Raw genomic sequence first — 72,089 nt, 5'->3', positions numbered from 1 at the left:
TTTCAGTAGTTATTGAAGCCTATGAATGTTTCTAGGTTTCCTTTAAGTCCCTCTGAAAACTGGTCTGTCCTTGAGGTGTCAGATTAACACTCCACTCTGAAGACAAATTGTTCATGGTACACCGGACATATGAGAGCCATTAGATAGTGTGCTCCACATTCTTGAAAAATGAAAAATTCTAGGCAACATTACATTTTATAAATGCAAGATGTTTATTATTAAAGTACTAGCAATAAATGTTTAGAAACTGGAGAGGGTTCACGATGGTTCTGACTAGGAACATATGCCTATCGAGTTCATTGGAAGCTGAGCCATTGATTTTTGGCATTAAACAAAGGGCCTGGAAGCTATTATGCATTTAGGCTTCTATGAGTATTTAATTATATCAATAGGAGAACACAATTTCTGTTGTGTGCATAGTGATGAATGTCTCCATTTATTCACGTTACTATGTGTGATAGATGAGTTTAAACCAGATGGTGCAACTCTCTTACAAGTTGACCAAATTATTTAAATCATATTCTTTGGAAATTCAAAGGAAAGAGTCATGGATGTCACTGGAGTAAACTCATCCATGGAATCTGTCTACCAATTTCCTTAGGGAAAATATACCAAGTAAAATACACATACACACACACAATTGTATATAAACATTTCTACTCCTTGCTGTGAACTGATTACTCTTATTCCTACACACTTTCTCAGGTCTGTCATTGCTATACCTTTTACGGATACTTGCTTAAGTGTGTAATTACTAATGTGTTTTTTTTTACTTGACACTAAACACTAAAGCATTGGTACAATTCAAAACGTTTGAAATTTTCTGTGAAGATGTATTTTCAAAACATAGATATGAATATTAAGTGTGTACAGTCTTTCCCATTCTACAACATACAAATTAATAAATGTATTATGTTGTACACAATAAGTATAAACAATATTTATGGTAAATAAAATAAATGCAGTCTCACTGATCCAATATTCCTTTGATTTGTTCTGATTCTGAGTCTTTATTAAGGAAGTTTTAACTTTGTCAAGGAGGTCATGTTTGCCTTATTCCTTTCTGTACTGTTTTCAAAGTATCTGCTTTTACTTCAATGTCTGTGATCTACTTGAAGTTGATTCTGGTGCAGGGTGATATATAAGTATCTAACTTCACTTTTCTACATGTGTTTAGCAACTCTGCCAGCACCATTTGTTGAAGAGTCCTTGTTTTCCTCCATTCTGTTTTTTGTTTGGTTTGGTTTGCTTTCTGTTTTGGTTTGGTTTTGCTCCCTTATCAAAGTTTAAGTGGTCATAAATCTGTGTTTTCTTTCTAGGTCTTCACTTTATATTGTAAACATAAATCCAAGTGTAAAAAAGGAAATGAAACTGAAGAGGAAAGGCAGTAATGAAACCAGCTATTACTTCTGGGTTGCAAATCAAATGAGGCAACTATACAATCTAAATATATATTGTAAATGTGATGTGACCCAATTATTTCACATATCAGTATATTTGTTTCCTGCCTTGAATGACAGAGGTAAGATATAGATAAAAGACTAAAGTAAAAATGGAACAAATTAATCCTCTTTTTTCTTTGGTAGTCATTCTGCCTTTGGTATTCTAGGAGATTATAGACTTCTACTACTCATTCTGCCTCAAGGAAAAGGAAATTTTTTTTGGGGGGGGGTGTTATGAGACTTGATTTCAGCCTGGGTGCTATACCTGAGCTCTTCCAACTGAAGGCTACTGCCATACCCCTGGGCCTGGGTGTTGTCCCTGACCTCTTCAGTTCAAGGCTACCATCCTAACTCTTGAGCCAAGCCCCACTTCCCCTTTTCTAGAGGTTAATTGGAGGTACGAGTTTCAGGTCCATTTGTGCCCCATCTGGCTTTCAACCAGCCTCCTGAATAGCTAGGATATTTTTTTAAGTGCTCTTGGTGAAAAAATATCAAATATGGTTTTCAGCAGTCTTTTTTAATGTGATTAGTTATGCACATCCAAAGTATGAATTTGATAGCCACATTATTGTATTCTGAACTTCCTATAAAGAATTTTGTCATTTCATTACTTGTTTATGATTTAATGAAATCTTAGCATGTCTCTTGATTCTGATACATTATTTCAGGTAAGATAAAATTGTTCCAAATTTGTGGTTGCGTTAATTCAACTTCATTTAATTTCAAATATGTGAGGTTAACTACAAGAATACTATAATATAAAATAATATCACTTTTTAATAGGAGGAGATAGTATAAGAAAAAGAAAATTAACAGCTGCAGTGATTAATGCTATTACTCTCACCATTTAAGTATGGTTTATTTACTACCTGTGCATTATTTTAAAAAGGAGCTTTTAAACATAACGCAACTGAAGATTTCAAAACTTGGCCAAATTCCCCCCAAATATATTAATATTATTAACAATCAAGATTAATAAATTTGATTTTACTTCTACTGAAACTATAATTTAGTTAAACAATAAACTATTCTATTGGCCAAACAGCCCCTTTTTTGGAATTATGGTTTGTGGTTTGTATGTAGGTTTAAATTTAATCCCTCATTCTTGTTACATAGGAGTTCTAACATAGAGGCATATCTCAGTTCTTTTTATGCTTCAGTTATTTTTTAACAGGATCTTGCATTTTTGCTAGTCTGACATAGATGAGATGGCAAGAGTGAATGAATCACTATTCCTCTCATTAATTAAGAGAGAGTCCTCCTTGGTCTCAGCTCCTGAGCTACAGCTATTAATATGTACCAGTATAACTTTTATCATTATTTCTCAAACAAATGCAAAACAACCTTTGTTTATGTATAATATTTCTTATAGCATTCTAACTAGCAGAAGTTTAGTTATGCTCTTCTGTCAGTCATATTATCTTTGTCTCCTTTCACCTCTTCTATGTAGATCAGAACGTCATAGGGGCTCCAGCTGATGGATCCCATGCTAATTAACACCACACAACTGACTTTGCAGGCTGCTGTGCTGGAAAACTAGATGCAGGCTGCATCTAGTGTGGAAAACGGTGCTATTGCTGATTATCCTTTCAATCTCAGAGACAAAGGGGGAGGAGGATTTGGTTCGGGAAGTTTAGTGATGGTGGAGAATACTGCAGGCATCCTTGTCTATGTGAGAAAGGATGTATACTCAATCTGGATGCCGTAGGATGATACACTGTATGTTTTATTGAATCCTGGATCTTTTCCAGTAAGTGGAATAAGTGAACATCATTAGCCAGAAGACCAGCAAGGCAGGAGTGGTGATCGGAGTCAGTAGTGAGACCAGATTCAACATTCAATCAGGAGTGGCAGCACAATAAATCAACTTTGCCTGATACTGTTTATCAAAGAGATGACTATGAATCATTTGCATGAAGTGCTTAGTTGTTGTCTAATTTATCCTTCAAGGATTGTCTTATTCTTTAGAGTTATGGATTATTACTAAAAAGCAACATGACATGCTGACATTCAGTATCTGCCTTCAGACACAGCCCTATACTCAGGTATTTTTCAGTAATAGATGCTAAGAGGATATAAACAGAAGCAGTTGGGATCCAAGCTGAATCAATGGTGAGTGGTCACAGCAGGAGAATGTAATAGGTTTGGTCTGCATTGTGTATAAAATAAAACAGCTGTACCTAAAGTTCCTCAAATTAGAGGACATATACAAAGTACTGTATTTCAAATATAGGCATTGCTCCAAGAAACTGGGAAATATCTACCTCATATATTTCCTTAGTATCAGAAATCTAGTGAAAATTCAGAGACTCTGCATCAAAACGTTAAATTGGGTCTTTTATTAGGTAAATTTTTGCTACTATACCAATTATCACGAGCCCAATAGTTTAAATAGCATGAATGCATTCTCTCACAGTTTGCTAGGAAAAAAAAGTGTCTGAAATAAGCTCCACTGGCTCAAAAACACATAAAGTGTGGGTAGCACTCTTTTTTCTTTCCTGTGGAGATCTACAGAACTGTCTATGTCTTGTTTCTGCCTCTGGTGCTTGTCAGTACGCCTTGACTTATGTAGATGTCCTCTAACCTCAGTAGTTTTACATAGCCTTCCCTTTATCACTCTTTTGTAAGTATACATGTGATTGTATATAGTGTATAACCAAGTAATGTGGAATGAGATGTTTGGTTTAAATATGCAAGCAAACATCCCTTTGTGAAGTAAGAAAACATTGGCAATTTATATGTGTTAGAAATTGATATCTATAGAATAGCGTTCAGCCTATTGTAGGAACTATGATCTATCTATTGAATTGAGAAAAATGATAATGGTTCCCATGTTCAACCAAAATCTCATTCAATATCTTGTAACCAGAACATTGTGAAACACTTACATATATATATATATATATGTGTGTGTGTGTGTGTGTGTGTGTATATATATATATATGTAAAATACTGCTGTTGAACAAAACAATATGTACCAGGAATCTCAGTTCCTAAAGGCACAGAGAATCACAGTCTAATAGTCAATCCTGGGGGAAAAAAATCAGAGGGGGGAGGAAGAGAGAGAGAGAAAGAAGAGGGAGAGAGAGAGAAAGAGAGAGAGAGAGAGAGAGAGAGAGAGAGAGAGAGAGAGAGAGAGAGAGAGAGAGAGAGAGAGAGAGAGAGAGAAACTAAAGAAACAAAAGGATGAAAGCAATAGCCCTCAATTCTAAGGTTTGTCATCACTGAAAATCTGTTGGAATTGCTTCAAAGATTCTTCAACTCCTTTGTCAATTGGCACAAGAAAAATGAGTTTCAACTTTCAGTTTGGAGGTACTATTGGGTGGGATCTAAGATGTCTCAGGAGTGTGGCATTCAGTTCTGCTCTGATAATAAACCGCAATGTGTGTAACAACCAACAAAGAAAATCATCACAATGTGCCATGAATTTAAAAAACATTGAGAAACCTAAAATAGATGTTAGCAGAGCATTACTCTCTTCTTGATGAAAGACTGCTTCATTGCTGGAAAAAAAGCATGTGTTCTAGTGGATCCCTTTAATGATTCACCTTAAATTGCTCAGGTTGCTATTACAAAGAATAGAATAGACCAGTTAACTCATAAGCAACAGAAATTTATTTCTCACTGATCTGAAAACTAGGAAATTCAAGATGAGAGATGCAGCATATCTGATGTATGAGATGACCTATTTTGGGGTTCATAAATGGATCCTTCCCCAAATGTCTTGCACAATAAATACAGGACTGTAATCTCATTTTTGATGCCTCTGTGCTTTGACCTAGTCTCCTTATATAGGCCCCATCTTTTAATAGTATCACCTTGGAGATAAGAATCTAGCTGTAGATTTGGGGGGGATACAAAAATCAGATTATAGCATCTCCCAACAACTTATATTTTGAACTGCAATAATTATAGGATGCATATTACAGTTCATATACTGTTTTCAATATTTTATTGACATTAGTAGAGCCTATTTATTTAGTGGTGATGGGAATTAAATCCAGAGCCATACACACTACACAAGGACCTTATATCCCTGAGCTACATTCCCATTCCTAACAATATACTTTTATAGAGTAATGATAAATAGGTTCAGAAAAGTAGATGGGACAAAGTAAAAGAGGCAATAACCTTCCTTTGATAATGAAAAGCATACAGAAAACTTAGAACGTGCAAGACAAAATTACGAGCCAAATCAAGGGAAGGAAGTATGAAACAAGTTATTACATTTATTTTTCTTGTAGTTCATGTTAGGCGTATGTGTATGGATGACATGGATTCAAGTTGACCAGACTGTCAAAATTATCTCACTTCTTAAAAAATACACATCAAATTGAATCACCTTTCACATATAGAGGTTTCCAGATCCTCTGAATGTCTTCTGAGGTTCACAAGGAGGTTGAACTTGAGATCTGGTTATCTGTGGCTCCTTATGGTTCCTATTTATTGCTTCCCTCTAAACTTTCCACCTCCACTTCTTTTTATGTATGACTCCTCCTGTCTTTTCTCTGGAGCTACCCAGAATAGAACATAGCCCTAATCTAAGTGGGTGTTGAGCAGGAGTTGTCTACTGGATTGAGGAAGAACAGAAAGACACAAGTACACAAAGAAGAATACTGCCAGACCAAGCAGCAGAGTTTAAAATGGACACTAGATAGGGTCCACTAGTAAATCTGAAGTAATTTCTCCAGTTGAAAATGATCAGTATTTTACCTACTGGATCTTTCAGATTCATCTCCTTAAGTTTATAATATTGCAGTTATTAGTGCATTTCTTAAGAAAAGGCTGATTTTACTATTTAATTCATTTCAACCAGGTTCACTAGTCTAGGAAAAATATGAAAGGTGTTTTCATCTTAATACCCTTTCTATCCTCTTCACAGTTTAGTTTTTAAAATTATATTTGATAGATGCTCTTTAAGAACAATGGTGCCACATGAATTTTCAATTGAGAAAGTGAATGTATTTTTTACTCATTATCCTAAATCAGAAGGAAAATGTATTAGATCTGACTCAGTAACCAGATCCTCATTCACCTTCTGAACTTAGAGATCTTGTTTTAATGTCGGCAGAAAACTGGGCCAACTCAATGATCCCAGATTTCTTTTCTGGACTAGTTTCTTCTTTCTCAAGTGAGATGAGGCATAGGGAAAAAATTTAAAAGTATGGTAACTGTGATCAAGTGCCAAACTGACAATGAGCAGGTAAATTCAATTTAGCTCCATCAACACTTGAACTGATGTAGGTCCATAGCCAGACAGGCAGTTGCTTTTTAGAAACCCCTCCTGTGCAGATATCCTGGTGGTGTTGAGAGATCAAGAACATCCTCCAAGGATGAAATACTAAAGGAGTGGACATTTGCCCCCTGGCTATCTAGGTGGTGGAGGAACATTTTAAAAGAATTCTCTCTGCCTGTGTCTGTCTCCGTTTCTCTCTGTCTCTCTGTCTCTGTCTCTGTCTCTGTCTCTTCCTCACTCCCTCTTTCATCTTATCTTCTAGAGTTCACTGAATTCTACCATCTGATAATTCCCATCTTAGCCTATTCACCTCATTCACGAAAGCTGGAGAAGCCATACCCAAAGAATGCATTGGTTTTACCAATGTAGGTGTAAACTTGAATTCTCTGACATTCTGAAAAATACCATTTTACTGTTATTTTTAAGATGTACAAAAGGAAAACCATTTCATCAGTCAGGCAATTATTACATTTCTCAATAGGACAATGTCACCTCTTCCTTGGCTTTCCCATTTCCCCCAGCTGTCCTTGCTCGAAACTTGCATTATTCATTTGCTACATAGTGCACACTGAATATCATGATTACATGTATTTACACTGCCTCCATTTCTAGGCTCCCACTTTGCCTCTTAAAAAGAACAAGGAAAGGGGCTGGAGGTTTGGCCTAGTGTTAGAGTGCTTGCCTAGCATGCACAAAGACCGGGGTTCAATTCCTCGATACCACATACATAGAAAAAAGCCAAAAGTGGAGCTGAGGCTCAAGTGGTAGCACTGTAGCCTTGAAAATCAAAGGACAGTGCTCAGGCCCTGACCTCAAGCCCAGGACTGGCAACAAAAAAAAAAAAGGAAAAAGAAAGAAAAAAATATCAGAATTCCCTGACTTTTCAATTTCACATCTCAGTACAATTTAAAAAATAACTCAGAACCTGTTTATATATTTTTTTATAATTATAGTAACTCTAAATGAGAGTAAGGTCAGAGAAAATAAGAGGGGGACCTCCAAGCTTCATCATTTTAAAAAAGGAATTGTGGGAACATGATGGAATATGGAAAAGCATCTTAAACAATGAAGAAAGTAGTAAAGAATCCAATATGCATCCTACAAAATTAAGAAGAATGAGAGAATGAATGGGCAAGTGAGGGATAGTGGAGAATGTTGAAGGAGGTTACAATGATCAAGATACATTATGCTTATAAATTGTTTTGTCCAATGACAACTCCTTTCTGCAACTACCTAAACATAACAAGAAAAAGAAAACAGTCCTTGAATAAAATAAATTTATCCTTGTGCAGTTTTTTAAACAACTTTGTAGTTTCCATTTATGGGGAACTCATGAATAACTCTTCACAGGCTGTTCCTCGACCCTGGTCAAGTGATCTTGAGTCCAGTCTTTTCTAACCTTCCAAGTTGGTTCCCTGTATTTCTTCATCAAAGTCACCTGGTAGGAACTTGTATCTTCAAGAACATAGGTTCTACAGCTTACAAGTGTCCTTCTGGTTTTCATTTACTTATACATAATCTTAAACTACTACTAACTGTGAAGTGTTCAGCATAAAACCCAATTTGTGCTTTTATTCATTTACAACAGATGGGGTCAGAGTGAAAAGGGGGGACAGATTATAGCTTCCCGTTTTTGTAGCCTCTTTATTAAAATCACTTGCATCATTTTTATAAGAATCACACTTTAAATAAAAAGATGTAATTCATTTAAGGGGTACACACTTCATTTTAGCACGGTTTAGTTAAGTAGTAAACCTGGGCTCTCAAAGTCTCTATAAAAAAGTTACGGCCACACTGACTTTCATCATCATCATATTACCTAGACATAATAACTTTTCAAACACGCTGAAGCCTTAAGCAGAGTGAAGTTCTAAAAACACATGCTGAGTCTGCAAATGTCGACAATGAATGCAACCAGTACTAAAAGAATAAGAGCTCTTGTTTGTTAAGATAGGTGATAGGATAGGAAAGAGGATTTCTAGGTGGATACAAAACACCACCTTTAATCTTATATAATTACCTACTTGAGAGGCAGAATTGGGATCAAAGTTTGAGGACAGTCTGGGCAAAAAAAAAAATCTACTTTACAATTGTATAGGCATAACACTCCTTAGTAATTAACAGACATCCTCTTTTTACTATTTCATCATTATCTAATACTTGTGTTACTTTACTGCTCTTATTCAAGCAATTCTAGTCTCATATTCATATAAACATTTTTTGCAAGTTTTTACTTTTTAGATTATTACTACATAGTTCACTTTGTAATCATCCTGTCTGTTGGATCTTCTCTTGAAGTAGGATTACCAGAACATAGGGAGTGCATAGCTGTTGTTGCATATTACTTAGTTTTTTCCACCACATGATTGTAACCTGGTACATTAAACATGCTGTCACCAATGTATGACTGCTCTGTTGTCCTCACCCTCGGGGATGTTGCTAAATGTCTGGATTTTGGCCAATGTGAGGAATTGCTTGTCTGTGTAGTCTTAATTTGAAGTTTTATTATGAGCAAAGCAGAATATCTTTTCAGATATAAACACATTTAGATATGAATATCTTCTCAATCTCTTTTTTCCCCTTTCCAATCTCTTTGTCCTATTCTTCTTTTTTTTTTTTTTTTTTTTGCCAGTCCTGGGCTTGAGCTCAGGGCCTGAGCACTGTCCTTGGACTTTCTCAAGGCTAGAGCTCTACCACTTGAGCCTCAGCACCACTTCCGGCTTTTTTTTTTTTGTATGTGGTACCAAGGAATCGAACCCAGGTCTTTGTGCATGCTAGGCAAGCACTTTACCTGCTAGGCCAAACTCCCAGCCCCTTTTTTTTTTAGACTTTTTTTGCCAGTCCTGGGCTTGAACTCAGGGCCTGAACACTGTCCTTGGACTTTCTCAAGGCTAGAGCTCTACTACTTGAGCCTCATCACCAGTTCCGGCGTTTCTCTATGTATGTGGTACCGAGGAATCGAACCCGGGTCTTCATGCATGCTAGGCAAGCACTTTAACCACTAGGACAAACTCCCAGCTGTCTTATTCTTATGTTACTTTTACTTTCTTTGTCTTTGGAAAATACTAATGTATTACATCTACATGATACTTTGTGTCTGTCATACAAACAACAGGTTTTTCTAATTTTTCATTTTGATTTTATATTTTGAAATGTTGGAGCTTTTTTTGTACATTTGAGCATTTGCAAAGAGACTCATCTGTCAATGTTTTTTCCATTATTTCTTCTCTAAGTTAAGCTAATGAACACACTTTTTTTTCAGTGTCCTAGATGGAGAATTCTTAACTGAAACTCAGCTGCGTTTTCTTCCTATAATTGATTGGTATTTGTATTTTATTCTTAGCTTTCTAACTTATTTTGAATTTCATATGCTTCAGAATCAAAATCTTTTCCTCATTGATTTGAGATGATATGTTTCTTATAGCAAATGTGCATTATGTGGGCTATTTCTAAAATTCCTGTTTTATGGTATCATTTTTAATGGCATTGACTTTGAATCACTACAGTAGTCTCTAAAGGAGCATTCTGACATTTGTTTTATGTTTTCTTTTTCCTGATGTTTTAAACTCCTTTTCCCCTTCCTCCCTCCCTCTCTTCTTTCCTTCTTTCTTTCCATTCTTCTTTCCATTTCCTTCCTTCCTTCTTTCCTTCATTCCATCCTTCCTTCCTTCCTATTTTCCTTCATTCCTTCCTTCCTGCCTGCCTTATTTCTATATAGTCAATGACATAAAGGTCAAATCTAAAAGATCTTTGAGATGAAATACACTCACTGTCATCATTTGTCAAATAATATATTCATATTAGGTAATATTATGTTCCAAAGCACAGAACAAGGAAGTGATATAATATCAGGATAACCTATATGCTAATTTATTTTGAAGATTTTCAATCTTAAGTTGCTTACTGAAACACCTTAAAGAAAATAAGTACAACATAATGCAATTCTAAAATTTTAGAAAAAAGCCACTGAAATACATTAAAGTATACAGAATTTAAAATATTTAGCTTCTTTTCTAAAAATATTTTATTTCTTTTGCTTTAATCTACTTTTTTTATTTAAAGAATTTATTAACATTGATTTTTACATCATATTTGAAATGATGTGTTTAACAAATAAGTATTCAAAAAAGGAATCACTATATACAATCACTGGCACTTAGATTTTAGAACATAATTAAAATTAGGATGGGGGTTTGTATGTCATAGATACATACTAATCTATGTAATAAAACATTATGTCTATAGAGTCAAATTTTTATGTCTATATACTTGTGTTTACATTTCCATTGGATATGTAAATATTGAGTCATCGCTCTTGTACTGCTTGGATCTAATAGCCACATATTAAGGATAGCATGTGCCTTTTGTTTCTTTGGTCTTAACTTATCTCACTCAAAACGATTCTCTCTAAATTCATCCACTTCCTTGCGAATGTCATTATTTTATCTTGTCTGTTACCTATGTAGAATTCCATTGTGTGTGTGTATGTGTATATACATATATATATGTAACATTTTTTGTATCCATTCATCAGCAGTAGGGCATTTGGATTGCTTCCATCGCTTGGCTATTGTGAATAGTGCAGTGATGAACATAGCTGAGCAGGTATCCTTATTATATCCTGGTTTATGATGCTCAAGATAGATGCACAGGAGTGGTATGGCAGGATCATAGGGAAGGTCTATTTTCAGTTTTTTAAGAAGTGTCCACATTGCTTTCCAGAGTGGCTGAACTTGTTTACAATCCCACCAGCAGTGCAGTAAGGTTCCTTTTTCTCCACAACCCTGACTGCATCTGTCATTGTCTGAGTGGAATCTTGGCCGTTCTTGTTGAGGTAAGGTGGTATCTTAGGGTTGCTTTTAGTTGCATTTCCTTTATGATCATGGATGATGGGCATTTTTTCATATGCGTGTCTGCCATTTTAACCTCTTTTTTGATAAATCTCTTTTCAGTTTCCTTGCCCATTTAGTGATTGGTTTGTTGGGTTTGAGGGGGATTAGTTTCTTGAGTTCTCCGTAGGTACTGGATATTAAGCGTTTGTCAGATGTATTATTGGTAAATATCTTTTCCCAGTTGGTTGGCTGTCTTTCTACTTTAGTAGCTACCCTTTTATCTGTGCAGGTAGTCCCATTTGTCGAGTCTCTCTCCAATCTGTTGTGACCCTGGGACTATGTTCAGGAAGTTTTTTGCCTGAGACTATGAGTTCCAGTGTCTCTCCAATTCTATCATATAGCAGTTTTAAGGTGGCCATATTGCCAAAATTGATATACGAATTCAATACAATCCCCATCAAAATCCAAATCATTCTTTACTGAAATAGAAGGTATAATCCAAAGGTTCATGTGGAAGAAGAAAAGACCTATAATAGCCAAAATAATTCTAGGTAAAAAGAACAATGCTGGTGGTATTAAAATACCAGACTTCAAATTCTACTATAGAGCCATAATAACAAAAACAGCATGGTATTGGCACAAAAATAAACCAGAAGATCAATGGAACAGAATAGAAAATCCGGAAATAGAACCACATACCTATAGTCAACTTGTATTTGACAAAGGAACCAAAGATATACAGTGGAACAAATGCAGCCTATTCAATTATTGGTGCTGGCAAAATTGGGCAGACACATGTAGAAAACTAAAAATTGACCCTAGCCTTTCACCATGCATGAGCATTAACTCAAAATGGATTAAAGACCTCAATATCAGACTGGAAACCTTGAAATTGCTAATCTACATTTTTCTTTAAAAAGTTATATTATTTTAATTATAAACTATCGGGCTCAAATGTTTATAAAGACATCTCATCTGCAAATAATTTAATTTAATGTGAATAAATGAAACAATTTTCCATTGTATTCATTCCAGGAAAAAAAAATCACTTAAAGTACATGTATTCATTTTAAGTGTTTGTTCTGGGTTTTATTCTTATAAGATTTATTACCAATGCAAAATCAATATGACTACAACATACATTTTGATAATGAGATGCTTCATTTCCTTTTCTATCATCTTGTGGATATGTGGATCAATTCCTTTTTATTTTTATAAATGTAAATAGCAAGAAAGACATTTCATAATTTCAACAAATAAACACATGATAATAAAACAATATTACTATGAATCTGTCTCTGTTCTCTAAACTTCCTAGATATATGTGAAAGTTATACTATTTTCCTAAAAATTATTCTTTCAGAGTTAATAGAATTAATATTTTCATAAATTGCCAGATTTTAAACTGAGCTACAGTTTTAATATAATCAGCATCAAATTTCAGTGACATTCTCTGTGTAAATATTGAAATCAGTCTGAAAATTCATATGGAACAAAGAAAATTCTGCATAACTAAAGCAATCTTATCTAGATAGTACTTAAATCCAAAGAATAGACTCCCTAGATTTTTTTTTTAAAGATCAAGTTATGGGCTATTGAAATATCAAGTATATTGTCATGATTTTGTTTATCAAAAACTATGTTTAATTTATTTGAACTGAGCATCTATGTAATTATTTGAACTGAGTATCTATGTCTCTGTTATTTTTTAGCTTAGCGGTAACATTAATTAATGCCATTAAATTTAATCATATTTCAAATAGGCTTTTTTAAAAAGTGCCTATGAAGTAGAACTGCTGCATTTTATAAGATTTCATAAAGTTTTCAATATTTTTATATGGCTGATGAATTTTCTACCAATGTTATACTATATAAACCTCTATTACAACTGTCAGTCTCATTACATTCCAATTTTTATAAAGACCGAGAAGTGAAACTTCCCACTTTTACATTGTATTCTGTTCTTCATCCTTTGTAGATATATTAAGATTAGACATATATTTTACACATTACTATAAGCTTAAATATATGAGTTAAGAGTGATAAGATGCTAGAGATTCTGTGGATCTAGAATGAATGTAAACTACTGTTTTCCATTTGATTAAATTTGGATTCCTCTAACCTTAGCTAATAGGAAAATTATTCTTTGGTTCCTTCTGAGGAATAACAAAAAGAATTCTGGCATTCAGGTGAGAGGGAACTGACCAGCACAAAATCCTTACAGCAATACAATGCATTCAGACATGGAAATATCCAAAAGTGCAACACAAGTGGAAAAAAACCACTGGGATGCCAAAAGTGTAAATGTTTTAAGAAGACAAGAATTCTAATTACCTTGGATGGGAAGCTCAGCATAAAGCTAAATAGTTGATTTGACATTAAGAGTCATTATATTGGACTGTTTTATCAGGATTACACAATAACACTGCAATAAAAAGTAATGTTAAACAAATCATCTACCTCAGAATTTCCTAAATAGCATTTTACTACTGAAAGAATATTGTTTTTTTTTTCTTTTTTGATATGTCTTTTTTTCTTAAATTGAAGTGTTTTTCTTTGTTGGAATCCCTAATGAATTTAGCAGTCTTTATGCTTAGCAGGAAATCTGGACTGATCATTTGAAGCCTGTTTTCTTTATACATTGTGGAGTTGGGGTTTACTTTTGGACACCTAATAAATCATGGTCTGGCATCTAAGAAAAAGACTATTGCCACATTGCTAAATCCAAGCGAGGAAAAAAAAACCAGCAGTATAAATGGTTGGACTATTTTTCTATCTTTTTTCTTATAAACACTAATAAAAATGGTCTTTAATAATGGTATGCTAACTTTTATTATATATTTATGCCCTACTGTTACATGGAAGTAGCCATGGCTTTGTTTTTGAAAATGTTACATTTTGCTTTGACAAATAAGGAATATAGCTCATCAAGGAATGCAGCCATATGTGATGCTTTTCTTTTTCAGGCAATGCCCCCACTGGATGGATTACTGTTGACAGCTTTTGACCAGAGGGAGCCATTAGATTTTGCTGGCTGGCAAACAATTATGGCTTTGATATGAACTACAAGGTAAAGACTAAAAGGAATACCAATGCAGAAAAACATACTGGCTCTGTGTGGTCTCTAGATTCTTCCTGTATAAATGAAACAGATATATTAATAGATAAATCTTAAAAAAGAAAAAAATGAAAAAATGCTCAAACTATTGAAGGATTCTATCAAGTAAAACAGGGAGGAAAAATTTATCTTCAAAGAACATTAGTGGAAATTCATACCACTAAAAATAATCAAAGGGTTTATCTCAAGATGATGAAAATCTTTCAACTGATGCTATTAGTTGGAAAATACTGCAAGTTATTTGTGCCTTTGGAGATGCATTCAGAGATGCAATGAACTCAATATAACAGTTATGTTTTATACACAATGATCTAACAGTTTATTTGAACAGACAAGGCATATGGATCAAGGAATGCTGTCAGACAATAGGATAACAAGACTAATTTGTGCTGAGGGACATGGCAACAATTAAGATAAAACTGTAGTATGATGCTTGAAAACATTAGAGGACTAGGAAAATGGACAAATACCATGATTTCATGGAGACTGCAATTATAATAAAGGTTTACATAGCTAGAATACTATTTTATATAGAAATTCTAAAACCTTGACATTTCACTCATTAGTTCTCCCATGAATTTAGATTTTAATTAACTAGAAGTAATACATCAGTAAGCTAAATAAGTTTTAATTGTTATTATAAAAGTGTTGTCTAAAAGGTTTACATTTAGAACTTGCATATTGAATTTTTAATATAAAGTTTTAGATATCCTAGGCAGAATGAAATTTTGTACTCTTTTACTGTCGAAAGGTGAAATAGCTTATAAATTTCATGAAAATAGATTTAGTAGTTTGTAAAACACAACATTTAATTTTTGATTTTTCAATTTTATTTATATGAATCTTATCACTTTTCCTTATAGATATTGTTATCAATATCTGTCTGCTGTAAAAGTAGGATATGATTCACCAAGCATAATATATTACATTGATTTCAGTTTGGTAGCATAAATGTATATATTTACTATGTTATGCCATTGTCAATGATAAACTTGTAAGTGAAAATATACCTTGCATTGAAATAAATGCATATATAACAGCATTACCCCATATTGCTTATTAGAATATTTCTGCAACAACTTATTTTAATGTGTCTGGCTTCTCTATGTTTTTTAAAATAATCATTTTATTTATTGAAATAAAAGTACAAGAAAAGTACAGTTGTAATGATTATCCCTAAAGAAGACTTTTTTGAGTTGTATGACTCTAAAGTCATTACTGAATAATATTTACAGGTATGATGTAATTTCCTTTGTAACAATGTTGAAGCTAAAAATAATCATTTCCTAGTCCTTGTCTGCAAATTTGTACCAGTTGACACAAGTTTAAGACTATAAAAATCTAACTATTTGGCATTCAGTTACGAGTGATAAATTACACCCTAATAGGAACTTATGCTGTTAATTTTCAAAGTAATCTATTTTTCCTTTAATTTCTATTTTTCATCTCTTAAAACAGATTAACTATGGTTACATGAATTTAAACTCAGCTTCCCACAAAGACTCAGGTTATGGACACAATATAGACAAGACTCCTCATTGTAAAATAGTCTATAATCCAGTGCTCAATAGGATCTGCATTCCCATATGAAATCTCTTGAGCATAATCTTTACTAGCTTCTTTCCTATCAGTGTTCTGAACTCCCAGCTAAATCACCTGATTAGCCCTACATACATTATTCTAAACCTTATAAAATTCTTCCCAAGTTCTGTCCATGTGATTGGATAGTCATTACAATGACTCAGCTTCTTTGGTTTAGACTAAGTATATTATTTCTCCTTAAAATACTACATATTTCCATTTTTGAATCATTCAGTTCAGACAAATGGTCAGAAAATATCACCTATGAAACATAAACAAGATTCAACTGAGTTTTGAGGACAGCACAGGTTAGTTTTTGAATAATCATTACCTAATATTTGAGGTTTGAACCTTTTACATAAAAATGAACATTCTTAACATAGATTTAAGTACATTAAAAATGTATAACAAGTCTCTACAATGCTGAATCTTATAGTCCAATTCACATTGAAAGCCACTCACCAACCTGACGAGTAATTTTGTCTTTTTCCCCTATGTTTCTGAAATGCTGTTTTCCAATTGTGAACAATATATGTACCAGCTTTGTAGATTTGATATACCCGTGTATCTATCATATGTGCATTGTTTCAACTAGATTTAGCATCAGTCGGGATTTGCACAAGTATCTGCCATTACTGGATCTGAATCAGAAAACTATTTGTGAAGAAATTTGGGAAATGTACTTCCTCATCTTTCTCCTTCGTAGTAACAGAAGAGAAAGGGCAGTGATAGAACTGAATATTAATGTGTTGTTCCAAATGAGGCCACTTTTAAATTAGATCCAATTGTTGAAGGGAGCACACCCAAATAAACAAAATCATGGATGAGAATGGAAATGTCACGACAGAAATTACCAAGACTCAGGGCATCTTAAGGGAATACTTTTCAAACTTTTATGCCAACAAATGTGAGAATCTACAAGCAATGGATGAATTTCTAGCCAATATTAACACACCCAGTTGTTGAAAGACCCACAGAATATGGCTATATGGTTCCAAGATAAAAGTGTCAGGCTTATTATCCTCTGATGAAAACAAGAGATGTCATCAGAGAAATGAGGAGATGTGGGTGTACCTTCATTTCCAAGAGTGTGAAAACAAAGAGGGTCGAAGTACCTGAGATTGTTCTATCTGAAAAAAAGATGTGGTTTTAACATTTGAGGGAAACACTGGGCCACACTTAGAAGTAGCAAAAATGGAAAGTAACATTTTGCCATATAAAGCTAAACTTTTGATGTGTGGATGGGGGATTATGGGTCCCTACACTCTTGTATCCCAGAGGGGATTCATGGGGATAAGAAGAAGGATAAGCTGTGGGAGAAGGAAGACACATTTGAGCTAAATGTGGCAGCTACAGAGCTTGGATCTCATTTAATTTGCAGTAGTATAGGAAATAGGCATAAAAGCTATGAGTTGGAAAAAGGCAAAAGGATTAAGTGAGGTTGGAGCTGGAAACATGAGACAAATTTAAAAAGCATCTTTGTAATGTGAGTTTAAGAACCCTCAAATGAGTACAAAGGAAAGGGTAGACAGATAAATGTGAATATGATATGAATATAAGACAAGATGAGCACATCTATATTTGGTGTGTGTGTGTGTGTGTGTGTGTGTGTGTGTGTGTGTGTATGATCCATTTGTGAAGGTCTTATATTCTTTTATATAGCATAGCTAATACAGGATTTCAGCACAATCCTTACCTCTGGCACAATAGAGGTTTGTATGATTGAAAGAAAACTTCTGAGTTCCTAGCTTCTCCCTGGGGAGATACAGTGCTTACTCTCCCTCAAGAATTCTAACTTTTCCAGGTATTTCCTGAAAGAATGGCTTCTGTATCACCTGTCTAGGAACTCTGACAGGATCTAACATGTCAGGACCTTTAAAGGCTAAAGAAAACAGAGGTAATGGTATGACATAAAGTTAGGGCCCTCACCAAAGTTCATGGCCCTATGTCTGCACGGACCACTGTGTAAGAAATAAGAACTTATAGCTCTCCCCTAGGGAGAAAAAGAAAGCTAGCTACATGTTCAAGGTCCCAAATTATTGAAGGGCTGCTCAAAGATCTGGCTTCTGTCTTGCCTGCTTTGTAGCTCTGACAAACCCCAGCATATTCTACTAGTCTTATAACCATAGTAAGAAGAGTATTTGAAAAAGTACATACAGCCCCTCCAAATACCTCTTCATTCTCAGTCACCCCACCAAGTGCGGAGTGATTGTTCTGAAAAAACAAAAACTAAAACAAAACCCATTCCCAGCTACTCTCTGGGGAAAAGATTTGAGATCAAAGTTGCTAGTTCCAAATCCCCAAGTGTTACAGTGCTAGCCTCTCATTTGTCTGTGTTAGCACAGTGATGAGATGGAGGATAGCCTAGGACTGGATTGTCCAAAAAGGGTTGAGAGGCTAATAATAGATAATCTGTGTGGATTAATTGATGAAGAATTTCCTCTGTACAAAGTTACTTTGTGACAATTGAGAAATTGATTTCCTAATATTTAGTTACAAACACAGACTGAAGGAACTGAAGAACAAAAGGAAAAGCACAATTCAAACAAAACAAGATTGTACCCAACTCATGCTGGGAATGTGGGAGGAATGGCTAAGCACTTCTAAAGTCAGGGGAAAGGCCAATAAGGCTGGGCGTGGTGGTTCACGCCTATAATCCTAGCGACTCAGGAAGCTGAGATCTGAGGATCAAGGTTCAAAGAAAGCCTGAGCACTAAAGGACCAGAGACTCTTATCTCCAATTAACCTCCAGAATACGGGAAGTGGGGCTTGGATCCAGGGAAGGACGATAACCTTGAGCTGAAGAGCTCAGGGACAACACCCAGGCCAAGTTCAAGCCCCATGACCCATTAAAAAAAAAATAGAAAGAAAGAAACAGGCATTAAGGTCCAGGAACACCAAAGGATCAGAGCTTGTTGGGAGCCAGAGTGGAATCAAACTGTACCTTGACTTGCATCAGAGGATGGCTTTATTGTCTTATTGTTTTCTGGCCCTATTCTATGTAAATGACCTGAGAATTACCATATGAATGTAACACCTGGAGGTTCCCTGGGTCTGGAGGAGGGAAGAAGCGGGAGTGAAAAATAAAAGCGGCAGTCTTTACCTGGACTGCGGACATCCCGGACCCGGTGTGTTTGTCTCTCTTCTATTTCTTCCTAGTCCTTGCCCCCGATTTCAGGAACCCCAATCTGCGAACCCTGGTTTGCTGCCGATTGGCCCCGGCAAGAGCTAACATGAATTTAAAAAAAATATCTACATTAAGACAAAAGGTTAAAGAAAATTACAAACCAGCAAGAGTTAAAATAGTTGCCAAATATAAAAATGTCCTCCATACAAGTTGCTCATCAGAGACCCTTCAAGACAAAAGTTAAAACAAGGGTGATAAATTTCAAGTTTCAAGAAAAATAAAAAAGAAAAGAAAAAATAAATGAAGAATGAAAGGAGGGAGGGAGGGAAGGAAGTAAAAAAGGGAAAGGAAGAAAGGAAGGATGGGAGGGAGGGAGAAAGAAAAAAACTGACACCTACAAGTACAAAATTCAGTGGTCCATCCAAATTGAAGGAGAAATAAAGATTTTTCTCAAGAAAAAAATAAAATATGAGAGCTTTAGCCCTATAAAAAGTCCCCAAAAGAATTCAAGTTGAAATGGTGGCAATAAAAACCTGCAAAATGTATAAAAGTACATAAAATATTTGTTGTTGTTGTTATTGCTCGTGGGACTCTGGGCCTGAGTGCTGTCTGAGTTCTTCAGCTCAAGACTACCACCCTACCCCTGGAGCCACAGCACCACTTCCGGATTTCTAGCGGTTAATTGGAGATAAGAATTTCAGGGTCTTTAGTGCCCAGGCTGGCTTTGAACTTTGATCCTCAGATCTCAGTCTCCTGAGTAACTAGAATTATGGGCTGAGCCATCAGGCCCAGCAAGTGTAGATTCTTGTTCTGTGTGTGTGTGTGTGTGTGTGTGTGTGTGTGTGTGTGTGTGTGTGTGTGTGTTTTCAGTCCAAGGGCTTGAACTCAGGGCCTGAGCACTGTCGTTAAGCTTTTTCCTCAAGGCTAACTCTCTGCCACTTGAGCCACAGCACCACATCTTGTTTTTCTATGTATGGGGTGACTAGAAATCTAACATGGGTCTTTGTGCATGGTAGGCAAGTACTCTACCACTAGGCCAAATTCTTGGACCCATAAATCATTTTTAACTCTGCCATACAAGCAAAAGTACAAAAGCAATAAAAATAACTAGCTGATAAATATTCTAATAGAAAACAATACAAATACAAGTAAAATAAAGCAAAGTAATAGTTATATAAAACTTTGATGTTATTATCAACTTACTCTCATAAACACTGTCTTAGTTTTTCATGGCTAGGATAAATTAGTGAGAGAAACAAATTGAAGGAAAAAGATTTATTGTTGCTCACTGTTCCAAAAGTTTCAGTCTTTTCATTTATGGGCTGTAGAGAGGCAGAACACCAGGATAGCAGGGTGTTATGGAACAAAGTTGCTCAGAATCATGAAGGCCAGGAAGCAAATGAAGACACTTAGTCTATTTGGACAAGTTTTATCTTTTCAGGACATACTCTTCATGATGTGCTGCCTCTAAATAGGTTCTACAAACATTTTTAATAATATAAATCCACCAACGGTTTAATCCATTGCTTAGGTCAGAGATCTAATGATCCAATCATCTCTCAGTGATTAGAGCCATGAGCTAGAAACTAAGCCTGCAACACATAAGCTTTGTATGTACATGTCATGTCATATTTAAGCCATACTGGACTATAATAAGTTTCATATAAGCTCTATATTAATCTTGAAGAAAGTACCTAGGGTGTTGCACAACAGTAAAGAAAAATACAGCTTCAGGGATGTCATGAATGAAAAAGAATAAATGGAAGCGCAAAGCTACAAAGAAACTGAAAAAGAGAAATGCAAATCAAACAAAGCAACAAAATAAAGCTGGATATACATATTTCAATCTACCTATTTTATTCTGTTATTTATTGATTAATATTTAGGCACTTAAAGGATGAATTGTCTGCATATTTATACTATTGCAACTTCTTTATGAATTTCCATTCATATCATTGTATAACATCTTTTTTACACCTGACTATAGTCTTTGAGATATCAAAGTCCTTTACTTCACCTAAGTACAGACACACATGCTTTATAAATGACTGAATATAAAAAATGTTAAGATTCAATTATATGTGATCTACAAGAAAGACACATTAATTTTAGAGACACACATTGACCAAAAGTGAAGAGATAGAAAAGGTATGCAATGGAATCCAAAATTATGTCACAAGACATTATATTTAGTAAAATTGTTTACATTTATCACCAAAATGTTCAGAAACAGTTTACCTCTGAATTCTAATAAGATTAAAAGAATTACAGCAAAACTTTCACAAACTTGCCAAAAGAATCGAAATAAAGGGACATTCCAAACTCATTTTATGAAAAGATCTATGCACTGTTGTCCTTAGAAAATATTAGAAAACTGAATCCAAATGTAAGCTTTTAATGACTGTATATAATGAAAACATGAGTATCCATACAGAGCAAGATTAGTTAAACATATGAAAAATAATTTTTAAAAAGGATACCCTATATTAACTGTGAGGTTATTAAAAGCACATGGTCATTTCATAGGGAAAGAAAAGATTATATGATAAAATTCACCACATTTTCATTACAAATACCTCACAATGATCTAAGGGTAGAAGGAAATAAATGTAATCCATTAAATGATGACAGCTAACATCAATTTAATGGTGAAACCCTGAAAACCTTCCATCTAAATTCAAGAATGAGGATGACTACTTCAATCTCATATAATGTTAAGAAGCTGACTATTAAGATGTTGATTGTCCACTCTCTCAGCCACAAGAAGAAAGGTAGAGAACGGAGAATTACTTTATATACAGATGACACTGAAATCCTGACTCATCTTTTTTACTTTCCTATGGGGAAGAGGAGAAGGAGAAACAAGAATATTTTTAATGTACTTAATTCTTTATCTATATCAGATTAGAACAATAATTCAAAGATTTGTTAGGTAATGAGGTACTTCAAGTGTATATGATCTATCTAATAGTTGAGTTCCAATTTATATACATTAAACAATTGCATAAATGGACCACTTTCTACTTCACATTAAATTACCACACACTGTCTATTCATCTACTTATTTTCTGACAAGAATGATTGAATGCACTATGGTTCAGGAATGTGCTAAAGTCTGAGGTTACAAAAACATGTCAGATGGAGTACTTTACCTCAAGGATTTCTAATGAAGAATATAAGCTGTATAATTAATGATTGTGGTGTCATAAGTGCTCTGATTAGAATATGATATGAGATATATTGAATTACAGATAAAGAGTATTTAAATAAGGTGAAGGACTCAGTGAGCATGCCTTCTGGAAGAAATGAGCTACTTCAATTGTGCACAGTAAAAGAAGAGAATAATGTGAAAGATATAACAAAATTATTAAATGATTAGAGGAAATAATGACCATTGGGGGAAAAAACTGTTCTTTTTCATATTATGAAGTCACATATTTTATTTCATATATATCTAGTTAATTTTAATCCTTTTAAAAATATAGCATACTTATTTTTTGTAGTGGGATTGATAATTGACTTTGAATATTCATTATTCTTTTTTTTCTTATTAAGGAATCCTCGTTTTAATTAAGTAAAAGTCCTAGCCTGACTAGATAGGTAGCTCAGAGGCAGAACACTTGACAAGTTTGTGTAAAGACCCTAATTTAATACATAGCACTGAAAAAAAAACTATGAAAAGATGGAAAGAAGGAAAGAAAAAAGGAGGGACAAATGAAGGAAAGAAAAGAAGGAAGGAAGGAAGGAAGGAAGGAAGGAAGGAAGGAAGGAAGGAAGGAAGGAGAAAGACATGGTGAAATAACAATGACCTAAATAAAAGAGTGACATGGCAAAGCACTTTCAGGTAAGATTGACATGTGGTTAAATACTTAACAAAAGTATTGTCCTTAAACAACATCATGTATCCTTGTGCTTTTCATTCTCAAGTTGGAAAATCTTGGAAGGTTGGCTCAAGTTGGAGTAGAAACTACAAGGGGAAAATGGCAGACAAAAACACAGGAGTCCAGAATATTGAACTCATGGAACATAACCTCACCTCTCAGCTGTTCTGAACTTCTTTACTAGAAAAAAAAATGTGGAGATTAAGATTTCCTGTTGCTCAGAGAAATTGCATTCCATTTTAATGCATGTAATTTTATTTCTACAACCATCTCGTTAAAAACATTCACAAATTAAAATTAAGTTCATATTGATAGGACACTTCGGGTAGTATAACACTTCAGCAAAGTGTACGTATCTCACCTAAGACTCTCAGGATCTTGTGAAGTGATAGCCTCTATAATTAGCAGCTCCAATTTAGAAGTTCAATGTCATAGATCAGTGAGAAAGAGTCAAACAGCGAATCTAGCACTATGCATACGTGTCTGCTCTTGGCTAGGATGCTGTACCTCTAAGTAGGTCAAAATTTAGAAAAAAATAGTTTTAAAAATAATATTTTATTTTATAATTTAAAACAATGAATTCACTATGCCTGTTTAGGATATCATCCTCCATTTTTCACTAAGCACTTGTAAAGCAACATAATTTAAAAAATTAAGCAAAATGAAAAGCATGAATTTGATGTATATTATTGCAACATCATGAAATAAAATATGAAAAAGATAAATCATACTAGTTCATGTAAACCTAAATTCATGAAACTATAGAGTATTTTCAAAATTGCTTTATAAATATCCAGCATCCTTTTTAATATAACTTAGATTTCTGAACTTTCTCTTAACCATAAAAATAGATTTAGTGCTCTTAATTGTCAGTCTTACCATTGTTCTACACATCTACACAGTTAATCTGTAGCTTCCCTTTGATACAAAATGAAGCAGCAGGATTTAAATGGATAAAACATCAAAGAACACACGCAGGGTTTCAAAGTGTCAGATGTTTTAAAAGTAAGAACTTCCAGTATAATCACCTTAAAAATAATTGCAGTTATTATCATATCAGCCAATCAGGGATTCTGATTGTTATAGACTTATAAATAATTGAAATTGTACAAAAGTATACACTCCTTTTACAGATGACTGGGTCAATTATTTTTGTTAAGTTTTCAAAGTAGGTAGTGATATAAGAAAGCTAGGAGTAGGTTTGTTTTACAACCATCCAGATTATCTTCTGCTGCATTTTCCCTTTTTTACCATCTCATTTTTGGTCTTCCTCTCTCAAGACAGATGCTTATCTTTTTAATTATACCATAACATAGAAAGAGAGATATGATCCAAGTAAAGTAAAGTTTTATAAATTGCAAACAAATAACTATTTACAATGAAACAGTAAAAATGCTGTATCAAGGAGTGGCCTGATAAAGTGCTTGAGATAAGGAGGTAGTGGCTATAGAGATTCCCCACAGTCCTGGGTGACCTTGGAAATCCCCAGTGGATGACAAACAAAAAACAATCGCTGTGTAAAAGCCTACTCAAAAATAAAAAATAAAAAGGTCTGGTTTCATAGGATTTTGACATGTACTGATTCTTGAGGTAGATAGATTTCATAGGTTTTGAAGCCAATGAAATAATTTTGATGAGACTTTCCAGAAATAGTGGGTCATGCTATATATTCACAGTCATAATAAGAACAATTCATCACAATTATCAGTCCCTTTCTAAATTTTCAATAAAAAGTAAACCTAATAAACATTTCTCTTCTTCCTTGAATAGTCCATATTTAGAGTTCACTGTCGATGCAAGATGGGAAGACTTGGCCTGTTGCCACCTGCTAAGAACTGAACAACGTTACTATCTCTTGTACACTCATTGTCTGGTCTTTAAGGTAACAGCCCCAAATTCATCACAGAAACTCTTATCAAGCTCATAGGCTACTTATTAATTTGTTTGAGCATTACAGAACTGACCTAACTTTACAAAAAGATACTTAAACTGTGAGAAAATTCTTAGGCACAAATAAATACATGCATGAATTTGGGAAACCAAACTGACCAGAGCTTTATGTTTAGTATTCGGGTCCCATCACTTTTTTATAATGATAGTTATTGCTTAAGGGAGTAAACCAACTTGACAAATAACAAATGCTGACATGAATTATTTTAGGCTGGATTACAATCTTCTCCTTGGTAACCCATCACTGTAATAAGTAATGCTTAATAATATTCAGACTAGAAAACACAGAATGAGATTCAGAAATAAAATAAAATACCAGCAACAAAACAGAAAGGAAAGTCTATAGACAGAAAAATATAATCCAGAAAAAATAAGCCAAATATAAAGGTACACATTTTACACAAGGGAAAAATATACTCTCATATAAAGGCATGAATAATTCTAGACAAGTCCAATTTTTTATTACATCCTAACTTTCCAAGTAACAAATGGATTATTCTTCAGGATGGATGGGCATTCATCACTCTCTCCTTTGATGGAAGGTGTTGATACATTTTTCGTGGTAGCTTAGCTACATTGCTCTTTAACTCCTTCAGAAGTTTTAGATGATGCCTATTTGAACTTAATGATTTATGGCTACTTAATTTCTCATATTTTTTCAATCAGGCCTTTGTTTTGATTTCTCTGACAGGTCTTCACCTTCCTTCTCTGTAAAAAAAGTTAACTGCAGGGTAGATAATCCTTCATCCTTCTGGAGAAAAAGCCAGGCACAAAGCACCCATTTAGTTTCTTTGCATTCTTTGCAAACTCCACATTGCTCCATTTGTCACATGTTCTATTGTATCAAGTCAAAGTCCACTGGATTTTGCTTATGTGAAGAGGATTGCTTCAGTCTGTTCATGGAGGTGAGTACATACATTTTTGTTTCTTTACTTTTTTAACCCTATCCCTAAAAATCAATATTGCACTTTTCAGTTCTCTTGTATCTCGTGCTCCAATTCCAACATTTTCACTTCATCTTATTTTACTTTGCTCAAAGTCAATGACTCTATATATTTACATAATACTTCTACATCATTTTCTTGCATTTAAATTTTCATATATAGCTACATTTTTGCTCTAACAATCTCTACAAAAAATCCCAGATTTATTAGATGATTGTTACAGCTAATTTTTGATTTATCAGTTTTGCTCCCAAATTACAGAATTGGGGGTTTCAATACCAGCTTTCACTGTATAAATAAATATGGTAGTGTAAAAAATTATTTACCCAGTAAGAACACAAAGTTTATGATTTCTTTTTGGCCAGTCCTGAGTACTGAATTCAGGGCCTGAGCATTGTCCTGGGGCTTTCTTCAAGGCTAGAGCTCTACCAATTGAGACACAATACCACTTCTGGCCTTTTTGTATATATCTGGTACTAAGGAATCAAACCCAGGCCTTAGTGCATGCTAGGCAAGCATTCTACCACTAGGTCAAACTCCCAGCCTCTCAAATTTACAATTTTTAACAATGTACAGATTTCATTTAATGATTATGTTTCCTCTTAAAGTGAGCCACTCATGTAAAAGTAACCTGAATAACAACTTTACCTACCTGTCTGACCTAACTCTTTTACTTTTACTGTTGTGTTATACCTTCTGTATAGCTTTTGCTATAATACAAAGCTTATGTTTTGTATTTCAGTATGATAAATCAATCACAAAGAAACATAGGTTTCTTATTATCATATGTAAATCACTTTGTGGTAACCTACAAACACATATGTCTAGGATCCATAGTTTATCCTTTTTTTACATAAATAAAACAATATGTCTCTCTCAGTTTTCTAACCATTTCAATATAATGCCTAGTATCAGACAAATCAAGCTGAGCAGTGGTGAACTGGTACTTCCTTTAGACTGAATCATTCTGAGAAGTTTTATATCACCATTGACTTTTTTTTGCAAGAAACTGTGGAAGAATGACCAAATCCCTAGTATAACTAAAAAACAAACAAATATTTCAACCAAATCTGAAAGTGACTTTTGAAAAAAAATTGGAAATCTAGCCATGCTTTGTTGTGGAAATTTCTACGACCTTGGTCTTATAACACCTATGCTCAGCTCTTTCTCTTATCAGGATCACTTAGATTGCTGGACAACTCTTTTTTTCTCATTATTAACATTTCCAGGTATTCTGGGTCTACAGAATTATACTTGGCTCTGAATCTATTTGTTAAATATGCACATAAATTCAGATTCAGAGTAACTTATCTTGGCAGAGAACTAAGCCATTTTATAGAACTAAGACAGTTTAGTTGAGTGTTAAGTTTCAATTGTTATCTCCCACAATTCGTACATTGATATCTAAATCCCAGTATCTTAAAATATGACCTTATTTGTAAATATTGTGGGTCATCACCATTGTAAATGGTTAAGCTGAGGTGTCACTGGAGTGGAAGGGCTCACCATATATTATTGTTATATAGAGGCTATTTGGACTGAGACTTGAACACAGAAAATGCTGAGCAAATATTAGAGGCTTTCTGTCCCAAACACTGGAATGGCCAGAAACTAGGAAAGAAGCTTAAAACAGGTCTTTTCTATTACCCTAAAGAGAATGTTGCCCTGTTAAACCTTGATCTTGTAATTCTAGGTCCCAGATCTGCTAGACAATACATGTTGGCTAATTAAGCAATTCAGTTTGTCATGACATGAAATGCTCTTCCTAGAAAATTAACAGAATATTAATTCAGTGGAGTTCATCAAAATCAAATAACAAACCAGAAAAACAATATCATGAGGAAAAGAAAATAGAAAAATTTACTACTCAATATGAAGGATTATTCTTTCTAATTGGAGATGTGAATTTTCTAAAGCCATTAAGGAACTAAGAGCTTACTTTCCAGGACCCGAACAGTACTTCATTCATTCTCATGATGACAGTGCTTCATTATCCTGTTCTGATCCATTATCTCATTGACCTAAGGGCAGAGAAGGCTAGAGTACATGACACAAAGTATATGTTTATAAATTATCTTTGAAGTACAATAAAACTAAATATACCACACTATTTTAGAATTTTAAGCAAACTGTTCCATCCAGTAAGATTTTTTTCTCTCAACAAAGCTAATTGGTTCCTATCCAAGACACATGTAACTGTGTTCAAAAGTCTGGACTCCACACATATCTTTTCCAAACATCACAAATAAAAAGGAAATATACTGTCTTTTTAAAAATGTCCTTAGGGGATCAAATATACTGATGATAAATTGAACTGAAAAAGAAGAGTGAAAAGACAAAAAACAGTCCTTGGCCTCTGACCTAGATTTCTATTTGTAGATCTGGAGTTGTTATCTGTTTCTAAGAACCTAGTATTAAGAGAAAGTATAAAAATATTGCCATGTGTTAACCTCTGTGCTAGACTGAGATCGTCCTGCCTGGCCAGGATTGGTAATGTGCACAGTAAAACATGCATCTTAATGTGAAGCAGACTTGATGGGGGAGTTGACACTGCTTCCTGCCAGGTACCCCAGCCTCCAGATAGTGTGCTGTCTTTTGAAGATCTGCCTGTAAATTCTTTCAGTCTTTCAGTCTGAGACCAGGATGGCTCCTTCCCCTACCCTGTTTGACCTCTATACTATGTCATCTCCATTATGCAGTGGGAAACTCAGGCGCCCGTAGTTTAATATTGCCTCCAGTAGGCCACATCTCTTTCACTATGCTTCTAATCATGGACCAGTACCTTGACTCCTGTTCAAGGGAGATAACTCAGTTTTATTTGAATGACTCTGGGTCTTAGCCCACTAAGAAATACTCAAGATGAAAGAGTTCACCACTGAGGTGGAGACATAGATTCTGAACCTCTGTCTTCCAGTGGTCATAAATGAACTATTCATTCATTTCTCCAGAAGAATGTGTTTCCTCTAACTGTGGTATGGACATAAGTAAATCCTTGTTGGTAGGTTCCTGTATATTAATTAGGTGGGAAGAATAAAGAATTTACAAAACCATAGCTCTCAATCTCATGAATTCACAAATCATCTGATATGTTCATATGTACTATATAGTCATATAATAGAGCTGAAAAAGTATAATTTTGACCAGGAAAAAAATTCTCATTGATTCTTAGTGAATTATATTTTCCACAAGAGGTAGAAAACTATTTGCTATAACTCTAGTACATATGGAAGGTTGAAGAATTCCAGTTTAAATATGATGTAATACACTGATAAAAGGTTCATCAGACTTAAAATGTGCTTTAATGATTATTACCTTCTTCACCTCTAAAATGAAACCAAAACCCCAGGATTTCCAAGTTATCTTGGACAAAAATATAAAAAAATAGATTTGTCAACAATATATTTATATTCCTGTATGTCTAGACTTCAGTGTAGCAGTGATATCTTTAGTTTGTTCCAGTATCCTAACTCTGTCCAAACAAGTCTATTTCACTCATTAGAGAAGTCACCAGCTTCTGGATAACTGTAAGTAAGTAAAAGAGAAGGTAAACATAAGAAATGTGCAATTGTGGTGTATTCTGTAAATGGTTTTATGCCTTAACTCCTATATCCTTGCGGAAGCAAAGTATTTTCCAAGACTAAATATACTTTCTGTAAGGATTGTTATCCACATGGACTGACCTGCAGATACATAAGCCCCAAGCTTTAGTCTCCTAAAATGCAGACCCTGTGGCTATAAAGTTTTTATTTAATAAGGAAAAACATCAATTACATTATGTTGTTGGGTACCAAAAATGCCTTGATCTTTTTTAAGGGTATTTATTACAAAGGAAAGCAGAGTGAGAATCTACTGAGAGACTTGAAGCCTTAAGGCTTTACATGAAAACCCCAAGCATCTGAGGCTATTGGTATAAAACGGTGCATATTTGATCCTCTCTATCTTTCAGGATTTGATTCATAGTTTTCCCACTCCATTTGTAGACAGAGCTCAAACAATGTAGTCCCCAATTTTAAAATTGTTTACATTATCTTCAAAGTTCCGCATATGAGCTTCAGCGTTCTCTTCAGTAAAAGTCAGGTATAGTTGCACAAGTGTATATTCTTCACTACCCCAGAGACATTAATGATTTTGATTTGAAGCCAGCCATGAGGATAAAAAACCCCAAAAGCCAAAAACAAAATAAAACAACCAAAAACCCACAATATTTGAAATAGGAAAGATTAGGGGGGTAAAACAAGATGATTGGAAGGGGTGGGGGAGGGAAATGGGGACAAAATCATAAGAAGGGGTATCCGTGTGTGAGAAATAATGCACCTACTGTCTGATGACTGTGACTGTAACATTTTTTTGTAACGTTACAAAAAAAAAAAACTTACCAGGTGCCAGTGGCCAATACTTATAATCCTAGCTACTCAGAAGGCTGAGATAAAACCTCTGGACTATTATCAAAAACCACCAACAAAATGCCAAAAGAGGAACCTCTGGACTATTATCAAAACCCATCAGCAAAATGCCAGAAGAGGAAGCATAGCTCTAGTGAGCAAAAAAGCCAAGTGAAAGCACTAGGCATCAAGTTCAATTCCAATACCCATCCACCCCCCTGACACACACACAGAGGAAAACTTTTAAAATTCTCACACTGATAATCATAATTTATCTGGAATGTCTTAGGTTAGAGGATCCTAGTTTCTGAGTCTGGCCCTAGACAAAAATAAAGAATACACACACACACACACACACACACACACACACACACACATACACACACACACACACACAGGAGAAAATTACTAAAGTGAAAGAGAGCTGAGATATGGTTCAAGGATCAGAGTTATTGCACAGTACATTTAAGACCTTAAGTACAAATTACTATACACCCCACAGAATAAAACCAAACTCCCATAACGTTCCATAGCGTATTAAGAAATGAATCATTGTCGTTAGAAAATTAAATATTTCACAGAATTTTAGAAAATAATCTAGAATTGCTGAACCTACTATTATTTGATAGAATGGTAAAATATTTGCAAAAAAAAAAAACCCTACAACCTTACTCCTGTAATCCTAGCTTCTCAGGAGGCTGAGATCTGAGGACTGAAGTTCAGAGCCAGTCTGGGCACTGAAGTCTGCAAGATTCTTATCTCCAGTTGTTGACGCTGTGGCACCAAGGGGTACCGTGCTAGTCTTGAGCTAAAGAGCTCTGGGACAGGGCTCAGGCCCTGAATCCAAGCCCCATGACCAAAAAATAAAGAAAACAAAAAAAGAGAGAGAGAGAGAGAGATGAAAGAAAAAAAGAAAGAAAGAAAGAAAGAAAGAAAGAAAAAAAGAAAGAAAGAAAGAAAGAAAGAAAGGAAGGAAGGAAGGAAGGAAGGAAGGAAGGAAGGAAGGAAGGAAGAAAGAAAGGAAGAAAGAAAGAAAAACTCCCATGTTTTTCAAAATATATTAATTTCATCCCCAAATCTATTTGAACTTGTTAAGGTCTTAAATGTATTAAATTGCAGCATAACTCTCTGACACCTTCTCACATTATATCTTATCTGGGAAACAAGCCTCTCTGTCTCCCTTGGGTAATGGAAGTCTGAAAGGAGGCTTGTCTCCATCAAGATGGGCAATCTGCCCTTCCTCTTGTGGTTGATTGAAATATATCCTCCCAAACAGACTAAAATAGGAATCTGGGAGTGCCTTTAGTTTCTTCTCCCGCTCTCATCCTGTAGCCAACTGCCAGTCATGTAGTCTGTGCATTACTCAATCCCATCCATATCTTCCCTAACCTGCTACTATTTCTCATTGACCTCCTTGTTTAAGGTCTTGGAGCCTTAAAATTCTGCCAAAGTCTCTTTGGAATGATATTTCTACAAAATGTGGTTACATTTCTTTCTCCTTCATAAGGCTAGGACTTCTTTCTCACCAGAAAGACAGTGTGTGTGTGTGTGTGTGTGTGTGTGTGTGTGTGTGTGTGTGTGTGTAATCATGGATGAAAATTTACATGAAATTTGGAGAAGCTGCCAAGCAGCTTACCTTTTATCACAATTTACTCTGTAGTCACAGAAGGTTGCTATGTATATCTGAAAGGGAAAAACTTAAAAGTATTATTAGTGAAAAGTGTATCTATATTTAGAGGTCACCACAGAAAGTAAATTAGGGACTACTAATAGAGCAGGGCATATTTTTATAATATATACTGAAACATTCTCACTAAAGCAGTTTCAAAATGGAATTTAACTTGCAGTAAAAAATAAATTCCCCATCCTCAATTGCCATAAAATAATACATGTCCAAAAGTTAAAGAAAGAAATATACATTTCTGACAGGAAAAATGGGAAATCAAATGACTTTTTATGTGAAGGACATTTATTTATTAGTTCATTCATTCACTGACACTCTGTCTCTCTGTCTCTGTCTCTCCTATCTCTCTGTCTCTCTGTCTCTCTGTCTCTCTCTTTCTTTCTCTCTGATTTTGTGAGATAGGATCTTGCTGTGTAACTCACATTGGTTTCTTAGGCAGGTTTCACCAGGTCTGTTCTAAGAAGGACAATTTCTTTTTCTTTTTCTTTTTTTTTTTTTTGCCAGTCCTGGGCTTGAGCACAGGGTCTGAGCACTGTCCTTGGACTTTCTCAAGGCTAGAACTCTACCACTTGATACTCAGCACCACTTCCGGGTTTTTCTATATATGTGGTACCAAGGAATCGAACCTGGGTCTTTGTGCATGCTAGGCAAGCATTTTAACCACTAGGCCAAACTCCTGGCCCGACAATTTCTTTGAGGTTTTTAGATTCTCTGAATCTAATTGAATTACTTAAAATACATTTTAATTGAAGGATATTTTACATTTGAATTTCAAGACTATTTTGTTTGTTGAAGAAGTTTGTTGTTCTATTTAAATATCTTTACTCAGCGAACATATACTAAAAACTAGGTTTTTTGAATAAATTGAATATTGAAATTAAACTTTGATCTGAATGTACAAGCCAGTTTTACATTTACTTCTTTGCAAGCTAAGTTGAAATAATTTAAATATGTTTTTATGAGTTTATTCAAGCAGATATGTACAGAAAACAGATTTTGTTATAATTCTGACTAAATATCTCGAGTCTGTTTTTCCCCAGTTTTTCCAAATACTGACGAATTCAAATTAAAATGAATATATTCTTTGAAACTGATAGAATATTTCTAGAATGAGTTAAGTATTAATCTACTTATTTTAGTAAATATTTTATTAAGCTTATTATTTTAATAAATCAAAATGTAATTTCAAAAAAGTTTTATTTTGAAATAATGTAATATTATTTTGAAATAATATTTGCAGTAATCTTTTTTGCTCTGGGAGGTTTTTTTAAACAATTATTTTTTATTTTAATTGTAATGCATAGAGGGTTTATAGTTATTATTTGCCAGATAGCAGGTGCTTTACTTCTCACACATTGCTACCCCTTCTGATGCTTTTGTCCCCATTTCCCTCCCCACACCCCCCTCAATCATCTTGGTTCCTCCCCCTTCCCTTTCCTATTTCAAATAAACATATATATGTATATTTGTATATATATAAAATATGCAGGTAACAAAGTCAGATTTTAACCATTCTTTATGCTAATTTAAATTTGAACATTAAAAGAGGAATTGTGGCTGTCTGATGTTCTATGTAATGGTAAGAATACCCGTCAATGTGAGTAAATTGATATCATCAACTAGTTTTGTATAGGAAATCTGTTATATCAGATTTTTTGGCCAGTCCTGGGGCTTGAATTCAGAGCCTGAGCACTGTCCTTGGGCTTTCTCAAGGCTAGGGCTCTACCACTTGAGCCACAATACCATTTCTGGCTTTTTTTTATGTATGTGGTACCAAGGAATCAAACCTGAGTCTTTGTGAATGCTAGGCAAGCACTATACCACTAGGCCAAACTCCTGGCCCTGCTTTCTTTCTTTTTCTTTTTTAAGGGTCTTCTGGGGAAACCAAAATTTTGAATTTCCTCTATAGATGTTAATTAATTGTGCCCTCTGAATGCAATGGACTTATTAATATGTTCAGTTTCATTTAACAATAGCAATACTTGCCTTCACATTAAAAGCAATCTTTAACGTTACCCCAGAGGCTTATGAAGAGGATTAAAGAGGATCTATCCTTATGTCTACTAAACATATGGAATTTAAGAATAAAACTGCATCTAAGTTTTGATACAAGTAATACTCATTTTCAGTGTATATAGATAACTATTTTGCTATGTTGTCCTTTGGATTACATATGAAATTTGCTCACTAGTTAAACATTACCTTAATGCCACATTCTTGTCATTTATCAGAAACTTACTGCTTCTACTGTAGTAACAATTATAAAATGTAGAAAAAAGCTTAATAAATGGACTACTGTATGTTTAAACCAAATAAATATAAAATTAATCCAAACTGAATATTTATTTTAAGCCTTTGTAACATGTAAACTTTTGAATTTATGTTTTAAACAATGAAAATAAATTTATTATTATGTGGTAAGTTTCTTAATCATGTTTTATTACTATGGTTTTATAAAAATGGAATTTTGTGAAGGCTAAATGGATTAATTTAACTTCATTACCTGTTACTTTTTAAGTTATATTTTATTGGCAATTCATATACAAAATACGTTGATGAAAATACTTTGAAATTCATAAGATAATTCTAAATAATGGTACTCACACTTCAATTAAAATATTGTACATGGAAACTTTTTCTATTTTACCTCTAAAAACCCTAGTATAATTGATTTTGTTATGATTTTCCTCCATTAAAGGTAATGAAGGTAACAGTGTAATGATTTTATTTAAACTGCCCCTTAATTTTTCTCCTTTTCTTTGTTTCTCTAATCACTTTGGAAAAGAGAAGTCAGTACAGCACATCCCATGGAAACAGAATGAAGGATTTACAGAGGAGAATGTAACTCTGCAGGCAGAAAACATATTTATGCTGTAAATGCAGACGTGTAGAAAAATGTCTAATCTCTACCATGATTTGTGTGGAACAGATGGTAGCTGTTTACTTGCAAAAGCAAGATGTAGAGTCATTCTGCCTCAGCATTTGCACTCAGTATGGCGTGAACTTCTATTTTATAAGATGAAATCACTCAGGGCATGGCACAGCCTGAAAATGATTGTTCTCTCTGATAGAAGTTTCTTTGGAGCAGATCATAACCTGATCTCCACACCCAGTGGCTGGGAGGGGATTTCCCCTGCATTATCCTGACCTAACTCCTAAAAGCCCTTTTAAGGTGGAGGTTTTCTGGCCTTGAATATGACAAGTAGAAGGTAGACACCAGCAATGGGCATGGGACAAAGGGATGACAAAGTCTCCTAGAGAACCCATTACAATTAAACTTTCCAACACATAGGTGATCAAGATCTATCAAGATCAAAACAGCCCACAAAGGTCAATGGGATGTCACATGATGTTGTTTGAGTACACATAATGATTAATGAGAGGCACTATTCAAGACTTGGGTGCTTAACCTGCAAATGGGGCTAGAACAATAGATCTTTAACTTGACAGAACACAGACATAAGCTCATAAACCATATCTTTGGGTCAGGTAGATACTTGTAGTTTGAAGTTCTGTAAATGTTCTTTAGCTTTTGACACTATAATAAAAGATATATATATATATATATGCACATATATACACATATGTGTGTATGTATTTAAGTAGATAGATAGATAGATAGATAGATAGATAGATAGATAGATAGATAGATAGATAGACGTGTAGATGTATAAAGTTTAATCATGACCTTAGCGATAGAGCCTGGTAACAATTTTCTTTGATTTCTGTCACTGGATTTGGTGGAGCATTGAGAAATCGGTAAACTTTTCAATATTTGTATAGTTTTCTCTCTTCAGGAAAACTTCCAACATTCAATAATGCACTTGTAAGTTTATGTGTTCGTGTTTTCTTTAGAGGATAAAAAATTATTTGGGCATTAGGCCCACAAAACTTGCATTGCCTTCTTTGTTCACAATTGCACATTTGAATGAAATACTTAAAAAAGTTGAATAATTTTGCATATCTAAACATGAAGGAAAAATTGTAATCAATTCATTGTTCTGCATTTTATTTTCCCTTTTTTCTTATTTTTTCTTCTACTTTGAATTATTTAATGCATCTTGCTGTAAAGTTTAGAGTTTACTCCTACAAATGAAGAGTAAAGATCAAACATATGGAATCAATAAGTTGACACTATATTCATTGACAAATACTCTCAGATTCATTTTCAAGGTAAAGGTTCTTATAACTGTAATTATTTTCCCTTAAAATGTCTTCAATTTTGTTATTAGTGTGACTTACTTGTTCCATACTTACAACACTGCCAACCAAGTTTGCTTTGGAAGGAAAATTAACATGTGATTAACAGAAAATACTAAATGGTAATGAATTAAGCAATGCTTTTAATCTATCTCATTTAGGTGTAAGCATTTTACGACTGATCTCAGGGTCTATTTTATCAGACACCAGCTCATTCTTTCTTATTATTCAACTGATACCATATACAGATACGGTATTATTTTATAATACTAAGTAAATGCTTAAAAAGTATTATATTACTACTTCTAAGACAATTTTTGGATTTTTCCACAAGGTAATTCTGCTTCCATTCCATTGGCTGGAATCTTACTAAATGACAAAGGAATTCTTTATTATGAATTTCCAAGAACATATCTAACATTAGAAGATATTTCAGATGTTCTTTTTAAAGGAGAAATACTGGTGATAAGTAACTCATTCATAAGGTTAAAAGTGAATACATAAGGAAGCAATGAAAATTTGAGGGTAAAAAAAATAAGATTTCAAACTGAGGTTCTCTGAAACAAACATAAGAGTCTGAAGTGTTTGACCTCAGCCAAATAGAGCACTGTGATTGTGGAGAGAATATTGTAGATCCAGAAGTAATATTATGTTGAGGTTCCATTAGTTTCTTTGCTAGCCAATTACTATCAAACTGCATCTGATCTAATTAGATAAAACTAGATAGAACTGTTGGGATGCATCACCAATTTTGGCTGACCTGTAGGTAAATGCATATTTGCATCAATCATAAATCTAATAAGGCTATAAGATAAATTCTGAAATCTCTAGAAAAGATCCCAACTACTGATCTGTGGACTCCACCAATATAATACATGAATTAATACTTTTCTTTTGTTCTGATTATAAAATAAGCCCATGTAACTCCTTCCACTGTGAAACGCTTTACAGGATAATCTGAATCTATGTTTCTGGACTAAACTAGTTGCTTGTTTCTTTAAAGTAATTCTTTTTTTATTGACAAGATATATAAGGTCAAATTGATGAGCCTAATTAATAAAACTGTGATAACGTAGAGAAAAAATTTTATCACTTTTCACTATAAAAATACAACCTAAGAAAGAAGTGAAATTAAAAAAATATATAATGCACTTGGACTTTCTAAGTATCTATAGTTATTAGTGACTTTCATTCTTTCTCTAAGATATTCCTTTCTTGCTACTCAGATTTATGGTACATAATTTGTTATATATTACTTCATACATTTTAAAAATTGAATCTTCACCTATGCATCTGTAACATTTTCTAGCATTTTGCAGATCTTTCTAGCACTTTAAGTATATTAAATTAAATTACATTTTAGGTGTGTGTGTGTGTGTGTGTGTGTGTGTGTGTGTATCATTTTCCAAGTGTTTTGATCAAAACATGATTGTATAAATTAATATGAATTTGTCACCTGTTTCATCACTTACATTAAGTTCAGGCTAAGAATCCACTGAACTCCTTTGCAGAGTTCAAATCAATTCAGTTGAAGCCTGAAAGTCAAGAGCTCAAAGCAGCCTGAGTGATGCAGTGAATTCCAGGATCCCGTCTCCAAACAAACCAACCAACAAACCAAAGAAAATTCATGGCTTCCATTTCCTCTCTTACAATTTTCTTATCTGATCAGATTTTTCACATCAATCACTATCCTGAGGTAAATGTTCTAATTTCATAGACATAGCAATATAAGATATGCAAATATGAACTATGCTGTTCTTTGGGGGATAATTAATTTTCACTGTATGGTATATTTTTAAGGTGCATATTGTACATAGTTTTATCATCCTGTAACTGATTTTTGTATCTAATTTTCATACATGTAAATATTTATCATTTTATATAATTCATTACATTTTGGGGTTTTTTTGTTTGTTTGTTTTTTCACTACTGGGGTTTGAAGTCTTAAACTCTCTCCGCAGTTTGAGTCTCTCCCCTGGCCTGCTGAATTTAATTTTTGCGCATAGTTTGTTATGCTTTGGTTTTTCTTACATGGCACATGTTTTATATTTTTTTATTCAAATACTGCATTACACCTAATCTGTCAGTTTTTATTCTCAGTTCTTACTATATTTTCATCCTTCAACAGCAGTATTATTTAAGTCCTATCATTAGAGTTACTGTTAATATTTTTAACAATAGAAATCAGCATAGGGATTCAAAACAGCATGAAAAAATTTCATACAACCAATCATCATTAGAAGACTTTTTTATACACAGTAAATATATTTTGGAAATCTGTGATTTAGGTTACTGCCCACAGCCAGAAATACTTTTTTTAAGAAGGCTGATTCCATATTCACCATATAAAATTTCTACTTGCCACCTTCAAATTTTACCTTTTCATCATTATTAAGAATAGTTTAAAAGTATTAGTAACAGTATAATTTCAATTAGGAAACAGATCTATTTTAAAATTACATGTATAACATAATATTATACCTTGAATATATACTAAAAGATATCAAGAATTATTTTTAAATATGGAAGACAAATGTCAGAATTTCTTTTGCATAGATATATATTCATATAAATTATGACAGGTGTCTGCTATTTACTAGTTCATCACCTTTTACATATTTGATCAAGACTTTTCCAACTACCCTGCTCAATTCTAGTTCTATATGGACTTTGTATTTTGTTGAGAATAGAAAGACTGTGAATGTTATTTCCTTACCTATATGAGAGTCATTTGCTTTGTTTTTACTTATTATTCTTAGACAGTGTACTTTAAAAGATTAAAGAAATAGTTCTTTTTCTCCTCTTAAGAATAGTCTAGGATGGAACCTAAGAGGACACATTATTCGTAATGAAATTGCAGTCTTTCATTAGAATGTTAGAGATCATGTCACTCTCACTACTAATGAAGGAATATATTCTCACATGGTCTATAAACATACCTAAGAAATAAAATAAGAAATACAAATTTTAACAAACATAGCATAAAAGCATATATCTAAAGGAAGTTACACAGTAAAAGAAGAATACTTAGTGAAACTACCAATGATGTTTCATGAGTAAGATGGATATTAAAATAGGAAGGAAGTAGGAGTCTATCTGTACACAGCTGCCTCTCCTTATTCGTAGTGGACTTTTCCCCAGGAATCCAGTAATACCAAAAGCCACAGTTGCTAAAGTTCTTTCTATAAAAAGCTGTCATCTGGGTATATAACCTACACACATCCTCCCCTATATCTCTAATTACTTCTAATATCTAATTTGATAAAAATACTTTATAAATAGTTATAGAGAGGATCTTCTGAACTATCACCATGTTGAATAATAAGAATAAGGCAAATATCTTTTAATCTGAAGGAGTAAGCACATGAACAAAATAAAATTTGATGGATATGAGCTTCAATGGGAAGATAATAACTGCTTAAATGATTAATGAAGCACATAGGAGGTTTTTGTTTGTGTTTGTTTTTGGAAATAATGGGTTTGAATTTAGACTACTGAGTTGGTTAGCAAGTATGCATGCTATGACCACAGCCATATCTCAAGCCTGTTTTGATTTTGTTACTTTCTGGAATAGTCTTCCAGTTTTATCTGGCCTCAAATCAAATCATCACCAGTTGTACTTCCCATTTAATTGGAATTACAGATGTGAACCACTTGGCTTAGTGATTGCAATTTTACTAACTTTTCCTGGACTTATTTTGAACCTTGATCTTCTTGATCTTTGCCTCTGAAGCAGAGCATCTGGAACTACAGGTATAATGGAGACACTATCTGTAATGTATTTCCTTTAAAATTTTTATTGTAATTAATAGAAGGGTTACAGTTATATTCACCATATAGAAGGTGCATTATTTCACACACATTGATACCCCTTCTCATGTTTTGTCTCCATTTCTCTCCCCCACCCCTTCTTCTCATCTTGTTTACCCCCTTCCCTTTCCTATCTCAAATGAACAAACATATATACAATATACCAGATAACAAGGTAAGATATTGTGACAATATGAGAATAACCAAGGGACAACAAAAGAGATGAGAAATAACATAGTACATTAAGACCAACAATCACACATTATATAGCTCACGTTTCTATATTCTGGAGGTCCTTTCATTTAGCCTCATCCTATAGGGCCTTATGTATCTAGGTTTTGAACTATTGTAATCCTCTGCTAGGAGAGTCCAAGGTTTGCACTAACTATTACAAATGAGGGAAACCATTGAGCCTATTGCAACGTGTTTCTTAATCCACCCAGAAAGTGCTCCATGAAGCCATCCTTGGTAAAGTATCATCAATCAAAGGAAAATTGCCTCAATTTTCAGAAAAATTTGAGTTTGTTGAAATTATGGATGCACAACAGATGATAACTGATGAAATATTTCAGTGGGAAATTGTTCAATTAACTATCAGTGCTTGGGGGAAATGAGTAAGCCTATGAGTACAAGAATTTGGTCATGGGAACAATTGATTTAGATGGTGTTGGAAAAAAAAATGAGAGAAACATAGAGAAGAGGAAATAGGAAATGAATTGCTATGCCTCCTAAGGCCTATTCCATTTATATTAAAGTTAATTACCTGGTGGAAGGAGATCAGTAAGGCACCAAGGGGAGAAGAGTTAATTTATAAACCTTATCTCCTCTGATTTGCTATTTAGGTTATTAGCCAAGCACATAGTAGGGTTCCTAACCCCCAATGAACACCATTTTGTGCACTAATAGGTTTTAAAGCAGCTACTTCCTCACTTTTACTCTCTCTTGATATTTACCCAATAATGTTAATTATGTTTGCACATGAGACTAAGAAATAATGAGACAAAATTATACTCTTATGTAAGAAGGAACATAGAGTAGTAATTGTGTATGGAAATCTGGGAATCAAGGAAGAAGGTACAATTTTGGAAGTCATCAACAGGTTCATTATATGAGCAATTACAAAATGTGCATTAAACAATAGATATCTAATATAAAAATAAATAAAAATAAAATAACATGAAGAAATGGGACCATAAAGTAGATGAAATATAAGGAAATTTTTATTTATTCACTATTACCATCTGTAACATAATTTATCATATTCCTAGACAATAAGGCAGCAATTTAAGAATTGTGTTTAGGTCGTTCACTTTATGACATATTTTAAAGACTGTTCCAAGAAAAATACCTATATTTCAAATATTAGTATTTTTGAAAAACACTTGAATATATAGTTTAATTGTAAATACTTAAAATAATTATGCATCTATTTACATAAATTTCTACTTTCAATTACTTGGTTTTATTTGTAATGAAAGTTTTAGTTGAAAGTGACTAAGGTCAATAAATACCAGAATATATTGGCTCAGAAACAGAAAATTCCAGGGTTCATTAAATCACAGCTGGATCCAAGGACTCAAGGAATATAATCAAATATGATATAATCTGTCTCTTTTTTGTGTGCGTTTTCTTTGCTCAATTTTGCTTTCTGATGGTTTCATGCTCTAGAAGTTTGTTTTTTTTTTCATCATCATATATAGATGGATTATTCTTGCATCTAACAATGCCAGAGGAAAGTGCATAGCATCCCTTTCCCAAGATTTATATCAATCCTTGAAAAGTAAATTGAATGGACTTTTTCTTTCACATGTGCCATGAAATTGAGAAAGTGAAGCCAGCTTTCCATAGGTTCCATCAGGTGGGAGATGGAATTGCCTTCTTATATGCTAACAAGATAGAATAACAGATAACTATACTTACTACTGAGGCATTTTCTTAGGTAAGAGAACCAAGAGTCAACATTTAAAATATGTCAGGACTTATGACACTGTTTCCTTTCATATAAGAAATCTTAATATTTATTAGTGAAGTTCATAGTTTAAATAAAAATAGTCAACTACTTTTATAATATTTTTTCAGCAGGCATAGAAGACATTCATGAAGACTTCAAACAAAGACTTTGAACTCCTTCATATTAATTTTTTAACTGTTTAAACTATGCTGTCAGAAGGACTAAGAATCTACCAGGAATAATTATATGTCTTTTTCTCATCCTAGATACCTTTTAGTGTTTCTACAAATGAGTAATTATTCTTAAATTGTCTACATAGCTGGACAGAAAGATCTGGAAATATCAGGCAATGCACCAAGCAGGGAAAGCCAAAAATAACACACCTGAAAAAGTATAGAATTACAATAATAATTATAATAATATAAATTTAATATATCAACAAACATAATTTCAATTGGCTAATTGTAAAGCATTTTTATATAAGCATATGAACACAATGCTGTATGTTACATGAAAACCTCTCCTCTATAGTTTAAGAAAATATTAACATAGAAATAGATTTTCCCTTCTGTTTTTTCTGTCAAAGAATATCTGGTGAGAACCCATATCATGTTAACCACATCTTTACTTTGGAAGACATACAAAAGCACCCACTACATGAACAGTACATGATACAGAGTAAAAATTACATAGAATAAAAGATATAGAAGAAGACTAGAAGTATGTCCTAATACTTGGGATACTTTCTGGGAAAAGCGGACTGAAATGAAATGTTGAGGGAAAAAAGTTCTACTGTTGTACCCGAATTTGTAGAACCCCAAAAAGACCACCAGAGGCCACAGTCAAAGCTAAAGAGCAGGGGTCGTTTTATTTAAGAGTCTAGACTCGGGCCTCCGCGTACCAGCAGCCGGCAATGCTGAAAAGGCCCTGAGCAAGAACTTTACACTGCTTATATAGGAAAAGTACAATTACCTGATTGGCTATTTAACTCAAACCACTGGTCAAATCAGAGCTCAGGTGTCTAACCACTGAGCACCAAGCTGTTACCACCTGGGGTTCAAGTACATGGACCCTAAACAAGGGGGGAGGGGGTCATTCCCAAAACATGGAACAATCTTGGCACAACACTACTTTGCGCATGCCTGTTATGAGGCCAGGTAGAAGCATAGAGTAGATGAATGAATCTTCTTTTTTTCTTTTTATTTTCTTAATGAATTTATACATTTATATTTTATGTTTTGCCGGTCCTGAGGCTTGAACTCGGGCCCTGGGCACTTTCCCTGAGTTACTTTTTCCTCAAGGCTGGCCCTGTGCACTTGAGCCACAGCCCCACTTCTGGCTTTTTCTGTGATTCATTGGAAATAAGAGGCTGATAGACTTCCTGAGTAAGGCCCCAGAGGCATGAGGGCAGAGCCAGGTTCCTCACTGAGGTTCATGGAGGCAGCAGGGAAAGGGCCCTGCTTCTCTACTTAGAGTTGGAAGTTACATGGACACAGTTCTTCTCACTGGAGAACCAAGGAAAGAAATGTACTTGCCTAGGTAGATGACAGCCACTGAGGAAAACTCCAACTCCTGAAGGTCACAATACAGGCCCCTCCATGGATCCACCTCACTATTGTGAAGCTCATCACACCCAGGGCCCCGAAAACGTATCTTCTTTCTACCTATGGACGGATTCAATTCTACCACTTGAGCCTCAGCACCACTTCCGGCTTTTTTCTATGTATGTGGTACCTAGGAATCGAATCCGGGTCTTCATGCATTCTAGGCAAGCACTCTACCCCTAGGCCAAACTCCCCACCCAGTAAGAGAGCTTTCTGATGTAGATGTAGAGTCACCAAGCCTGGACTCTACTCCCTCCCTGCTCCCAAGAATTATCTGGCAGGAATTCCTTGACTAAAATAAACTATGTCTGAGATCCAACACCCCTTTATGCTAAAAGCTCTGGAGAAACTAGGAATCCATGGAACATTCCTCAGTAGTATAAAGAGTGTGTATGACAAATCCACAGCTAGTATTATACTTAATGGCAAAAAGCTAAAGCCATTCCCTCTAAAATCAGGAATGAGTCAAGGATGCCCACTCTCTCCACTCCTCTTTAACATAGTATTAGAATTCCTAGTCAGAGCAATTAGGCAAGAAGCAAGCATAAAAGGGACCCAAATAGGGAAAGAGGAAGTGAAACTTTCCCTCTTTTCAGATGACATGATTCTGTATTTAAAGAACCCTATAGACCTACTCCCAAGCTCCTTGAGCTGATTCAAATTTTTGGAAAGGTAGCAGGGTATAAAATTAACCCTCAAAAATCAACTGCCTTCCTCTATGCCAACAATGAGAGGAATGAGGCAACAATCAGGAAAGCAACTCCTTTTGCAATAGCCTCAAAGAAAATAAAGTACCTAGGAATTACCTTAACTAAGAATGTAAAGGACCTTTTTGATGAAAACTCTAAAACCATGAAAAAGCAAATTAAAGGAGAATTGAGGAAATGAAAAAACCTCCCATGCTCCTGGATTGGAAGAATCAACATCGTGAAAATGACAATCTTGCCAGGGGCTGTCTACAAATTCAACCCAATACCCATCAATATCCCAATTCATTCTTTAAAGAAATACAAGAGGAAATCCAAAATTTCATATGGAATAATAAAAGGTCTCATATAGCAAAAACACTTCATAGCAGAAAGAACAGCACAAGAGGAATTTCAATACCAAACTTTAGACTCTATTACAGAGTTATGATAATCAAAACAGCTTGGTACTGGCACAAGGACACGCCTGAGGACCAATGGAATAGAACTGAGGACCCAGATATTAAACCACAGACCTATGGACACCTAATTTGACAAGGGAGCCAAAAAAAAAAAATAGAATGGAAGAAAGACAGCCTCTTCAACAAGTGGTGCTGGCAGAACCAGTTAAGCACCTGCAGAAAAATAAGTTGGATCCGTTTTTGTCACCCTGCACTAGAATTAACTCCAAATGGATCAAAGACCTCGAGGTAAAAGCCGACACACTGAAAACTTTACAAGAAGGAATAGGAGACACACTAGACTTCCTTGGCACAGGTCGAAACTTTCTCAATAAGGACCAAGAAACACAACAAATCAGAGAAAGGCTGGATAAGTGGGACTGCATTAAACTGCAGAGCTTCTGTATGGCAAAGGACATAGATAGTAAACTAATTAGGAAGCCTACAGAGTGGGAGAAGATCTTCACCAACCATACAACAGGCAAAGGCCTCATATGTAAAATATATCAACAGCTCAAAAAATTGAATCACTCCAAAACTAATCTCCAAAGTAACAACCATCCCATTAAAAGAGAGTCTTCTCTGAAGAAGAAACAAAAATGGCCTATAGAACATGAAGAAATGCTCAACATCTCTGGTCATAAAAGAAATGCAAATCAAAACAACTCTAAGATTCCACCTCACTCCAGTGAGGTCATGGCTCACTTCTGTAATCCTAGCTTCTCAGGTGACTGAGAACTGAGAATCACAACTGGCAGATAAGTTTGTAAGACTCTTACATCTGATTAACCCCAAAAGTCCAGACCATATAGCTGTAATTCAAGTAGTAGAGCACTAACCTTGAGCAAAACAACTCAGAGATAGTACACAGACCCTAGTTCAAGGCCCAGGTTCAGAACAAAACAACTCATCAATTCATTACAAAGAAGACATTCCTTTCATTTGCCCATTTTATTGACTTTTCCAGGCACTACTCCAAAGGTCTATATTAGTACATTTCTTTTCTGTGAATTTGGGTGCATGTATGCCAGCCACTACTTCGTGAGCCTTGCATCCAAGCCTTTTCTTAAAAACAGAAGCTTGCTTTTTGCCTGTGTCAAACTGAGTCACAATACTCTTGGTTATATTCCCTGCTATAGCTGAGATGATAAGCATACACTCACCACAATCAGCCTTACTTATTGAAATAAGATTCTCACGACTCCCTTTTTTGCCCAAAGTTTGTCTGGAACCTTGATTTTCATAGTTCTCCTATATATAAGCTATTCATATAAATTGTTAACTGTTTAGTTTTCTAACAAATACTTGAGAGAATATCAGTATCAAATTTTACTTCTTTTCTAAACATTTGTGAGTTAATTTTTGCTGTAGACTCCAATAGTCTTTTATGATATAAACTATACCTTAAAGGAGGTAGCAATTTCAGTAAAATTATTCTTTCTGGGACATATGTAAGAGTTTATTAGCTAGAGCAGAAAGCATGGAGAAAGAAGAGATACGATCTATGAAGCCATGAGACGAAGATTTCTGAAATATAATTTCTATTTCATATACCATAACCCAAACCTTATATAAACACAGATGCCTTTGTAATTCTGTGCAGTAAATATGCAAATATATGTAATGTATTCTAACCAAAGAAATCAGAGTGTAATTTTGTGACCAGAATGATAACTGACTAAGAAGTAAAAGCATAAATTTTCTCATGTGTGGTTACCTTACATTAATTGATTTTCATTCTTTAACTACAGATGGCCTGAGTTGACAGCTTAGTCTGTCAGAACACATGGGACATTTACAATTGCTTTATAAATTTCACCCTAAATTTTGATGGCATTATGCAACACAATGGCACTTGAGTGGCTGAAAGGCCACTTGGCATTTGTGGCTCCAATTAGAGAAGGCTCTCCATGTTGGCCACATGAGGACTTGTGTCTGCATTCAGTACAGCAACAAGCTGGACTGTGGCATATGGGACAAAGTTAAGTAGGCTTCTTTGCTCTTTATGAATCGACTACATACTTAGATATTTCATGGGCTCAGAACACAGAAGCAATCTCTGCCTATCTGGTAACTAGAAATTACTTATAGTCATAGAAATTACATAGAAATAACATAGTCACAGTTGAACTGGGACTGTGAGAACCTTATAAAACATGTGTTTGAGCTACACATCTCTCTGTTCATGAAGAGAAACTGACTTAGCCTTTATTCAAGTTTTCCTAACAGGGTCAAAATAGCATTTTAATCACAACCACCCGTAGTAGAAGAACTATATGACAAATGGTTACCTTGATGCCACTTGCATCAATTTTCAGAGAAACTATTTACTTTTACAGTAAAGTTCTGTAATAGTAGGGCATAAACTGTCTTTAATTTTATAGAAAAAAGGCGAAATAATAAAAAAAGAAAACAAGCTAAAGTATAAGTCTACATATTCCTGTCCATAACCAAGTTCCCCATTTATTGTAATATTAGAAAAGAAAGTGTGAACTTTCTGACATTTCTAATGATCTGAGAATATTATATAGTTTATTAAGATAGCTATTATATACATATATACATATATATATATATATATTTCCAGATAACAATATAATGGAAAATCCATGAAGGTATAACCTAATATTTAGTAAGCTTCATGGTCAAATATGTATGACCTAATGTTTAGTAAGGTATTCAAAAGCTGGCTGTCACCAAGGCATATGCACTTGTAACAGTGTTCATAGTCTGAGATGCAGTGGCAAGGCTGTGATGGAAAGCTGGTATAGGAGAGTAAAACAGGCGATGAGGAAAGGGAAATTCTTTCTCAGTGAAGACATAAGACTACGTTCTGGGGCAAATAGTAATGTTTAGAATGGAGCAGAGTATAGGACTCCCACAAGTCTTCCCTGTAGGCCTTGGGGATGTAGGGATGCACTGTACATTGTGGAAGAGTGTGGAGTTCAGTAGCTAAGAACACAGTGAACACAGACATATAATAGAGTTACTAATGTCAAATGAAGTAAAGTGAGCAATATCATTGTTCAGCTTGTCTGAGTCTTAGGAAAGACATCCATGAGACATGGTCTCAGGGTAATTGAACAAATGACCTCTGGCAGCAAGTATTATTGAGAAAATGTGATATCTTCCTCATTATGACATCTCAATCAGGATGGGTCATAATTTCTGTTGTTGTTGTTGTTTTGTGGAAGATATAAACAATTTAAATCAAGAAACTTTTAAGTGCCAAAGTGTTAGCTGTACCAGTACCATAAAGTGACTGACATGTTTAAGCTCCAACTGATGATAAGTCAACCTGAAGAGCCTCAAGAGTCCAGAGTTTTTCCCACAGAGGTGAAAAGATAGATTCTTCCATAAAATAAATGTTGAATGGTTATTTTAAGAAAATTTTGGTGTATATAATTATCTGGCTCCATATTAGTTCTATTTGGGAGAAACACATTTTATCATTTGTTGGAATCGAACTGGAGCTACTAGGAGAGCAGTTGATCACCTGAATCAATTCTAAACCTAGGTAGAAACCTAGGTTTTTGATGGTTTGATTTAGTTGAAAGCAATTTCTAGGATCTTCAACCACTTGCCAATTTGAATGCTTGTAACGGAGTCTATAGGTAGAGTTGCACTCCAAGTTAGCTAATTACCATTGACTCCTTGTACCACACAAGGTCCAGAACACTTTATAGCAAAATATAGCAACATGACAACTGAGGAAATGCTTGAAACATCGCAGAAACCAGATAGAATTATCTTGCTCTCTCTCCCCTTAAACAGGCCATAAAACCACATTGGCCTACTCTGAAAACAGTTTATAATACCTTTAATTCCAGAAGAAATAGTTTTTAATCTCTGAAATATAGACCACAGAAAAAGATCTGAAAACCCAGGGCCTTGCTGAGTTCCAGTTAATTTATTAACATTTCTTCATATTCCTGTATTAATTAATCGTATTTCTACTCAACTCTTCCCATCTTCACCAGACTTACCATGGAACATTTGGGGTTTCCTTGTTTCTCTGAGTTTTCCTTTGCAAAATATCCCGTGCCATATGAAACTCATTAACTCTGTATAGATCTTTTCTTGTTCATCTGTCTCTTGATGCAGAGGTCTAAAGCATAGACTTAGCAATGCATAGAAAACATATTACATTTTTCCATTTCAGATCAATGGTTTGGAAAGGGTAAGATGGTGAAGTCTTCAGATATACTCACCAAACTCAGTATTTGTCACATTTTAATTGTAAGGATGGCCAACTGTGAGCTTCTGGATCAAGTGATAGGTAATGACAACAATAGTCTTTAGAAATATGTTCCAATATTTCCTCTGGTATTTGTTATTACTGGGAAGGTGTTGTCTGATTTATCTGGTTTAATCATTATTCAATGCAGTGTTGATTCTATTATTGTTTCTGAATAGGATAAGCCTTGACTAAAGAGATTTTTCTATCTTTTTGGTTGTTTAAGATTGCTTCTTAAGCACTACTTTTATTTTAGTAAAGGGATGAGTAGGTGATCCAGGTTAACTACCCATCTCATACAATGAGAATATTGAGCATGGTGGTTTCAATGGTAAAAGTTCAGGTTCAGTTGTGTTCTGTGCCAGATGTTCAGGTAACTGGTCACTGGGATTGTCTGTGGCTAATGGATCCCAAGAGAACCTGCACTGTCCATATGGATTTCAGCTTTTATGGGCTGGGGTTAGGACTGAAATGCTATAAAGGAAGGAAGAGACATTATTAAAGTGACTCTAATAAAAGTCTTTATGTACATGGAGGTGAACCATAGCCTCTTTATACAGGAAATGACATAGCAAGGTTTTATAAAGTTTGCATGGGTATGAGTTGGTCAAGAGATGTAAATTAGGGTAAGTTCTCTGCAGTATAGACACCTAATTAAAATCTATTTGTCAGTGCATAATGACAATAGAAATACTTTGGGGAGAACCATAAACTTCTGATCAAACCATCTGCTTGAGGCCTATAGCCAAGAAAAAGACCCAAAGAAAGCATTACATATTCTGAGCCTGGGATGATGTGTCTTGTTCCCTATGATGTCAAATTTAGATCTGTGAAGGAAATGAGCACCCCAATGATGCTTTGTATTTTAGTTTTAGCATACGTGAATATATGTGTGGCTGTCATTTATATTTTATATTTCTGTGAGGCAAATATTCTTGCTGAATTCTTTGTGCTGAATGAGTTACTCTTAGGCAATGGAAAAGTCATGTGTAAAATATTTAGATGGACCACATTGTTGCCTTTGGCATTTAGTGCTGAAATGACTAGCTGGTTTGGATGCTATCTTTTATCACCTGGCTAAGAACAGAGAGTGGCAATATCCCACGGATCACTACTTACCATGGCTTTAATGCCGTTGGTTTAGCCAGTGAACACTTATTGTTGTTCACAGATAGCAGAGTCCACAGGTGTTCAAGGGGGTGGAGATCTGAGACTCTGGTGAGGAACAGAGGACTAATGAGATCACTCCCTCTCATAAGTGGATTGTGACAGTTACCCATGGAATCCATCTTTTGTTGCTGTTGTCATTTTGTTTATGTTTTTGTTTTTTGTCCTGAACTCTGGGCCTGTGTGGAAGCGGGCATGTATTGTATCAAAGGGAACTTCTGAGTGATAGCCAAATTACAAGGCATTGATTCCAGGACATAAGATATAATGAGAAATATATGCATGATCACAGACTCAAGAGCTATAAGAGGATTGATTTCTAGCATGAGGCCAGAGGTTGGAAGAGACATTTCTTGCACAGAAAGAGCATGGACAACTAAGGCCATCATAGGTAATCTAGAGAGGTATGTCCCTGATATGTCATCTAAAGGATGGGAGTCTTTAGGACCATCAACAGCATTATAGTAGGTATAGTTTTAAATTTTAGACAAGATTATAGAGTTTTAAGCAAAGGATCCATTTAAAGTGACTTAATTTGTCTGAAGCAGCATCACTGAGCTTAGGCAGATTTTGTAAATGAAGAATAGATTGTCTTGAACTCAAAATAGACTAGAACATATTGGGCTGGTATTTCTTCTGTGAATGTGTTAAACAAATGTGCTCAGAAGACAGTGTGTCATATCTGCGCTCCTGGAGGAAGGCTTATGCTTGTCTGTAAATACGGGGTGCCATGACAAAGCTGTTGAGTTATTATGGTATCTCATGGATAAATTAGGAAACTTCAGAAATAAAGGCAAAGTTCAGAAAGCTTTTGAAAGATCTACTAGATAGAATATATTAGTCAAAATATTAATGACAAAATGGTTAATGCTGAAGATCAAATGCCATTGAAGTTTCAGTAATATTCAATGTGATAGTACCTCAAAAATGGTATGACAGTATTAAGAGTGTAGTAATAAATTATGAGATATCCTTCTTTTGGTAATTATTTGCTTTCACACCTAAGATTAGGCAAAACTACCAAATGAAAAAAAAGTCTCACTTTTTTTTCCTTATTTCACTTTTTTCTTCTTTTATTTTTCCTTCCTTCCTTCCTTCCTTCCTTCCTTCCTTCCTTCCTGCCTGCCTGCCTGCCTGCCTGCCTGTCTGCCTTCTTTCCTGCCTTCCTTTTCTTTTTTTTTTTTTTTTTGGTTTTTTATTCTCCTTGTTTTTTCCTCTAGTTCCTTTCCCCCCTCTTTCCATCTTTTTCAACAGTCCCCTATGATAGCCTTGAACTTGCAATCTTCCTGTTCAGCTGTCGAAATGCGAGGATCACAATAAGCCGCTGGGCTGGGCTACATTTGATTCTTGATGATCATTTTAATTTAGAGTGGAATATGTGAATATGCAAATATATCTTTTTGCTGGGAAGTCATTAAACACATTTTTCTCTTGTTAATTGGTAAATGACAAATATTTAATTTATTTTTTTAGTCATTGTGTTACAGTGTTAATGTGTGCTACAGGATAATAGCACATTGGATAATAAGAAATTTATGAAAGGCTAAAGCTATAATACATCTTAACTATTCTCTCTCCATTTAAAAGCAAGAAGTTGTCCTCTGTGAGCTAGTATTGTATATTTAATAATATTCACCTGCAGTATTGTTAGTGTTATTGAAAACACATTCTGAAAACTGACAGAGATATTGTGAAGAAAGTGTAAAAACTTAGATTGCAGCATCAAAACCTTAATAAATAGAACGTGACCTAGTGGAACACAACTGTCATCTAAGTACTCAAGTGATTGAGATAAGAGGATCCTGACTGGGCTGGGAGTTTGGCCTAGTGGTAGAATGCTTGCCTAGCATGCAAGAAGACTGTGGTTCAATTCTTCAGTACCACATACATAGAAAAAAAAAGCCAGAAGTGGTGCTGAGGCTCAACTGGGAGAGCTCTAGCCTTGAGAAAGTCCAAGGACAGTGCTCAGGCCCTGAGCTCAAGCCCAGGATTGGCAAAAAAGAAAAAAAGAGGATCCTGACTGCAAGGCCAGCATTGGTTATAGTGTGTGTGTGTGTGTGTGTGAGTGTGTGTGTATGTGTGTGTGTGTGTGAAAACTGCATAAAAAAGCGGTCAAATAGATTGTAAAATCAAGATGGCATGAAATTCATTTCCTGTAGTGAAGTTTTAGTTCTCCTAGAACTGGTTAATCAAGTTTCTTCCATTTTACTGATGTGGCCATATTTTTTCTTCCTAATCAATATACTTGAGTTACTAAGACAAGTATGACTTGGCACCAGTGTTGATGATGATAAACAATGCTGAGATTTTTTTAAAGTTTTCTCAGTAGAGGCCTTTCATCTTTGGTTAATTCCTAGTTCCTTGGTTTTTGCTTTGACTATTAAAATAGATTTATTGTTACTAAATTCAGTCTCCCTCGTCTAATTTTTGGCATATATGTCTTTTCACTATTTCATTGACCATGGAAGCAACTATAAAATGAAATTCCTTGACTTAAAACAAATGGTTAATTATGAAAGTTTTGTGAGAAGATTTCCTCCATTTAGGACTATGTTATTTGCATAGATTGTTTTAAAATAAAAGCTAATTATAAATTATTTGAAAAATAAAATGCTGAGGGGCCAGGAGTTTGGCCTAGTAGTAGAGTACTTGTCTAGCATGCACGAAGACTTGGATTCAATTCCTAGGTACCACATACATAGAAAAAAGCCACAAGTGGTGCTGTGGCTCAAGCGGTAGAGCTCTAGCCTTGAGAAAGTCCAAGGGCAGTGCTCAGGCCCTGAGTTTACCCAGGAATGGCAGAAAAAAAAAAGAAAAGAAAAGAAAGAGAAAATGCTAAGATACTTTGGAAGGGAGTCAAGATTAGTTGTGTATGGGTAGGAGGAGGAAGTAAGTTTAAGCAAAATTAAACTTTAAAGACACCTGAGTAACTACATTAAAAAAAATTCTTTTGTCAGGTATAGGGACTCATGATTATGCAGAGGTCATGAGATAATTCATTGAGGCCAGTCTAGAATGCTTGTCATGATGTATGTGTTTGTCCTCCAAGCTATATGTAAAGGAGGGTAAAGGTCCAGTCTAACTAGGACAAAAAAAAATGAGACTTTATTTTTATTTTTTAAAAAATCACAAAAGGAAAATGGGGCACCAGTGTTTGTAAACATTGCTCTTCAGGAAGCTGGTATTTCAAGATCTTGATTCAAGACAACCAAAGAAAAAAATAGTCTTAGACACTCAGTCTTCAATTAGCCAGCAAAATGTCAGATGAGAGTTGTACCTCAAGTACTAGAGAACCAGCCTTGAACAGACAAATTGAGTGATATTGTGGCTTGGAGATCAAGTTCTGTAACTACATATTCCCCCTGAAGAATTAACAAAAAGGAAGGGGGGCTTTAAACTATCACTAGAAGCTGAGCAAGACAGAGGGAAAAAAAAACCTGCATTTAGGATCTTGAGTTATCTCATTAAAAAATGTAAATTGTTCTGGGAATATGTTAGAGCACCTGCTTAGCACTTTTTAGGTTCTGAGTTTAAGCCCTTGTATTGACAAAAATAAAATAATAAACATGATTCCCAAAGTAAGTTAGATGCATAAAAATAAAATCTATAATTCTCATTTGAGTTTCTTTAAGGATTCTCTAATTTAAGTGTTATTGATTTTGCATGTAATTCTATTGGCATATTCTACCTTTTGCTTTATTGCTCTGTCATTCCCTAATCTAGTTAACTAATGACCTCATCTTTGTCTTTTCAGTTTTTTTCCACAAGTAGTTTCCATTTTTATTAAATCATCAGAAACTAATTATGCAAGAAAAATGCATTCAAATCAGTAATATAACTCCTAGATTATTGCTTTAGCATAATTTGCTAGTGCCATTCATCACAAAACAAGTCCATATTTGATTCCAAATGAATATTTATTGAATATCATCTCTAGGCTAAGCATTGATAAATCTTATGAATAAAAGTTTAACTAGATTTTCAAAGTCCAAGAGAGCAAAATTAGATGGAATTTTTTAAAATAGATCCATCCCTTTCTATTTGTTTTGAGAACTTACTCATTTCAGGCATAGATAATGGGACTAGGTGTTAACTCTTGGTATTCAGAGACTGGGGGAAAAAAATAATGTATTGCGTGTGTGTGTGTGTGTGTGTGTGTGTGTGTGTGTGTGTGTGTGTGTGTGTGCCAGTCCTTGTGTTTGAACTCAGGGCCTAGTCACTGTTCCTGAGCTTTCCCAAGGTTAGTATTCTATCACTTAAGCCACAGTACCATGTTTTGGCTTTTTCCATGTATGTGGTTCTGAGAAATCAAACCCAAGGCTTCATGCATGGTAGGCAAGCACAAGACCGGTAGGCCACACTCCCAGCCCCCAAAATAATGCATTACTTTCTTACTCTCTTAATCAATCCAGGCTTCCAGGGGAAAATATTTCAAGCCGGATTACTTATAAATAGCCGAAGCTTATTTTTCACTCTTATTTCTGTTTTACAGTATTTCAGGGAAGGCTACAATGCAAACTTCTTACTGTGTCCTCATAGAGCAGAAAGATCAAAGATTTTCACATTCTCTACTTTTATAAAAATACAAATTCTATTAATGTTAACCCCTTTGTTGTGACCGAATTACTTCCCCAAATCCTCACCAACCAATAGCATTATGTTGTAAGGATTTTCAAGTATAATTTTGGAGAACACATACATTGATGTAATAAAAAATGCACTATTTTACCACTCATTTTCCCCAGCAATGAAGGCTCCTGATATACCCTACCACCTTCATCATAGCAGTCAAGGGTTGCTTTATATCAATATGGTAATTTTCTTCAAGGAATTCCAGTTAGAATTTTATCTCCCTTCCCACATATTCATTACAAAAAAAGTTTCTAAAACCCTTGGAGGAAAGCTTAAGCATTTCCACATCTTAGAAATGGGGAGTTTGATATCATACCCGACTTTCAATTATATTAAACATCATTTCAGCTAATATTTTTGAATGACAAAAACATGAAGAGGAACCTGCAAGTATAGCCTCTGATTTTGATCAGATTTGAAGTCCACAAGGCACCTAAGGAATTCAAATCAAGGAGTAAGATACATCAGTGACTGATATATCAGTGATGACACATACAGAACAGTCATACACAGGCAATAATCTGACAATAAAGGGGAGACATCGCTGACTCAATGGGAAATGGCATGGTCAAGAGCTGGCATTATAGAAAGCAGATCAAATTTAAATCGGGATCAGTATTTGTAAAGTATTAGCTAAGAGACAAGCACAGAGATGTGAAAGAACTTCAAACTATTTAAAGAAAATTATTGCAGGTTTGGTTTTGATTTTATATGAAGTATATGTAATCACTTGGAAAGTAGGTTGGCAAGGATATTTGATGGATTAACTAATGAAGATCCTGAAATGACTGAGTCACTGAAATTCTGGGTAATCAAGTTTAGAACATATATTTCAGTTTCTATAGCTAGTATTTGTAATCATGGGCAATAAGTATTGTATGTAAAGGGAGAAGTTTAAAACAATATAGAAGAGAGGGTAAATTGTAAAGTCATAAGGAAGGAAAAGTGGATAAAACTTAGTAAATACTGCCAATAAATATGTGAAAATAGATATACTGGGGAAATGAAACAGAGTAAGCCTACCTCAGACTGCTAGGATCCAGCATCACATTAGAAAGACAGAGCTTATGGATGCAGAGGTCAAAGGAGGTTAAGACTAATGAAGAGGAAATGCTACAACTGAGCAAGGTGAAGAATCGAAACTGTCAAACAAACTTAGCAATTAATTGATGAAATTACCAAGTAGCTGTTTAAGCTTGCCATGTATGGGGCTGGATGGAAATTTGTGAGTGATGATAAAGTTGTAAAATTGTAACAATGAACAATTGCAATTGTTCATTGTATAGTTACTATCCAATAAAATGAAAAAGAACAAATAAAGTATTGGGATTTTAAAAGTTTTAAGAGTTGTTCATATAAGAGTAATGTTTTACTTAAAATTGAAAAATAAGAATGAAATAAATAGCAAGAAAATCATGCCTTGAATAGGAGAAAAAAAAAACCTTAAGGTTTCAGACAGAAAACATGCTGGCCCACTTTCAGACGTGGAAAGGAATCCTAATGTTGTAGAGATACTGCTGGAAAAGTAAAGGCAGCCAATTCACATTTAAGATTGGGGAGAGAAAATTACATTTCAATACAAAATAAAAAAGGAACATTTATACTAATGGTACATCTGCTAAAATGCAAAGATTCTGGAATAAACTATGGACATATTGACTATAAAATATTGATTACTAGTACATTGGTACATTCATTTCTTACTAGATCTTGTTTTTAGTTCTCTCTTTTGTAAAATGGTTCTTCCAGTCATGTGATGATTCTTGATAGCTGTAGAAATCTTCCAGAAATCTTCCCCATTGGTTCAATCATCTTGGAAGGAGGAGAAGATTACAAGCAGAAAAACAATTCCTTAGGGACAGGGACCTTACATAGAGTAAAAGCTTGAATGGGAATGACTATGTTTTCACTGGCAAGTTTACAGAGTTATAGTAATTAAAATGTAGGAGGTTGGTAACAAAGATTACAACAATTCAAAAAAAAAACTAAATGAAAAACGATACCTCTTTTTCCACATATGTACAAATGTGTGACCTTTCCATAAAAGCAATAAAAACACAGATAACTTTATGAAACCATCACCAATGAGGTGCTCAAGTTAATGTACATTTAATCATGTCCAGCTGCCTGCCATGGCCCCAATGCTATTGCCCACCTGTTGGTAGCATTTTTATAGTTTTTAATTAAAATGCTATCTTTTTCATCCCCATTCCTGAAATAAACGTGCCATCACATAACATCTCATTTTAGCAAGAGTTTATAACATTCATAAATGGACATGCTTTGATCTAGCAAGTCCTCTACCTCTAGTAAAACCTCACATCCATTTTATTAAGCACCCTTGTGACATAGCTTTTTATTAGTGCTGTGAAATAAAAATCTGGGTATCATTCAGGTTCACTGGGCATTGCATTATGTTTAAATTCAGGACTTAACAAGTTTGTGAAAATTATAAGACGATTAATACTATCAAGGGATCACTTAGGCTTCTATGGTTGCAAAGATCATAAATTTCCAGTGTTTAGTAGTTCCAAAAGAAATGTATTCCTTACCTGACCTATGAAACTGCAATCCCTTTGTATATTACCTGTATTTAAAGAAATAATTCATAAATAGATCAGTTTGTTATTTCTTTTTCCCCACTCTAAAATATGTGTCCCCAAATTCTTAATTCTAAATCCACTTAGAATACTGGTTGTACATATTTTCATTGAAGAAGCGTTTCTTTCACTGATTTAACCTGTCTCTGTTTAGAAACAAAGTTTAGTCATGAATTAAGTTTTAGGAAAACATTTAATGCTTAATTCAATGGGAGGACTTCATGGAAATTAGTTGACTTTAAAACAATGCCAATTTATCAATAATGATTAGCATTTACAACACATAATTAAAAACTACAGAACACATTCTGGGAAATATAGAAGATGCTTAAGTTTAAATGTGCCAGATGAAAAATATAGAATAAGATAAAAGACTAAAAAATATGCTAAGGGGAATGGATGATTACCTTCTTTTTATTCTTAAATAAAATCAATAAAACACTGTAAAGAACAATTCTGTATATTCTAAATAGCATAAGGGGTATTGGCATGTGTTGTTAGAGATAGCTTGAAAGGATTATCTTAGAAGGAGTAATACTGCAGAAATTCAGTATTAAATTTGAATTCAGTTAAAAATACACCTAAGATCATAGAGAACAAGAAAAGATTTGTAAATTGTGTGCTAATAACTGCAACTTTCTTGTTATATTTGCATTATTAATGGACGATGTCACTAAAAGTATCAACTTGTGATACCTAAATATTCAAGGCATGTACAGAAGATTTCAAAGATAATGCTCACCTTTATGTTCCTTAGTCTATAATAAAAATACGTATGCATGAGAAATAATTTCAGTGGTATTACTCAGATTTATTAAGATGGCAGTCTTGCCTACCATCTATATTATCCATATAGTCTTTCACTTGGAATGATTTAGTTTTATTTCTTATTGTATTGAAATATAGTAATTTTCTCATCTCTGAGAGTACTGTAAAATTTTTGCACAAAATGAGGTATTTCAAACTCCCTTTATTTTTTTTAGTAGTTAAAAATAAACTACTAAATATGTCTTCCCTGAAAATGAATGTTTGGATCCTCAAATTAAGATAGTGATGGAAGTAAAAAAATGTAAATAGATTCCCTGTAAACCTACCTTTAAAATTATTAATGATATGTAGATGAGAATATTTCAAATGATTAGAGACTCATGGCTGAAGTTAAATGCCATAATTTACATAATTAAATTAGCTCATGAACAGTACTCTTTAAAACTTTTTCCAAATACAAGCAACACATGACATTCATTACAAGCCTAGATGCTGTGAGCCCTCCTTTCAGATTGACGGAGACCTGGAGACCTGGAGACCTTCGTTACAGTCCGTCAACTCACCATCAGACTGTTGCTTGCTCAGTAATGCTCCCTGAGATCCCTGTGGACTTACTATGTTCACTTTGAAAATACTGCTTTAAGAACAAGAATTATTTCAGAAAGCTTGAGTTATCTCAGTCCTGGAAAGAAGCAATTGGGAACCTGACAAATTGCTTTCTATAGTAAATCGTTTGGGAGATCACAGAATAAAATGTCTATTTGGCTTCATTTACATATAAAAACATCCAACACAGCATTTCACAAACTAACCCAAATTTGATATAATACTGACTGATGTATGTCTAAATTCTTCCATTTGTAGGGTTCCAGATGTGGTTTTTATGTTGCTTGATTTACTTTTTGATTAGTTGTTAGAACTTAAGACATCTGTTGCCATTGTGTAGCCGAGCATATTTTAATGGTATTACTAAATGTCACACATCTATCCATGCCTAATCATGTGTTTAATGCTAAAGTGATTCCCTAGATAGGCTTTCCTACACAGATGTCACACACGAGACTGCTGATCTTGAAATTCTTCAAAAATAGTATAATGGAAACAACTTCTAAGTATTTGAGTTCAAGTAGAAAAGAAGGGGCTAAAACTGTACCAAACATTTCATGATCTTATTTAATTTTTTACTATAGTAACTGTAATGATACATGTTCTCTCCGGTGGCATTGATGCTTAAGAGGTTTGATCTTGTTATTATTAATTATATGAGATATGTTTCCCTGAAGCTTAAGGTGGAACTAATGTAAATCAGACTCTGATTACAAAGGTAAACACTTAGCTATCCCCCCAAACTATATATATATATATATATATACACACATATATATACTATATACACACACATATATATTGTATACATATATATGTATACACACACACACACACACACAATTTAGACAGCTTACTATCAAGCCAGGCACAGGTCCTTTACTGATAGACAAGGCTATTAAAAGACAAAGTGGAGACATGACGAACAATCTGCAAGCTGGTAAACTTCAGGAAATAATAAAAGATTACAGTTCAAAGACTTTTCAATCATGCATTGCCAGGTGTTTTACTTCTACATATATAGAACTTAATATCTCACACAGTTGTTAATATTTTATTAGTCTATAAGTTCTTTAACTTTGAGTACATCTTCACCTGGACCTGGAGCAGAAAGTGATCCTTTACTGGTTATGGTAATGAGTTGAATTCTTTTGATAAATTCGTTTCAAATTATACACAGAATGATTGCCATTATTTTGAACAAACTACATAATTAAACTCCAGTCAAGGAAAAATAGAAATATAGTAGAAGAAAATAGGGATTCCTTAATTTAATGCGTCTTTTGAAACCAAGATGATGTTCAAGTTCTGGATTCAAAATAACCTAGTTTTGAGATTTTCAGAAATTTCAGAGTTTGCTTTTGCTTCTGTGTCTCCATGACATGTATACCTAATAGGAAGCAGATGGTCCTAGCCTAATAGAGGTGGATCCTGTAGAAATACCATTAAATGATCCTAAAACACACAATCCAAATAGAAGTATCAGCTCTTAATAGCAGTTTTTAAGTAATTAAGATGTGTACTTCTCTAGTCAGTGTGTCCAAATTTTGTGTAGGAATAAGAGGAAATGCAAGGTATAATTAAGGACATGTAACTGATGAGTCACCAACAACTTGAAGAGGCTTTCATGGCACATGGTTGCTGTTTGCTTTCCCTTGGCATGTAGACTAGACTGGCTTATGCATGTATTGTTTTGATCTTCAGAGGACAAAAATTCATATTTTTCATCATTGTTGTTATTTTGTGTTGCTTATTCCTATTATTCCTAACTAAATGTTGTCCTTCCCTCAGTAATTCAGAGAAGCTACTATTTTCTTTCTTTCTTTCTTTTTTTTTTTTTTTGTGGGTCATGGAGTTTGAACTCAGCCTGGGCTACTGCCCTACCTTTGTGCCAAGCCCCACTTCCCATTTTCTAGAGGTTAATTGAAGAGTCTCAGTTCCTTTTGTGCCCTGGCTGGCTTTGAACCTTGATCTTCAGATCTCAGCCTCCTTCGGGGCTAGGATAACAGGGCTGAACCACCATGTCCAGCTGAAGAAGCTACTATTTTCAAAGGAGAAAGATAGAATAAATACTGAGTAGATAATAAGCTGACCCAGGCATGGTGATTAAACAGTGATGTGCCAGATATGATTAGCATAAATATCAGTTCTAGAAAATGGGAAGTCAAAGATAACTATAATCATGTTTTGTGTTTACACCTATAAATAGTCCTAATTTTTGCTTCCATTTTCCACCATAGCTAGAAAACTTCCCATGTTACCCCTTTTATACATTTCTTTGCCCTTATAATCTGTACAACTTTTAAAAAGTTTAAAAAATTGACCTTTTATTGCTTATTATAAAAATGGGGAGGGCTGGGAGTTTAGCCTACTGGTAGAGTGCTTGCCTAGCATGCACAAAGGCCCAGGTTCGATTCCTCAGTACCACATACATAGAAAAAGCTGGAACTGAGGCTCAAGCGGTAGAACTCTGGCCTTGAGAAAGACCAAGGACAGAGCTCAGGCACTGAGGTCAAGCCCAGGATGGGCCAAAAAATAAAAATGAAAATGGGGAGTAAAGAATATTACAATCTATAGGATTCTTTAAATACAGGATCATGTCATCTGCAAAGAGGGAAAGTTTTACTTCCTCTTTCCCTATTTGGATCCCCTTTATGCTTGCTTCTTGCCTTATTGCACTGGCTAGGAATTCTAATACTATGTTAAAGAGGAGTGGAGAGAGTGGGCATCCTTGTCTCGTTCATGATTTTAGAGGGAATGGCTTTAGCTTCTCGCCGTTAAGTATAATACTAGCTGTGGTTTGTCTTACACAGCCTTTATACTACTGGGGAATGTTCCATGGATTCCTAGTTTCTCCAGAGCTTTTAACATAAACGGGGTGTTGGATCTTGTCAAATGCCTTTTCTGCATCTATTGAGACATTCATGTGATTTTTGTCCCTGCTCCTGTTGATGTGTTGAATTATATTAATTGATTTGTTTATGTTCAACCAGCTTTGCCTCCCTGTTATGAAACCTGTTTGATCATAGTGTATAATTTTTTTGATGAGTTGTTGTAGATGGTCGGCCAGTATTTTGTTGAGAGGTTTTGCATCGATATTTATAAAAGAAATAGGTCTATGGGTCTCTTTCTTTGATGAATCTCTATCTGGTTTGGGGATGAGGGTTATACTGGCTTCATAGAGTGAGTTTGGTAAAGAACCTTCATTTTCAATTTCGTTGAAGAGCTTGAGGAGTATTTGTGTGAGCTCTGCTTTGAAGACCTTATAGAATTCAGCTGTGAATCCATCTGGCCCTGGGCTTTTCTTAGGTGGAATTCTCTTATTGTCACTTCTATTTCAGTGCTTGAAATAGGCCTGTTTAGTTGGTTCAGTGTGGGTATGTTAATATTGGCTAGGAATTCGACCATTTCTTCTAGATTCTAAAATTTGTTGGCATAAAGGTTTGAGAAGTATTCCCTCATGATATTCTGGATATTGGTAATTTCTGTCATGATATTACCATTTTCTTCTGTGATTTTGTTTATTTCGGTATGCTCCCTTCTTTTTTTGGTAAGATTTGCTAAGGGTTTGTCAATTTTGTTAATTCTTTCAAAGAACCAATTCCTTGTTTTGTTGATTCTTTCTATAGTTTTTTTTGGATTCCAAATCATTTAATTCTCCTTTGATTTTAATAATTTTCTTCCTTCTAGTGGGATTAAGGTTGGTTTATTGCTCTTTTTTCCAGGAGCTTAAGGTGACACATTAAATTGTTTGTTTGTGATTTTTCCAATTTGTTATTGTAGGCACTCAGAGCTATAAATTTTCTTCTGAGTACTGCCTTTGCCATGTCCCAAAGGAGCTGGTAGTTTGTGTGCTCCTTTTTGTTAAATTTCATAAACTGTTGGATTTCTGTTTTGATCTTTTCGATGACTCATTGGTGATTCAACAGTGTGTTGTTCAATCTCCAGGAGTTACAAGGTTTTCATTGGTGGAGTTGTGTGTTCAGTTCCAATTTGATGCCTTTGTGGGCTGAGAGAGTGCAGGGAATAATTTCGGTGTTTCTGAATCTGTCCAGGTTTGTTTTATGGCCTAAAATGTGGTCTATTTTGGAAAATGTTCGATGTGCTACTGAAAAGAAGGTATATTGTGTTGTTGCTGGGTGGAATAATCTGCAGATGTCTGTAGATCTACTCCCAAGATCCTTGAGCTGATTCAAAACTTTGGAAGGGTAGCAGGGTATAAAATTAACCCTCAAAAATCAACTGCCTTCTTCTACGCCAACAGTAAGAGGAATGAGGCAACAATCAGGAAAGCAACTCCTTTTGAAATAGCCTCAAAGAAAATAAAGTACCTAGGAATTACCTTAACTAAGAATGTAAAGGACCTCTTTCATGAAAACTTTAAAACCATGAAAAAGGAAATTAAAGCAGAACTGAGGAAATGGAAAAACCTCCCATGCTCCTGGATTGCAAGAATCAAAATCGTGAAAATGACAATCTTGCCAAGGGCTATCTACAAATTCAATGCAATACCCATCAATATCCCAATGTCATTCTTTAAAGAACTAGAAGAGGCAATCCAAAATTTCATATGGAAAAATAAAAGACTCCGTATAGCAAAAATACTTCTTAGCAGAAAGAACAGTGCAGGAGGAATTTCAATACCAAACTTTAGACTCTATTACAGAGCTATAATTATCAAAACAGCTTGGTACTGCCACAAGAACAGGCCTGAAGACCAATGGAATAGAACTGAGGACCCAGATATTAAACCACAGACCTATGGCCACCTAATCTTTGAGAAGGGAGCCAAAAAAATAGAATGGAAGAAAGACAGCCTCTTCAACAAGTTGTGCTGGCAGAACTGGTTAAGCACCTGCAGAAAACTAAAGTTGGATCCTTCTTTGTCACCCTGCACTAGAATTGACTCCAAATGGATCACAGACCTCAAGGTAAAAGCCGACACTCTGAAAACTTTACAAGAAGGAATAGGAGATACACTAGACCTCCTTGGCACAGGTTGAAACTTTCTTAATAAGGACCAAGAATCACAACAAATCAGAAAAAGGCTGGATAAGTGTGACTGCATTAAACTTCAGAGCTTTTGTATGGCAAAGGACATAGCTAGTAAACTACTTAGGAAGCCTACAGAGTGGGAGAAGATCTTCACCAACCATACTACAGACAAGGGCCTTATATCTAAAATATATCAACAGCTCAAAAAATTGAATCACTCCAAAACTAATCTCCAAAGTAACAACCATCCCATTAAAAAATGGGCCAAAGACTTAAAGAGTGTCTTCTCTGAAGAAGAAACAAAAATGGCCTATAGACACACGAAGAAATGCTCAACGTCTCTGGTCATAAAAGAAACGCAAATCAAAACAACTCTAAGATTCCACCTCACTCCAGTTACAATGGCCAAGATCAAGAAAACTAATAACAACAGATGCTGGAGGGGATGTGGCCTGGAGGGATCACTACTGCACTGTCGGTGGGAGTGCAAACTCGTTCAACCACTATGGAAAGCAGTATGGCAGTTCCTCAAAACACTAAACATAGAGCTCCCCTATGACCCAGCAATTCCACTACTTGGCATTTACCCAATCATCCAGAAACAAAGACATACTAAATCCACCACCACAGAAATGCTTATTGCAGCACTATTTACCATAGCAAAGATATGGAACCAACCCAGATGTCCCTCAGTTGATGAGTGGATCAACAAGTTGTGGTATTTGTACACCATGGAATTCTATGCTGCTGTCAGAAAGAATGGCATTGTCCCATTTGTAAGGAAATGGAAAGACTTAGAAAAGATCATATTAAGTGAAATAAGCCAGACTCAAAGGAACATAGGCTCAATGGTTTCACTCATTTGTCATAATCAGTAGAAACCTTGGGCTCTCCCAGCAGAGATTTGCAATGGAGCAAAACCTTGATGCAAAAGGCCATATAGTAGGACGCTAAATGAAAGGATCTCTAGGATATAGAAGCATAAGCCATATAATGAGTGATTGTTGTCCTCAATGTACTATGTTATCTCTCATCTCTTTTGCTGTCCCTTGGTTATCTCATATTGTTACAGTATCTCACTTTGTTACCTGATATATCGGATATATTTGTATTTGGTTATTTGAAATTGGATAGAAAACGGGGGAAAACAAGATGAGGGTTGGGGATGGGGGGGAGGAAAATGGGAACCAAGACATGTGAAAGGGTATCAATATATGGGAATTAATGCACCATCTATCTGGAAAATATCATGATATCCTTTCTATTAATTACAATAAAAAATATGAAAAAATATTACAATCATGAAGTAAGTGTATTGACAAAGTAGTAACATAAGACTTTCAATAATAGAGTCTAGTCAGTGATCACTGAAATATTTTGAAGTAGAAAGAAGGTCTTTGAAGTAAGAGACACATACACAAGCCCCCACAGTCATCTAAAAAATTCAATTTATCCCAACTCATTTTTAAGTTTTTTTTTCCCAAATTTAATTCTCTCATATTGTCAAACTTATTTGTGGCAATGAATCAAGCTTTGTTAAGGCATTAGAACTAAAGCAGCAGTGGCTCATGGCTGTAATATTAGCTAGTCAGAAGACAGATCTGAGGATTTTGTTTCAGAACCAGCCCAGGAATAAAAGTCCTTGTGAGGCTCTTATCTCCAATTAACCACTCAATATTGGAAGTGATGCTATAGCTTAAGTGGTAGAAAGCTGGTTAGAAGTGCTCTAGTTGCTTGAGTCCAGTTAAGGCTTAGCAGTGGTATTTAGAATGTCCAGTTATCCTCTACACTGTCTTCTAATTTGTAGATGGAGGTGAGATAATAGTCCTTATCTGCTTGGATGCTCTTGTGAAGATTTACGGTCAAATCCATAATGTATAACTCTTTTGAACTTACCATAGCCATAACAAATACTGTTGTTTCTACTTCTGCAACCTTAATTACATGTAGTTCAACCGGTTTTCATAACAATTAATCATACACCTCTATTGTATTTTCAACCAGCTTCCCAACTTACAAATCCCCTTTCCCAAAGCAATTAAATTAACCTTCTTTTATATTTTTTTCAATACTAGGGATTGAATTCAAACTATGAAAGGCCATCTGACATTGACAATCTTTGCATATGCCTAAATATGTGTCTAACTTCGTAACTTTTCATTTTTGCCATTCTACACCCATCAAAGCATAATAGTTTCTCAGAATTTCTTTGCTTACATGCTTCCACTATTTTCACAAGCATCTTCACATGTTTCAATGTTATCTGGTAGTCAAATGAAATTTTGCTTTTGATTGTTTTCAGTTTGTTTTTGTCAGTACTAGGGCTTAAACTGAGGGGCTGGGTTCTATCCCTGAACCTCTTTGTGCTCAAGACTTGAGATCTACTAATTGAGCCACAGTTCCACTTCCTGTTTTTTGAAGGATTACTTGGAGATAAGACCTACACAGGTACTTTTCTGTTCAGGCTGGCTTTAAACTCAGCTCCTCAGATCTCAGGATTACAGGCTTGGAGCACTTGCTCCTGGCTAGGAAATTTTGTTTTAATCCTGAAAACATTATATTCTCTTCAGGCCCTGAAATTCCTCACTGTTTTACTTATACCTCTTAAATGAGTCATTGCTTTTTATATTCTCCAGTAAATTATATCTTCCTTTTATAACTTCTCTTTTGAGAATGCTAGATTCTTCTAAACTGGTATTACATTCTTTTTTCTTCCTATTTTCATAGTATCCCTAACTTACATTTAGTGAGTATTGAATAAGACCTAATTATTCCATTAAAATACAAATTATGTGTCCCGATACTGCATGTTTTGAACTCACAGGGCTGTTAAAGACTGAAAATTGGTGAAGGTGTGGTTGTATTACTTCAGAGTATGACACTTCATGGGTGCCACCAATAAGCTTTAAGAAATGGCTGGACTCGTGGAATTTTACAGCTAATTAGGTATTTTAGGAATCACTTTCTCCAACTTTCAGTTGTAAGTGACGAGGCTTCTAAGGTTCAGAAATATTAAGGAACTTGAAAACACAATGTTTTGATTGGCAAGGAAGAGCGGGCACTATGCACTCAAGTTCTGGCATCAAGCCTTAGAAACTTTTCACTTGTCAACTTTATTTTTCTGTGTGGTCCAACTCACAGTTGGGTTTTCACACAATTGCTCCTCTTTCTACATAGAGATGTAATCTTACAGAATGTGGTCTCTGTTACTGACTTATTCACATAGCAATTCACCCATTGTGTAGTACTTGTCAGTTATCTGCTCTTTTAAAAAAACTATATTAAAATTTTTAAATTTAATTTTAAGTTAATATTTTTTAATTTTTAATTTTTTTAAATTTCTTTAGCCAGTCTTGGACTTGAGCTCAGGACCTGAGCCCTGTCTTTGTACTTTCTCAAGGCTAGAGATCCACCACTTGAGCCTCAGCACCATTTCCAGCTTTTTTCTATGTATATGGTACCAAGGATTCAAACCTGCATCTTTGTGCCTGGTAGGCAAGCACTCTACCACTAGGCCAAACTCCTGGCCCAAATTTAATTTTTTAAATGTGATTTAAATCCAAAATGTCAGTGTGTGTGTGTGTGTGTGTGTGTGTGTGTGTGTGTGTGTGTATAATGTATCTCAACAAATATTATCCCAGTTTCATAACCTGTTTTTTAATGTTGATGCATATTTAGTATAAACAATATTTCAGTTTCTTTCTTTGTTCATAAATATGTATGTGGCTTTCAAATTTTGACTATTAGGAATAATGCTTTTTTGTGTGTGTATGTTTCTTTTTTATTGTTAGGGTGATGAGGGGTTATAGTTACAGTCATCAGGTATTAGGTACGTTATTTCTTGAACATTGATATGCCTTCCCATGTTTTCTCCCACATACCCTCCACCACCCCATCTCAAACATCTTGTTTTTTCCCTTCCCTTTCCTATTTCAAATAAACAAATATATACACAATACACAAGGTACTAAAGTCAGATACAGTAACAACATGAGATAAGAAAAAAAGAAATAACTTCATATAATACTTTAAGAACAACAATCGCAAAGATAAACCTCTTGTTTCATAAGGAATAATGCTCTTATGAACATTTATGCATAAATATGCTGTGCGGACACCTTTTCTTTTATTTGATAAATACTTAAAACTGTATTCGGAAGGGCAAGTATATCTGTAAATATTTAAGAAATTTCCCATTGTTTTTAAAGTAGCTCCAATTCTTTATTTGTTTCAGTCCTGGAGGTGAACTTAGGGCCTAGGTACTCTCCCTGAGCCTCTCTGTGCTTAAGACTAGCACTCTATCATTTGAGTGACATCACCACTTCTGTTTTTGTTGTTTGTTGTTTTCTGAGTAGTTTATTGGAGATAGGAGTTTCATGAACCCTTCATGCTTCAAACCCTGTCCTCAGATCTTAGCTTCCTGAATAGATAAGAATAAATATGTGAGCCATAGGTACCTGGCTACAAATTTTCTTTTCTCCACAGCAATCAATTAGGATTCCAGTTTCTCTGACTTCAACATAATTATCTACTGTAACTGTAATTGTGGGTATTGAATATATGTGTATATATACATACATACATACATACATACATACATACATACATACATACATAGAGTTAATTGTTATTTGCTACAGATAATCCAGATCAGTTTTGACTTCTTGATCCTCTTGCATTATTCTCTTGATTTTAACTGGGCACATGATGCCTGATTTATAGTCCTTCCTTGTAAAATTCTGTACCATCAGAAGTATATTTATTGTATTTTCTTAAACCATTACAAAATCACATTATTCATTTAGCTACTTAAATTGAAATGGACATCATGAATTGTTTTGACCCACAGAGCCTAGGTTAAAACATGTATAGATTCTACTTTTGATCTTTTAAAATGAAGAGACGACTGTACTGTGTGAAAATTCACTGGGCAATGGTCATATGGATGTAGCTGGGAACACGTCAGTAGACAGCCAATAAGAACTACGAACAGGTGAAACCATGTTTGACTCTAAAACACCAGCAGGCCTTCAGATAACATCTGCTTCAATGATTCTAGGTAACAAATATGAGAGCAGAAATGCCTAGACAATACATCTGGGTATTAAGAGCAAAAAATGCCTATTATTTAAATCACTAAGGGTTCATTGGTGTTGCACAGTAATAAGGAACTGTAATACTAAAAATGGAGTACTGTTGTTCACTTCTCGCCACAATGCCATTTTCCTTGACCTCTCTCTCTCTCTCTCTCTCTCTCTCTCTCTCTCTCTATATATATATATATATATATATATATTTATGTATTACTCTCTATATAGGTATAGAGAGAAATAATTTTTGTGAAATTCTCTTTGACTTTGATTTTTACAATTTTAAATTCTAATAGGTCAATCTACAATACATTTATTGTATGTTGAATATACAGACTCTACATATAGACCCTTTATGTCCTTTCCTGACAGATGGTAGAGTTAGTTGCTCCTCTACACTAATTCTCTACTGCTTATGATGTTTTTGTCAGTAATTGGACTTGAACTCTGGAACTGGGCATTGTCCCTGAGCTCTTCAGGTCAAGGCTACCACCCTATCCCTTGAGTCACAGCACTACTTCCTGTTTTCTGGTGGTTAATTGAAGGTAAGAATCTCATGGACTCTAGTGCCTGAGCTCTGAATTGCGATCCTCATATCTCAGCTTCTTGAGTAGCTAGGATTACAAGTGTGAATCACCACACCTAGCTATATATATTGTGTGTGTGTGTGTGTGTGTGTGTGTGTGTGTGTGTGTGTGTTTATTGTGTGAGGAGAGGGCAGACCCCATGCCCCCCAGATAGAGCAAGAGAGCTTATGGTGGGAAGTGAGAGATTACATAGGGGGAGGGAGTGTGGCCACAGCAGAAGTGGATATGATCTCAGAGGTTAGGGAAATACCTCAGACTGGGTATCCTCCCACTTTCCCCAGACATGCCAATTGCCAGGGTTACAGGTGCTGGGCAGGGATTTCCATGGTGCACCTGGAGAGAGCCAAGGGAAGAAGTCATTTCTTCTAAGCGACCTAACATTCCTGCCTTCTGATAGTTGTAAAGGGGTCCTGACTCTTTCTTGCTACTTCCAGCTGACAAGGGAGGTGGACATTGCGGGTAGAAGACAGGGATGCCGTCTTTTGGAATTATGTATATTTTGTGACTAGAGATAGATTTCAAGACATGTAACATCGTTTTTCAATGTGTTGATGCATTTTTGGATTCACATAGATTTAAAATTCTTAAGAACAGGTATGGTGGCACAAGCCAGCAATCAAACCCTTGGAAAACTAAGTAGAAGGGTAGCAAGTTCAAGTACATCCTGGGCTACATTTTGAAACTGTTTAAAAGTAACTTTCTCAATTGTAGGTTTATAGATGATAGTATGCTGTATTTCCTACGCATGAATGATTTCTAGCAAACTTCTTTACTCTTTACTCTGATATGTTTGCTTTATTCTGTTTATTTGAGAAATGACTGTGTGTATGTAGTTCTGTGTTGTAGAATATGAATAATATATATAAAGTTATATGAAACTTCTGAGCTTTACAGTTAAGTATTGTTCATTTTGAAATTGGCATTCCTGAAAGCAACACAACATGATAAAGGAAAAAGTCTAGAAATTGTACCACTGGATGCTAATAAAATCACTGTTGGCTGAGATGCCTAAATTCCATTTTTAGTTGAAAAAAATGTCCCCAATTTCCATCCATCAGTGTTAGCTTGAACTTTTAAGTAGCAAAATAGATTCAAAAGGTCTAATAATAGCTACAATTTTGTGTCTTGTTCCTGTTATTCAGTTTACTCCATTGTTGAAAACATAGCTGTCAATTCTAATCCAAGGATGCCTTATTCCAGCCAGGAAAATATGTTACTTTTTCAAAGAGATTCATCACTTTTATTAGCAAAACAACTTAGTGAATGTCCTCATGTTGAAAGGTTAAAATCAGCAGTGTCCCACAGAAATAGTGATGGATTTTTTCTTTAGAGTTTCTAATTTTTCTAGACTATGATAGCAGGTATATTATTCTCAAGTGAAGTTTTGTATATTTTGCATTCTTTAGGACATTTAATAGACAAGTACATACACAAATGTACACATTGTGCACATTATATATGCATATGTATATATATATATTTCCTAAGAGTGGATTGCTTGGGAATGTTTAGTGCATAAATTGATGAAATTTTCAAAAATTCCTGTTTTTTAGTTATTATTATACATTTTCCTATATTATGAAATTATACGTGAGATTATTTCCAAAATTAACATTCCCAATTACTGCTGGTGTCTGCAGTTTTATTATAATTGTAATTATAATATCACTACATATATTACCTTTGTGGCATGGTATATTGTGTATATGCTTATTCATTTATTTAAAATAGGAAAGGGAAGGGGTAGAAAAGATGATTGAGAGGAGTGGGGGAAGAAAAATGGCGACAAAGACATGAGAAGGGGTATCAATGTGTGAGAAGTAGTGCACCTACTACCTGATGAATGTAACTGTAACCTCTCTATACATGATCCTGACAACAAAAATGTTACACTATTTTAACAATAGGTTGTATTTCTTTTCTGTTCAGTGATTTTTTTTACTATTTTAAGAAATTAGGTATTTATGTGTTTGATAAGCAAGTTGATAGCAATGTTAAAAGCTTACTGAACAGAGTTTGAAAGGTTGCTGTCTTTAACTATCTTTTTTATAGGCAATAATCCAGAAAATGTTTAATGTGATTATAAATGCTACCTAATCATCTCACTCCTGTGTAAAAGTGTGTCTATGTGTGTTTTGAAGAAGGGATGTATGGTTGTAAACAGTTTGGGGTTAATAAGTAAAACAAAAAAATTAGTAGATAATGAGAGTCTAATTCAGAATTACTCAAAGACAAAGTTGCTTAGTAAATGCTATTATTTTTGTGAAAGCATTCACTGTTTCCTTTGGTAAGAAATATTTGATGACATTTACAAAAGCATTAGTGAGTCAGAAAGAAGTCATATAACATTTCAATGTGTAAAAGTCTTTTTCTGATTCAAAGTCACTAAGTCTGTAGACAATCTGTTAACTGGATTATCTTAATCCCACTGCAGCACTCATTATTTAGGCCATACCTTGTAATTGGGTTTAGAATCCAAGCAATGGTGGAGTGCTCACAAAGAAATCTGTCTGAACCA

The 72,089-nt window shown here is 34.7% G+C and overlaps 1 long non-coding RNA gene across 1 annotated transcript; it reads right to left on the bottom strand.

Annotated features, from left to right (window-relative positions):
* Positions 1-25,787: 25,787 nt before the first annotated feature.
* LOC150063200 (uncharacterized) lies at positions 25,788-50,316 on the bottom strand. The gene is made up of 4 exons (XR_016535409.1): positions 50,246-50,316; positions 32,130-32,176; positions 28,051-28,148; positions 25,788-26,116 (listed from the first exon to the last, which is right to left on the bottom strand). It is a non-coding gene; the product is annotated as an uncharacterized LOC150063200 (long non-coding RNA).
* Between the last annotated feature and the right edge of the window lie 21,773 nt (positions 50,317-72,089).

This window comes from Megascapheus bottae, chromosome 5, assembly GCF_031878675.1.
Source record: "Megascapheus bottae isolate mThoBot1 chromosome 5, mThoBot2.hap1, whole genome shotgun sequence".
NCBI lineage: Eukaryota > Metazoa > Chordata > Mammalia > Rodentia > Geomyidae > Megascapheus > Megascapheus bottae.
This window is presented reverse-complemented; position numbering and strand designations above follow the sequence as displayed.